Source organism: Pogona vitticeps, chromosome 2 (genome assembly GCF_051106095.1).
Source record: "Pogona vitticeps strain Pit_001003342236 chromosome 2, PviZW2.1, whole genome shotgun sequence".
Classification (NCBI taxonomy): Eukaryota; Metazoa; Chordata; class Lepidosauria; order Squamata; family Agamidae; genus Pogona; species Pogona vitticeps.
In genome coordinates, this window is record NC_135784.1 from 158,608,953 (window position 1) to 158,681,041 (window position 72,089).

Consider the following 72,089-nt stretch of genomic DNA (forward strand, 5'->3'; position numbering starts at 1 on the left):
TGGCCTTTTTAAAATGACCCAATCCCTCTATTGCTTCAATCTTTACCATTTCAGTGCATGTGAACGTTGCTGTCAATTTACAGTATTTACTTTGTGAATGGATCAGGTTGTTGGGTGCCATGGCCACTGCATGGCCACTGAGCTTGTACCCTTTGAAAAAAAAATTAAAATCATTAGCAATAAATTCTTTACTTCTTTTATATATTTCCTCCAGAACATTCACTGGTCCTCCAAGTCCTCAGCTACTTTCAGTGAGGAGCAGCACCCCACCTAGTGTCCTTCAAAAAATAATGCACCCTCAATCCTAATAACTACAAGGTACCCATAGCTAGTTATGAATCAAATTCCAATACTGTACTGCCTTCTACAGTTTCACATAATTACATGTGAATGTATATGCTGCTTTAGCGATATATCACTTAAGATTTTTTAAAATAAAATTTTAAGGCAGCAGCGACCAAAGTTCCCTCCAATATTTGGCCAGCACTGGCAGGGGCCCCACCTCTGGCTGCAACTAGAACCAAATGGGCGGCAACGCTTGCTGCAGGTGTGCAGCACTAATGCAGCACTGCGCAGCCATGCAGCTTAGAGGGAACACTGGCAGGGACCCGGAAACAGGACGGGAAATGAATCAATTTATATGAGATGACATGTGTATCCTACAGAACTGACACAAATAGCAAGAAATGTCCCAATTGACAATCATGTGAATGGGCCAGCGATATATATGCCACTTGGCTATGCAAACAAATATATTGATATTAAAAAGGAGAAACATAAATTATTCAAATGGTCCATGTGATTAGACCCACAGTCTGCCTAAGTTAAATCTCTGGATCAGAAACCAATTTCGGTTTCTAATGGGAGACTATAACGTTAAATTATCCTCAGTATTTTCTTACAAAAATTTGCTCCTGCATCCAAGCACTCTTTATTTCAGCAGTATAAAAAGGATGTCATTGTATTACTGACATGTTTTTAAAACATTGGGAATCAGGTATCCTTGGCAAACAACCAGAGATCTATCTGTAGTCAAGATCAAGTTCTACAATCTGTTCAGCCTATTTTACACAACTGTAAAAAGAGACCTCTGCCGTGTAAAGCAATTTTTATGGTTGCTGATTTTTCTTCTTCTTTAACATGGACTTCACTGGTTTCCAATAAGCATTTGACTGGTCGACGAGAGAATCCAGATATTGGACTAGATATGCCTTTAGTCTGACCAGGGGCTCATATGTGCTTATCCGTCCTGCATGGCTAAAACCACAAGGGAGACGGAGCGATTTAGTCCCCATCTAAAGGTATTCCCCCATGTAAGTGAATTTTTTACAAAGTAAAATGCTGCCCCAAGGGACACTGTCGAATTGTCTTCTCTTCATACACACTATTCCCTTACTATGACAGCAGGTGTGGCTGATGGTTTGTGTGTATGACAGCAAGTTCTAAACATTTCTGTCCTACTCCAGTGCAAGAACAACAAAATCCAACTGGGGCTGTGCCAACAGAAGCTGGCTGGATTCTCAGTAGCTGAGATCAGCAGCAGGGTTTTAGTGGTCTTAGCCAATGTCTTAACAGAATTCCCCACAGGCGTTCAAAATGCAGGTGGGCTATGTTGTTCTATACCCTCCTGTGTGTATGTAAATGATACGCCTATACTGTACACCCCTCATAACAACATTGTTGGGGAAACCCATTTTCCTCCCACCTACTGTGAGGCTTGTAACTCAGCCCAAGGGGAAGAAGGTGGAAGACAGAAGCTGACCTTACATGTCCGAAATCTGCAAAACCTGATTCCACTACAAGACTGATGCAGCCAAATCTACACTTTATTTTCTCCCTGAATGAATACAGTGCTTTCCTACAGTCCCCTTCAGTTCAGGAGCTGAAAGGAATTAGTTACAACATACTTACTTGTATTCACTTTTAGGGCAATGAGGTTGTACATTAGTTTCAAAAGTACCACAAGGAATATGAACCAAGTTACTTTATTGATTGATGTAAAGAAAATATTTATTGTTACTTTAACAAGCTACTTTTTATTAGGGCATTTCTGAAATTGGAAAAAACACACACACAACAACAACACTGCACTCACAGACGGCAAGTTCTTAAAGAAATGGGATACCTGACCACCTTATCTGTCTCCTGAGAAACCTATATGTGGGACAGGAAGCAACAGTTAGAACTGGTCATGGAACAACTGATTGGTTCAAAATTGGGAAAGGAGAATGACAAGACTGTATATTGTCCCCCTGCTTATTTAACTTATATGCAGAATACATCATGCGGAAGGCTGGACTGGATGAAACCCAAGCCGGAATTAAGACTGCCGGAAGAAATATCAACAACCTCAGATATGCAGATGATACCACTCTGATGGCAGAAAGTGAGGAGGAATTAAAGAACCTTGTAATGAGAGTGGAAGAGGAGAGTGCAAAAAACGGTCTGAAACTCAACATCAAAAAAACTAAGATCATGGTCACTGGTCCCATCATCTCCTGGAAAATAGAAGGGGAAGACATGGAGGCAGTGACAGATTTTATTTTCCTGGGCTCCATGATCACTGCAGATGGAGACAGCAGCCACGAAATTAAAAGACGTCTACTTCTTGGGAGGAAAGCGATGACAGCATCTTAAAAAGCAGAGACATCACATTGCCAACAAAAGTCCGAATAGTCAAAGTTATGGTTTTTCCTGTTGTGATGTATGGAACTGAGAGCTGGACCATAAAGAAAGCAGACCACTGAAGAACTGATGCCTTTGAATTGTGGTGCTGGAGGAGGCTCTTGAGAATTACCTGGACTGCAAGGAGAACAAACCTATCAGTTCTAAAGGAAATCAACCCTGAGTGCTCACTGGAAAGACAGATCCTGAAGCTGAGGCTCCAGTACTTTGGCCATCTCATGAGAAGAAAAGAGTCCTTGGAAAAAACCTTGATGTTAGGAAGGTGTGATGGCAAGAGGAGAAGGGGATGACCGAGGATGAGATGGCTGGACAGTGCCTGCAAAGCAACCAACATGAATTTGACACAACTCCGGGAGGCAGTGGAAGATAAGAGGGCCTGGCGTGCTCTGGTCCATGGGGTCACGAAGAGTCGGACACGACTAAACGACTAAACACACACACATCTTCTTGCTCCACTCAGGAGTCTGGCCGCTGCATTCTGCACCACTTGGAGTTTCCGCATCAGCCTCAAAGGTAGCCCCACGTAGAGCGCATTACAGTGGTCTAATCTTGAGATTACGAGCGCATGGACCAAGGTGGTGAGCGCCCCCACATCAAGATAGGGTCGCAGCCAGGCTATCCGCCAGAGATGAAAAAAGGCGGTGCAGACCACCGATGCCACCTGGGTCTCCATGGAGAGTGCAGGGTCCAGATGGATCCCCAGACTGTGGACACCACTCTTTGTGGCAAGGGTCACCCCCGCCATATGAGAGGGAGTCACCCAAGCCGCCAACTGTGGGAGCACCCACCCTCAGAACTTCCGTCTTGTCCGGATTCAGCCTCAGCCCATTCTCCTGCATCCATTCCAGTACAGTCCCCAGGCAGCGCTGAAGGGACAGGACGGCATCACCTGCAGTTGGTGAAAAGGAGATGTAGAGCTGGGTGTCATACGCATACTGATGACACGATGCCCCACATCCCCTGATGACCCCACCCAGCGGCCTCATGAAGATATTAAACAGCATTGGGGAGATAATCGACCCCTGTGGAACCCCACAATTGAGACTTCATGGGGCTGAGACACTCTCCCCAAGCTGTACTCTCTGGGGACGGTCCTCCAAGAAGGAACGGAGCCAGGCAAGCGGCAGGCCACCAATTCGAAGCTCAGAGAGCCTCCCCAGGAGGATACTGTGGTCGACGGTATCAAAGGCCGCTGAGATGTCAAGAAGGACTAACAGAGAAGTTTTTCCCCTGTCAGCCTCCCTCAGTAGGTCATTGCACAGGGCAACCAATACCGTCTCTGTACCATGGCACGACCTGAAGCTCGACTGAAATGGATCCAGGGCGTCCGCTTTCTCCAAGAGAGCCTGAAGCTGATCGGCCACCACCCTCTCCACCACTTTGCGCATGAAAAAAACATTGGCGATGGGCCTATAATTGCCAATTTCGTCCGCCACCAAACTAGGTTTCTTTCTTATGGGCCTAATGAGTGTCTCCTTGAGGGCAGAAGGAAACCTGCCCTCAAGGATAAACCCATTTATTATTGCAGTGGCCCATTCTGTTTTCGGCCTGGCTGCTTTGATTAGCCAGACCGGGCAAGGGTCAAGGGAGGAGGTGGTGGCTCGACAGCGGTCAAGCACCTTGGCCACAGAATCAGATGTGACCGGCTAAAAGGTGTCGAAAGTTACCGGGCAAGACGGAGCGCTGGACATCTCTGCTCGACTCACTGTATTCAAAAAAGGAGAGAGGTCCCGGCGGATGGCCTCCACTTTAGATTTTAAAAAGGCTGCAAACTGGTCAGGTGAGAAACTAGGGGGAGGCCTATCACCACGATGAGTTCCGGATAGGTCACGCACTATACGGAATAACTCCGCCTGCTGGTTGGACACTTCGCTTATCCGGTTAGCAAAGTAAGTTCGACAAGCAGCCTTTACCTTAGACAGGTAAAGGTTAGTTGCGACCCTGACAGCTATCCTATTATAATTTGTCGGGTCCTTCCTCCACCTACTCTCTAGCCTTCTCCTATGTCGCTTCAGAGCTCAGAGCTCCTGGTTAAACCAGGGCACCGGGTGAGTTCTGCAACGGAGAGGGCATTTAGGCGCAATCATGTCTACGGCCCTGGTGGCAGCCGTGGACCAGCTGTCAACCAGAGCGTCGACAGGAGTGCTAGCCAGGTCAGCTGTAACACCTCTCATGGCATCCTGGAATCCGACCAGATCCAGTAGCCTTCGAGGGCAGACCATAGAAATAGGTCCCTGCTCCCTGCGAGGGGGGAGAGCCACGGAGACATTACATTTTACCAGATGGTGATCTGACCATGACAAGGGGAACGACACAAGGTGGGTCACCACCAGACCACACTCGCTCCAATTGGTGGAAAAAACCAGGTCCAACGTATGGCCACCCATGTGGGTGGGGCCGTTGACATGTTGGGACATGTTCAAGGAAGCCATGGTTTCCAGGAACTCAAGAGCTGGCCCAGTAACCTGTGCCCTCGCATGCACGTTGAAATCTCCCAAGACCAAAAGCCTCGGGGACCCCAACAATGCTGCAGAGACAAATTCGGCCAGCTCTGGAAGGGAAGTGGCTGGGTTGCAGGGAGCGCGGTAACCCAGCTAAATCCCAATACCATCCCTGGCCCCAATGGACACGTGGAGTGCCTCTAGACCTGGCTTTACCACAGAGCAGCGCCTCTTCTGGAGGCCCTTGCAATAGACATATTCTCTCTCTTTGAACTTGGCACAATCACTTTTTCTGGACTACAATTCCCAGAATCCCTCAGCTAAGGAAATCTCCAAGCTCCTCTCTCTCTCTCTCTCTCTCTCTTCATACACCAGACCCAGGCAAAGTGCAGCCTGAGGAACACATATAGCACACGAGCCGCTCCTGTCCAGCCCGCAGACAGTTTTGAACATCAAAACCATTTATAGCTTTTTGTCTAAAGTTGATCAGTTGCTTATCTTCAACATACTGCAAAAAAACTCTTTAGTATTTTTGAAGATTAACAAGTTTAAAATAAAAACAATCATAACATCACTGTTTCATTTTATTTTTAAGTAAAGTTGGTTCGGCCCCCGAACACAGTTCAGATTTTTCATGTGCCCCCCCCTAGAAATTAATTGCCCACCCCTGTCATACACACGCAGGCCCATACCCTGCCATCCACCACAATGGATGGGCATTTTTCTACTGACATGATAAAAGGTTAAAGCAGCCCTGGGTTTCTCCTTCTGTAGCAAGAAAGAACATTTTGATCCACATACCAGGGAGACCAACTATCATTATCATGCATAGAGAGGATAATACCAGAGGGAGGAGTGGAGGGATGCTGGAGTGGGAACTATTAAGCACATGAAGCTGGGGTAAAGAGCGAGTCAAATCATTGTTTCTGCAAAGAACATCCAGAAATTCCTGAGCTGGCTAACTGAGAAACCAAAGTATGACACGTGGACTGTTCCTTTTGCATGCAAGGTTTGGGCTCTATCATGGAATTGGGCCAATAGCCCAATACTCCAATCAATTCTTTTGGATTCAATAAGAGGTTTCCTCTTTCCAATAAGCATATGTTTGCTTAGGTAAAGGTAAAGGTTCCCCTTGACATTTAGTCCAGTCGTGCCTGACTCTAGGGCGCGGTCTCATCCCTGTCTCCAAGTTGTAGAGCCAGCGTTTGTCCGCAGACAGTTTCCGCGGTCACGTGGCCAGCGCGACTAGACATGAAATGCTGTTACCTTCCCACCGAGGTGGTACCTATTTATTTACTCGCATTTACATGCTTTCAAACTGCTAGGTTGGCAGGAGCTGGGACAAGCACCGGGAGCTGACTTTGTTGCATGGATTCGATCTTATGACTGCTGGTCTTCTGACTTCGTAATACAGAGGCTTCTGCGGTTTAACCCGCAGCGCCAATACATCCCTGTTTGCTTACTGGTGGTCAAATTCGGGACCAAAAGTCACAGTCAACAAATTTCTAAAGTCCTTCTGTATAGATTTTATTCTATGTGTGGTTTGAGAACAGGATTATGCATCTCTTTTAGCACCCACTTAAAGCTGCAAATATTCAAAGAGAGCCCCCCTTTTTTTAACCAGCCGTACAGTCCTTGGTTTTGTGCACATTAAATAGCAGATGTTCCAGCCACGCTTGCAATTAATTTTGTCTTCCTTGCCAAGTGTCCAGTCAGGGGTATCATACAGCATGCGTGTATGGTGTTAACAATACCCAGATTTGTCCCTTTTAATGTCACTTGCTCCTCCTCTAATCCATTTCTGTGAAGGAAGCATATGTTCATTAGCACCATTTAACAGCCCTCCTTCCCTGCCATGAAAGGGAGCCAGTGTACCGTAGCCTTCTGGCCAGAGCTTGGCCTCATATAAGGGGCAGCTATTAAAAAGCAGTAAGAGGCACATGTTTGAACAATGGAAAAGGTTAGTGCACAGCCTCAGGACAGGAAAGGCAGAGGAATACAAACCAAAATTTTGGAGAGCATTTGAACTGTTCCACTTAGGTAGGGAAGAAACATGCAAGATGAGAGGGTCCTCCCAGCCAGGATGGTGGGCTTCCCACCTCGGCAAGTTGGGCACTGGCCTTCCAGATGTGTAGTTCCCCGATATACTGGGGCAGCAACAACACAGCAGCAAGGCAGCAGGAGACACCCTCGAGGAAACAGGTGCAGCCTTGGCAGGGTGAGTATTTAAGGAGGGGCTGAAGAGGAGGACCTGGGAGTAGATGGAGTGAATTGGGAGGCGTGTGAAGCCGAGGAGGTGAAACCATGCCCAGGAAGGAAGTCTGGGATATTGTCCACTGATGAGAACAGACAACTGGGTGGACTTGGTGGTATCAAAAGATGTGGCTCATGTCAAATGGGAAAGAGGCCCAGCATTGTGAAGCCCACACTCTGGAGAACCAGCGTTATGGCTGAGGGCGTCACCACGACCATCCACCGCAACCCTGTGAAGCACCTGAGAGGAATCTTGGAACTCGTTGAGAAAAAGGGTCTCTGCCCTCACCCCACTCCAGTATGGCTGCTCCTCGAGACCTATGAAGGATGGACTGGGAATGAACGGAACCCGCAGGCACCCAGTTGGCACATGTAGTTATGCCAGGCCAGTGGGCCCCTTCAGTTGGGTTTGCTTGCATAAAACACTTCCATGTGAAGCAGCCTGAAGTGTCATCATGGAGGGGGACCAGGGGGCTGCTCACATTGTGGCATTCAAAAACTCACAATTTTGGTGGTGGTTGGGGAGGCAGCAGCACATGCAGGGTAAAGATCAGGAGCTGACTTTCAAGCAACGGTTGTTAAGCAGTTCAGTGGCTGAAAAGCCATCCAGTTCATGAGACGATGCGATCATTTCCTAGGGTGACATCATCTGGGCAGATAAAAGATGGCTGGGCAGCCTAGCAAGGAAGAAAAAGGCCAGGCCTTGAAGAAAGATCTTCCACTGCTAAGTCAGTGCGTGAAGAAGCAGAGAGGAGAGGTTCTGTGGTGCAAGTTTGCTTGTCCCAAAGACGGGGGGGGGGGGGGTTGGCTGATGAGCACTTCCCTTTGCGTTTGGCTCCTAGGTACCATTGCCGCCACGAAGTAAAGTCACCTGGTTCAACTCTGCACGGAGTGCCTGGTGAAAGACCTATTGGGGGGGGGCTGGCTCTTTCGTTACCTTCCGAAAAAGGCACAGACATTTCCCACACTCTAGTTCATCTCAGAGACTTTATGGGGACCTGCTGTTTCTTTTGTGCCTGTGTTCCAATTTAAGCAACACAACACTGCTGGTGTGTGTACGTGCGCTGTTGTGTTACCAGCTCCGAGCCTTGGACACAGAGGCCGGAGCTGGTAAAGACAACCCATGTTTGTGCTTCTTTCGCCAAACACAAAGACATTATGCAAAAGGTCTGCCCTCATCGCTGCCTCGCTGCTCAAAGGGAAGGACACCTAGAGGGGAGGCTGAGCTGGCTTTGGCCTTTCCTTTGGGGTTTCTGGGTGCCAGCCACGTCCCAACAACCCCCGGGTTCTTCGTACTAATTAACATGAACCCCAGAGGCATTGCTCCCCCTCCTCCTTTCCTTCCCTCTAATTAATTTGCTGTTGCGACTCATTAGGATCAGAGCCCTGTTTGGGATGCAGCTCCTCCAGTGGCCCCTGGGCTAACAAGGCAACAACTCCATTGGCTGGTCAAACAGCCCTCCTCCCTCTTCTTATCAAACACAGCAGACCAGAGGGGAACAGGGGAATAGCGGCCGTCTTTAGCCAAGGTGGAGTTGAAGATCAGAGAATCGATCCTGTGACAATCCCCTAGAATATATTCAGCTCAGTTGTTGTGCAGAGAAAAGGGGGGAGCAAGTGTAATTTGCTACACAAACATTGCTCGCTAGTTTTCCCCCCCTTCTTCTAAGAATTGCATTGATCCTAGTGCATAAAGTGCCCATAAATCCATCTAATATCCTGGCTTGATTGATTATTGCCCTTTGAAAAGACTCTGTCCAGGACTGCAAATTTTAAAATGATACTGGTAAATTACACATACCATTGCAAAGCAGGGAGGAAGAACATTGTGCAGGTGAAGCAACAGCAGGGGAAGAGAACACAAAAGCATGCACACTCCTAGAGGGGACCATCCACGTGCCAGAACTCAGATAAATGAAGATATGTGCCTGGATGCAAGTATAACATATTCAGAAAATGCTATACAAGAAATCTCATACCATTAAAGCACAACAAAATCTCTTGCATGAAGAGAAGGAGACAAATAAGCCAACAAAAGGAGACACATACAGATGAGGCAATATACACATACATACTCCCAGCAGAAAGATTTAATATGGGCATTTATGCATGAACATGCATAGAAAGACCTGCCAGGCAGAAAACTTGTGGGAGAGGGGAAGAAGGAGTAGCTTCCAGGAAGACTCTGGAGCCTACAGAAACACAAAGACAAAATCATCATCATTATCATCATCATCATTGCCGCCATCTCTACACGAAAGTGAATGGTATGCATGTTAACTACACTTGATGAAACATGTATGTTCAGACCAGCACACCCAATTTCTTCTCTCTCCTCTCAGTAGATAACCATGTATGGACTTACTCACACACACACACACACACACACACACACACAGAGAGAGAGAGAGAGAGAGAGAGAGAGAGAGAGAGAGAGAGAGAGAAATATCTGCAAAAGTCGGACTTGGAATATTTACACAGTTGTTTCTATGGCTCTGTGTAAGGGCCTTACAAAGTCCATGTACACGTTTAGGTAACACTCCTTTATGAACACTGGAAAAAAAACCCCTATTTCTCCATGCACCAAAACCAAAACCCAGCCTGCTCATGTTTGAACAACTGTTGTCAGTGAAAGGTTGATGAAGCAGAACACCGCCTTGTATTTTTCAAGCCATCTTCTTCTCTTTCTTGCTTTAATTGCTCAGAAGATGCAGATCTCAATTCCTTGTGAAGAAACTTCAGACTCTTGGGAACACCAAGGGCAAAAGCTGAATTTTGCATAAAGGAGCAATATTTAATAAAAAGATAGTGGAATCCAGTAAAGATTGTAAAAGAGAAGGCATAAATCAGATGGCTTTGCTCTTCTGTTAAGAAGAATGCAGGAGAATAAATGACAGCTGCTTGGGGCAGAGGCATGTTGCTACTGAAATGAATTGGACTCTCTGGGTTGTTGCCTTCTGGGTGAAACTGCAGCAAAGGAAGCTCCTGAGGGGGCTGAGCCTTCCCACTCACATGCGCACACAAGCACATCGATGCTGAAAAGTCGTGCATACATAACTTTTAACTGATTCTCACATAGAGAGGTATTGCATGTATGTACGTGCATTGGGGCAAACATTAGAACATATTTATATACAACCACAGAAGAATAGGAAATATAAACATAAAACACATATTCAAATCCGAAATGCCCATGCTGCACACAAAAATATAGATTCACACATTAGCACACACTGATATCCTGGCAGAAAAGTGAATGAGCAGTACTAATACACTTACACTGATGCTACTGATAAACCTACCCAGTTACTAGCTTAACCTGAATATCTTGTTTGTTTGTTTGCTTGCTTGCTTGCTTCATTTCTAGGCCACTTTTTGCCCAGTATCTTGGCATCTTGGCAATGTTTTGGGGAGTGGCACAGTGATCCCAGACAAATTAAAACAAACAAACCAAAATTCTATAACTGGCAAGACAGAAAACCAGGAAGCAGTTCATGGAAAGGCACTAACACATACCCAATGACACAGGTTTGAGAGACAGAATACACTTGTACCGGGGGGGGGGGGTTGAGATCAAAGCAATGAAGAGTGGTGTGGATTCTCGAAGGCAAACAAAGTAATCGTAATATGACGTTTCATGCCCTATAGGTCACTTCAGCAGATACATGGAGTTTTCTCCAGAATTCCAGGCACAGATACACAGTACCGAGAGTGGGACAGTAAAGAAATTAAATACAACAAGTACTGTGTAGCAAATACTGTATATTACTGATTAGAGTTGGGCACAAACAGCTGGTTTGTTTATTAACCAAATAGGTGTTCAGCACTTGAAAGCCCCGCCTCCTCCAGTGAATACCCAATCGGAGGCAGTGGCCTGGCTTCCTTGCCCTGCCTCTTCTAGTCAGTGCCTCTGAATGGGCATCGGCCAGAGGAGACAGGGGTATGAAGCCCCAAACATCTGTTTGGCTGATAAACGAACTGGCAAAAACTACTGAACTGGCAGTTTCGTGCCCATCTCTGTGATGGATATTTGGTATTCTCAAAGCTCCTGCTAGTAGCACAAACATTCTGCCACCAGCTGAGCAATGTATCTGAAGGCAGAAGGTTCACACACACACACTGCCACATTGCACTGTAAACCAAGTGGCTTCCCACAACACAAACAGTTCTAAGGCTAAAATAAATGATACAGTTAACTTGGTACTAGAAGTAGAGCTACCTCAAGAAGAAAAAAAGACTGTTCATTCTACAAAGAGATTGCCTACAATCACATTTGGCCCATCTGGCAATATAGCCTGCTTTTGTTTTGCAATTGTTTATCAGAAGACAGGCATGGCTTTGTTTGCATGTCTTATGTTAGACACATAACAATGTAAAAGTCCTATTTCCTCTTCTTATCCCTCCAGATATGCAAATCTTTCAGTGCTACATTCCTAACATATCTCGCTTACCTCCTGATGACCCATTACAAAACCAAAAGGAGACTAATATGCAAATGCCAACTGAAGGGAGTTTGTCTCAGAATAAAAATACAAACTGTTCTTCTTAAAGGTGCAGAGTTTCTGGATACAAAACCAGGCAATGAGCATCTTGATTTGTTTCCTGACGTGCCCTTCGTCTGCACTGCTTAAGATATAACATTCCAACAGTGTTATTCCTGCATGCAGCTTACTGCATAGGTATAGATCACTATCACTGCTGAGATATCTCCCTTGAAACTGATTTTATTGCGTTCCAAAATTCCATAAATACATCTAACATGTATCCCAAAACTTTGTTCTTCTTAAGCGACCGGATATTCTTCTTGGTCCAATTTAAGCAAAATCCAAGGGCTTTCTTCACTTCTTCCTCTTTTTTTCTTTTAAGCTGGACAGTGTTTTACAGGATAGAGAAGTAAAATGATCCACACTGTGGAAAAGCATGACACAGACTTCCATTTGAAATATACACTATTGTCCACAGCCTAGAGCCACTATTAAAATGGGAATACAACATGGGACAGGACAGGACAGAACATTTTAAGTTCACTCCCCTGCCCTCCCCACAGCCATTCAGAAACATGTCTAAATATAATGACTACTTCATAGAAGGAAGATGCATATAATATGTTGGCTGTAGATGCCTCTTCAAGAACTGGCACACATGTTTCTCAAACCATTAAAAATACACTATTTGGCATCTTCAAGTTTTAAGAATACATCTTCCACTAAATCCTGTATTTATTGGTGTGTTGAGAGATACATGCAAATAGAATTCTTCCCAAACAGACATACGAAATGCCAGTCAAATGGACTTACAGTTTTTTTGATGACCCATGATTGCACAGATCCAGCACATAAAACAACAAAGAAAAAGCCTACATTTTCTACTAGGATGGTGAAGACCTCCCAGCACAGAAAAAGACCTAACCAAGGTAGAAGAATTTCACTGGAACGTCTCTGCATGCAAATATGGATGGACAGACAGACAAAGTTATACGCATGCCATGGCAAGACTTGCAAAAGGAGAGAAAGGTATCCATAACCTATCCACAGCAGCACATTGATACAGGTGCTCATCACAGCCTCATGTTCATTTCACAATAAATAACTTAATAAAATATTCCTCCACTGTGGTTGGTTGATCCAAAAATCCTTTGTCAATGGAGCCATTCCACTGCTTTCAATAAAAGCTATTTATGTTTTCTACGCACAGGTGTGTATAAAGAGACACTTATAAATCTCCTCCCATTTAAAATGTGTGTTTAATAATTTTATAAACACCTCATCACTCCTGCACATCCCTGCATCATGCAAAAATATACACAGCCCACATAGGTCAAACACATACACCTCTCTCTAGAGATTCATATAGCCAAACGTATTATACGTTCACATATATGAAGACCACGACTTCATCTCCCTTCTGTATATGTACACCTTAGTTGCTCACACATGCTTCTTCCATGTGCATTAATGATAACCACTTAGATGGTAGCAAGAGAGTTACATAGCAAAAGAGATGCGCACACACTTCATCTTCTGCCGATGACTATTAAGTTGTTTCACTCCTCTGATTAGTACAGGTAAGTTTCCAGCGCATTTTCCCATACATCATCACCACCACCACATCCTGCTCTCCTAAATGGTCCTGCTGCTCTCGCAAAACAAACTCATCCCAGTATATACGGCACTGCTTTCTCTCCCTTTCTCTCCCTCTCTGTACAGTATATGCATGTGTGAGTGTGAAGGGTGTTTGGGGAGGGGGGGAATAATTGATTAATTAATGAATGTGATGGCTTGCAGCCCCTCTAGGAGATTCTGGCTGGATCTGTCAGCTGTTAATCAATCTCCTCTCAGAGAGGCAAAGGAGGCACAAAGGTAAAGCACTTAATTGCGTGGGGGAAATGATACAACCCCAGCATATAAAACACATCCTTAAACATGACACAAGATACTAGTGGGCTGCCTGGGATGCTGACGGAAGGAACACGCAAAGTCCAGGGGACAGAATGGGTGTAAAAGGTAGGGAGGGGCACACACACGCACACACAGAAGATAGGATGAGATGGCATTCCTCTACCACAGTGCAAATGCCCACGCCGGGCAAATCATGGTGTGTGGGTGCAGCCCTTCTTGGAGAGACCCCCTCTTCCTTTTTCCCTTGCAGAGAGGTGACAGTGATGTTTGTCCACATGGATCCAGCCGTACCCCCTCCCAGTAGCACCTGAGGATGGGAGGCCTCCAGCCTCTGTCCCACCCACCCCCCACCCTGCAACCTCCACATTGTTTCTGACAATCCGCCCCTGGCTTATCATGCAAATGCAAGCAGAAGCCCAAGCTGAGACTGCTGCTGCTGCCCGTTGTTGCTGCTGCTGCTGCTGCTGCCGCTGCTGCCGCTTCTATGGATGGGATGAGACACTTCTTCCAGGCTCCAGGCAGACAGAGCAGCGCAGTGGCTGAGCTTCGCCTCCTTTGCGAAGCACCAGAGGTCGCTCTGGTTGGCTTAAAGCTACTTTTTGCATCTTGGGCTGCTCAGTCAGATCTTCTCTTCTGGAGTTTGTGGAAAGGATTTTGCATGTGGTAAGGAGGGGTGCTGCGGGATGAACTGGTGGTTGGGAAATCTCTTTTCTCTCTCTTTCTCTCTCTCTCTCCCTCCGGTTTTCTGTTGATGACCATATGATCTGGCACAAGGAGCCTGGAGCTGCGACGCGGTCACCAGCTGAGTTCTCAAGTGGCGGAGAGAAAGGAAGGCAAATAAATATATATATACATACACGCACACACGCGCATATCCGTACATACTCACTTGCACACATGCACACTCTTTCTTTCTAGCCACCTCCACCCTCAAAACATCTCTTGCTGCTGCTGCTGCTGCTGCCCACCGCGAAGTATGAGAGAGCCAAAGTGTCTACAGTGAAAGGAAGCCACTCTCTCCTGAAGGGAAGACAAAGGAAGCAGCAGAGCTGAGCAACTTGGGACTGAGTTCGCCTCACAAGAAGTCAACAGGTGCTTCCTTCCTTCCTTCCTGAGCAGCGGGCACCACAGTGGAGCATCCGGCAAAGGACACGCCAGGTGGAACCTCCCTCCGGGTGGTGGTCGACTCCAGAGAAACATTCACCATTACTTCCAAAAGCGAAGACGATTTCTTAACCCTGGCCGCCTCCAGGCTGAACCGCAAAAAAAGGGTCATCGGGGCTGCCATTGGGGTGGCCATGGTGCTGGTCCTCCTGGTGGCCATCCCTTTGCTGGTGCACAGCTCCAAAACGACCTCCCACTATGAGATGCTGGGCAGCTGCCGAATGGTCTGTGACCCCTATACGCCCCAGACCCATGGAGCAGCTTCTGCAGAAGCAAGTCAGGAGCTGGCTGTCATCTCCCCGCCTCCTTATGTGTCCGGAGGGAAGGGAGACCCTGGGAGGAAAGGGAAGTCTGGAATCCGTGGACCGCCAGGCCCTCCGGGACCCCCAGGCCCAAGAGGGCCAGCTGGAGAGCCAGGAAGGCCGGGACCCCCGGGGCCGCCCGGCCCGGGGCCTGGGGGTTACATCCCGTCCTTCTATAGCCCTAAGATTGCTTTTTACGCAGGGCTGAGGAAACCCCATGAAGGGTATGAGATCCTCCGCTTTGATGATGTGGTGACCAATGTGGGAAACTACTATGAACCATCGAGTGGCAAGTTCACCTGCCCTTTACCTGGCATCTACTTCTTCACTTACCATGTGCTCATGCGCGGGGGTGATGGTACCAGCATGTGGGCTGACCTGATGAAGAACGGGCAGGTAAGGTGATGCACGCTCCTATCCTAGAACTATTCTCTCCAAGGGTCAGCCTTTGCTCTCTCTCTCTGTCTCTCTCTGCAACTCACTCGATCCATTCCTGCACTATATGTAAGCCATGCCCTTTGACTCTTCCCAGTCAGCTTACAAACAAAGCTGACAATAGCTTCACATCTCGGTGGCAAAGCCAACGCCTGTTCCACCCCATTTTTGTCTACATTTCACTCCTATTCCAACTGTATCCCCTCTGTATCCCCTCTTCACCTATCTGCTTCCCACTTTACCTGCTCAAACATTTGACCTCTCCCACTTAAACTAGCCACACCTACCCTTGTTAGCCCCTCCTCTTTAATGCACTGACCCCTCCCAATTTACCATCCTGGCTCCACCCATTCACCTTTAAAATTTTTCATTCTGCACCTCTTATTCCTTGCCCAGGAATACATAACATCAGTTTGCAAAACTTAATATGAGCCTAAATTTGCTGTATGTACAGAAACCTCTCAGTCAGCTACTTGGGATACAGTGCATCTTGGTAGTGTGGTCTGATAGCACAGTTCAATACGTATCTCCTGATTTGTAAGCCCCACTTAAATATCACTGGGACTTACCCTTAGGTAATTATGTGCAGCATGGCAGTCTGAATGTTTAAGTTTCAAAAGGGTCAAAAGGGCACACACACCCCTTGACCCCAAGTTAAGAAGCAGGCAATAATTCCTCAAATTTCAAATTCTTTCTCAGTTCAAAATGATATTCCTGCAAACAATCTACACTCATTTTCTGCGCATGTTTTCTTGCAGTTAATCTAAAATACAAGTAGTATAAGTATTACAAAGCTCTACATGCATTGATCCATCAGACATGCTACAGTGTCTTCATAAACAATGGTTGATTCTAATATTAAAAGTTCTCAGGTGGATGAAAGATAAATCTTAAGAAATGAAAGATGCACATCAGGTATAGTTTTCCACTGAGATTCATTTATATGTCCCTTCTCCCTTTTTAAAAAAAGAAATGCCTTTAGATTTGCAATCCGGTTTTTGAAGGATCTTAAATTGGAAACTGCTCTGGGATACAAGCTGCTTGGGATCCTTTTTCACACTTAGTAGAGATGTTTTTTTTTAATTGAAGCGTTTATATGAACTCACAGATATATGAACAAAAGCCACAGATTATAAGGGATACAAAGCAACATACGATATGAACAGTATTTCATTCATAATTTCAAGATAAGAGGAGGTATTCTGTTTATAAAGGATTGAAGTAAATTTAAATGAGAATAATGATTTGCATGTTTTTTCTATACAAATTATTCTGAGTGGGGAGGGAGAGAGTTCTATTTTTTTAAGGTTGTTTACCTAAACCCACGGTGAAACTTTATTTCAGCATGCTACAACAAGCAAATACTCCTTATGGTGAAACATGAAAGGAAAACTTTACACAGTATCACACCTACCAACTAAAGCAGCCAAAATCACATGCATTCTCCTAAATATATTAAGTCAACTTAATGAAATTTAATAGGGTTTGCATTAATATATAAAAAGATACCAAGAAAATATGTGAATGCATTTTTTTCTGCTAAAATAATTAAAGTAATTTTAAAAAGACTTAGATACACAATAATTTACTTCCAGTTAAGGAACTTTTGCAAACTTGAGTTTATTGTGAATAAATTATTTAGTATATATTATACTGAGCACAGAATGATAGATTTGTTGAAGCTCTGTGTACCTAAATCTATAACCTATATGCTAAATAAAATATACATTTTAGTATATCTACAATAATCATGTGTGTTGAATCACTTAGGCAAATTGCTAATATATTTCTCCTCATTTTCCTATATAAACATATATATATATATATATATATAGAGGACAAATTTGTTAATTCAGAAGCTTATGGCTTATACATACATACATAACAAATGCAATGGCTGCCCAGTATGTATTGCTGAACATAAAATATGATGTTATTACCTGAAATACATCATCAGCATTATAAAAATAGATATGAACATATAAGAGTGTTAAATACTAAATAATTATTATCTTATTTTTTTTTCTTTGCATTATAGCTAGAAGTATTCAATTATGTAGAAATGTGGCAGGGAGAGAACATGTACTGGAAATTTATCTAGTGCACATTGAACTATGTAATTAATTTCATTTCAGTCAGTAAGCACATATATCTTTATATCTATATCTATGTAAAATGTATAGCTGTTATGTACATAATATAATACATGCTTGCTAATTCATCAGGCATATGTATTTACACGTTATTAAAACTTGCTAGTAGTTTATTTTCAGTGACATGTTCACAGGAGCACAGTGATATGCTCATACACCTAAGATAAGTGGACTAAATAAATGTTCAAATAAAAAGATTGGATCCAAATTATTGTTAAACTTCAGGATATGATATTGAAAATGATAAGATGATGCATAATAATGTCTGCAGAATGTCCAATGCACTCCCGTAAGACTTCAGTGTCTTCTTGTATGTTTTATTTTCCTCCATGAAAGCATCTTTCCATCCATCAAGAACTATTCCTTTTTAAAATCTTTCTTCTTCAGCTCGCTTTTAATAAAACTAAATTATATGGTCCCTAACTCATCTTTATACTTTTATTTCTTAACAACTACTCTGAATCTTCAGGTGGGTGGAAAGTTTACAAGCATCTCCCATTAAAAATATTTTTTAAAACATAAAAAATGGTCACTTACCCCTTACTTTATTAAATAAAATCCCATGAGTACCAAATACAGAAACTATAAGCAATTTATCAGGAAACTGTTTTGGAATAGCATCCAAACAAAAACAACCAAAGGCATCAAATTACTAAATGCATGAGAAAAGAATTAGTGACTCTCATTTTCAGCTTGTTCCATTCATTCCAGATAAATAAGCCATTGATCTGAACTTTGAAAATTTATTCTTGTTATCTCTCAACAACCCTCCCAAACTAAAGAAAGTAACATCTCAGGAGAAAGCATCTGTCACCGCCCTTCGCAGAATCAATATACTGTACATATTTACAAGTGCTGGCTAGGAGTTCTAGCCCAACGCTCTGAGAGCAACTACAATTAAAAGTTTAGATTTCACACAAGCGCACACACACAAAGAGTGCTTTTAAATTCTGTGCCAGCCAAATGCAGATAAGTTACAGTTCTGACTGTCCTGTGGCTCATACAGTATTTTTCCAGTGATAAAATCAACACCAATAACGATAAGGAATAATTACAACAACAGGAACAGGAACAAGAGCAGCAGTAGTAACTATTTACAGTATTGCTATTATTATTTACTGAAACATGTCATTAATACCAATGCATGTCTGAGGCTGTTTTAGACACTATGGCATCAGCATATGCCGCGTGTCCATGTGAACCTGCAACATGACCCTCAGGTGATGCATGCAGAGTTTTTCGAACTGGATGTTGTACGCACAGTGCATACAGCCATAATGTATGAAGTAGCCCCAGCGATACATCTCAGAGTCCCTGGCTAAGCTGCTCCAAGTTTCATTTGGACCTGGTTTCCCTGAGAGAGCCAAGTGCTTTCCATTTTATTCTTCACTTTTCTAATTAAAACACACTCCCTAACCAAGACAGATTGTTTGTGTCAGTTTCCTCATGAACGGAGCCAAAATAATCTACATGTGTGGACGTGTGTGGCTCTCTGCAGATAAATTAATCTCACCTCATCTTCTTTGCTACAGAAATAGGTCAGAGAGAGTTCAAAGCCCCAGTTGTGCCTCCCATAATGTTTGTTGATTCCAGTCAGACCAGGTAAATTTCATAAAGGTCTTCAGTCATTCGGGCATTAATATCACAAATCTATCTCCTCTGCAAGAAAGAAAGAAAGAAAGAAAGAAAGAAAAAGAAAGAAAGAAAGAAAGAAAGAAAGAAAGAAAGAAAGAAAGAAAGAAAGAAAGAAAAAGATTGCTAGCAATATCTCAATAGCAAAAGTGCTCCCCAAGATAAGTTCTAAATGTTCTGCTCCTTGGTGTACAAGGGGTCACCTCTATTGTTCAAAACACCAACTTACATACTGCTACTGTAGATCTCTGCCCCACCCCCAGCTCTCTCAAACGGTACAATACAGCATCCGTACACCTTAGCCATCCATGGCTGGTATGATTCATGAGGGCTGCTTTTTTCCCTCCCTCCCATCCTATGATAATAAAGATTGCTCCCCCCTCTTCTTAAATAGCACTATACATTGCAATTGGAAAATGAAAGTTGGAACAGAAGGGTTAAAAAAAATTCCCAGAGAGATTTTAAAATAGATTTCGACACCTTCACAATTTGTGCTTGGCGAACAGGAACAATTGCCTGTTTATTAAATAATAAATAGCAGGAAGGATAGAAACTGACACGGCACCTGGTAATATTGGTTCAGTCAATTCGTCCCTTGAGACCAGTTTGCAGTCAATTTGTCAGCACAGGCCTCTTTTTTTCCTCCAGTTTTAATACCAAAATGCCTCCTGTCAATTGAAATCAGGGCCGAGCTACAGCCATGTCTTCACCTACCATCCCTGCCGAATAAAACAGACCTTTCCCCCCTCTTCTCCCCTTTCTCCCTATCCTTTTCTTATGTTTCTATAGTGCATTTTGGTGAGGAATTAAAACAGAAAAATCATTAAGATGTACATATAATTTGTAAAGTGCTGAGACAAATACAACACTCAATTGAACAATGGAGTGGTCGTTTGGGAAAGGAAGAGTGCTATGTGAAAATAATGCAAGGAGGCTTCAGGCTAACACAGACACACCACGCAAGAACTGATGATCTAAAATGGTCTCAGAGATGTAGCTCCCCGAGTCTAGGTGCAGTCTATCCCATTCTCAGTACAAAATGAACCAAGACATAAACTATTGGTGCATTTGGCACCAAATGTTGTGGAGGTCTATTTTTTAAGGTAGAGTTCTGCACTGTAGTGTGCAACATAAAATGGCGCTATTTGAACTTTGCTACATTGCCTTTGTCTTCCTGCTACTTTCAAGATGTCTCAGCTTAGATTCTTATCCCTGGAATCAAGGAGGCAAAGACCTCAGAGGCCGTAGGGCATGTCTTCTAGGTAGGCAGGAGCCCATGTGTAGTTGCTGGTGAAGGTTAGTGGGAAATGTGGGAGAACATTTACCTTGTATCCAGCAGGTCACAGGGTCAGGCCCATCATGTACAGGCAGGGCTGAAAAAATCCCAGTGTGGTATTGTGCTAGATGGATCAACGGTCCAACTTTGTACACAGCTATTGAAAACCATTTTAATTACAGGAAATTTGTCCCTGCTCCAGAATCCACCATATGCCTCATCCGGTTTACTTCCCTTCTGCACCCCTAGCAACTTTCTCGGCAATAACATCTAACACAGCTCATGGCAAAGCATTTGCCCAGAAAAGCGTCTTTGGAGAGGCTTTTATCTATTTTATTTGTTTGTTTAAACTTGTGCCCCACTCATTTTGTGGACAAGCCACTACTCTGAGTGTCTTCCTGGATATAACAATAATATATTATACATTCTTTTTAAAAAATTAGCATGTAAAAACCAATTGGAAACCAATTCGAAATATTCATCTCTTGGAAATAGTTTTAAAACACACACACACACACTCATACACAAAGCCACTTGGGAAGGATCCAGGCCACTATTCTTGCCTGGCGCTGTTCAAATGGCTGAGAGAAGTATGGCAGCACCTCTCCCGTAGTAAGACCCTGGAGCGTTCCCAAGTAGATCAAACCGGCTGTTGCCTTCCTTGGCCAGTCGCTCTCAATATCCATCACTTTGTCAGTCCCAAATCCCACACCACAGGGACGTATTCTTGGCTTCATTCCCTGGGCTTTTCTTTCTGTTCGGCCTGACTTGCAAATCCTGCAGCCGCTTCTAGAATGGTTCCAATATGTGAGAGTCGTGAGTAGTAAGTCAGTGTTGTGTGTGGTTTATATCCAGATAATTAAGGTGACAGAGCACAGACAGAGTTCTGACTCCAGTCCTCTGAAGATGCCGGACACAGAGACTGGCGAAATGTCAGGAAGAATAACCTTGAGAACATGGCCAAACAGCCTGGAAAACCCACAACAACCATCAGATCTTGGCCATGAAAGCCTTCAAGAATACAATTAAGGTGATGCAAAGGATCAAACCTGCCTAGAAAATGTAATCTCAGCCCTTTAGGTCTTCCCTCTAACTGCAGATGTATTGGATTATGATCAGAGCCTTCTGCACATGGCAAAATGAACTCTTTTCTTTAGTCCACCTCCGAAGGCACGTAGTGTCATCAAGTCTCAGGCTCAAATTAAACCTCTAGGTCTTCTGTCTCTATGCTAGAATCTATGCTGTTCCAAGTCACATTCTGTTAATCCGGTTTAAAGAGGGAATTTATCTTTCCTTTGCAGAACAGCAGCAAGCTTCCGCATGGGTGACAGATCATGAAATGCCCTCCTTGTCTGAATAGTGTTTGCTGCAATCCAGCCCCCTTGTCCTTGGCAGTAGGCCGGGCGGGGTCCATACTGACAGAACTAATTGGCAACATCAGCAGAAGGGAGGTAGGGATTAAGCAGGCCATGGAGAATTAGCCCTCTCCTGGCCTTTCCAAGTAGGCCCCCTATCAAGGGTCATGGGTGAGACTGCCTCGCACAGCTGTGCCAGCACTGTGCATAAACAGCATGGAGTCAGCTGTCACTCAAGCATCCTTGGGCAGCACTTTAAAGAGAAGAAATATAAATTGCACAAGGGCAGCAGAGGACAATGGAAGGGGTCTTTTAAAAATAGTCCTTAAAATAATCCCCCTCCCCATCTGCAAATAAAATTTGTGAGCCTCGAAGGCATTCTGTTTGTTTGTTTTTATGGGAAAAGAAGAATTAAGCAGAGGCTTGCCACCTTTCTTCTTGACGAGTTTCTGTGCCTTTAGGACCTTGCTGACTCTGATATTCAAGAAATGAAACTACTCCACCACTGAGTGTCAGTGCCAGGAAAAGCATCATGTCTTCTGATGTCTGCTTGCTGTACAATAAAGGCACAAAGTGACTAAAAGCACAGATGCCCTGACAGTAAAACATGGAGAGAACAAAGGGACACTGTGTTATGCATTACACAACAATATGGTGCCCTTTCTCTGAAGAGCTGGGGGGAAAAAACATACATGGGGTTCTCCCAGCCTAGCCCATTTCATCCTCACATAACGACTAGATGAGGGCTTGTGGAAGGCTTAAAGTCACACAACAAGCTTCATTGTCTAGCGGGGAACCAAGGTCTTCACTCCAGTTAGCTGCACGCCACACTAAGCCTCATTATTCTATGCCTCATTCTAGCAATAGATCATATCTTGTTAATTACAGCATGGTGCAGTGGGCATAGGCTTGGTTGGATTTGGAGTACAGAGTGGGGAAGTTACTTTTTTGGACTACAACTTCCAGAATCCCCTAGCCAAGACTACTGTATCAAAGTAAGTTTCCGAAGCTCTGCTTTAGGTATGAAAAACTCAAGCTTAATTGAACTCCTCCTTTCATTGGCAAGTTATTATTCTGAAGAGTTATATGATGCTAACCGTGAGAAGAGCATTTGAGCATTTTGGTTGTAGAAAAGTTTTCTTGAAATCATAAATGAGGGACAATTAACATTTCATTAATTAAAACTGCAACAGAAGAGATGGCCAAAGGTATTTACATACTACTAGCAGTAAGGGAAAAACATGCACCTAACCCAACTACTACAAAATTGTAGCTAGTGTCCATGTGTATCAGAGGTAATTTTTGCTGCATGAAATGTACAACCTAAACCCCCAGTATAGTCTTCTAAACTAGAGCATCACTTCTGATCTTCACTGGTGTATGTAAGCTTTAGATCCTCCATGGAGATGACTAGGAAAAGTGCAGATAGCATAAAACCTAAGAGAAGTCAAAGCAGAATGTAGGAAGGAACCCATGCTTAGAGGCAGTTGTTAATAATTACACTTTTCTCAGCAATGGTAAGAGCCTCTTCCCAAGGGACGTGAACTTTGCTTCACAGGCCAAAACATCAGAAACACTGAAACTGAGGTACAGAAGCAGCAGCAGAGAGAGTCACTGGAGCCCGCATAGTTAGTAGTTCTTTGTCAGGAGTGCAAAAATTGCTTTATGGACTCATGATTGCCCACAGATACTTGTTCCAGCCGTGTAACACTGCATTTTAGTAAACTCCTCTCCGAATTTAAGAGGAAAAGAGGTGGGTTTGGGTTGCTTGAAAAAATGTCCTCAGTCTCACTTTATTTATTAGTTACATATATATCTCATCTTCACTCCAGTAAGCTACAAATGATGTTCATGGCTTGCTATCACCCTATATTATCCCCACAACCACCCTATAAGGGAGATTAGGCTGAGGGGCCCAAGGTCTCCAGGGGAATAGCATGACCCTGGAGGGATCTTCCACGTGCTAGCCTCACCCTCCAAATGCTACCTTACACAATCCAATGATAAAAATTCAGAGAGAGGGACCCCTTTCATTCTTGGTTGCACTACACTGCACTGGCTATTTTCCTTTCTAATTTAATCCCATAATGCAAGGCTACCTTTGCAGTAAGTTTTGAATTCAAAATCCTATTCAGAGAGAGAGAGAGAGGGAATATCTTCAAGGCAAACACTGGAAACCAGCCACTAAGCCCCTAATTGCTCAGCAAGAAATACAAAATGCATATTTTCCTATCCAATGTATACTTTCACGTCACCCTCCCACTTTCCAAAATGTCTAATTGTAATCGAAATCTGACCTCAGAAGCACTCCAGCCTTCACCTTTCACTCACTGTGTGTGAAAAAATGCTAGAAGAATTACAGTTGGTTCATCAACAGACAGCAATTCCTGCCGACTTCTCTCCAGAGTCATTTTAAAAACACATACACATTCCCAGGCACTGAGCTGCGCTCAGACACACTGTCATAAACACCCTCATTGCATGCAGCCCTGCCAACTCAGGCTATGATCCTGTCAGCCCATCCAAGCTTAGCTGACTCGCTCATGGGACAGGAGGCCGTGAAGGAGAACACCATCTGGCCAACAGGGGGCACTCTGTATTGTCGGTGGCAACCCGTCAAGCAATAAGTCCAGTCAGACTTAATTCCCTTATGCCGTTGACAAAGGTACAGGCAGCGTCCCCTGTCTGGGTACCTTCTGACTGTCCAGAAGCCGAGTTTGTAAAAGTTACTTTTTTGGAAAGCAATTGTAATTGTAAGAATGTGGTCCAGAAAAAATTATTAAGACTGCAAAACATCAATCAAACAGCAAGCTTTCTGAGGATAAAATCGACTTCTTCAAGCTTAGGTACCAATATATTGCAGACAAACTCTAAGTAAGGCTCCCAAAGCTTTATGGCAGACAGCTGTGCCAGGTCTGCTTGAAGTGAGTTCAAACGATGAACGCAAACTGCCCCTGTGGGGCGGGGGATTTTCCACCTACTTCTTCTATCAAAGGTTTGCCAATTACTCTGTCATCCAGTGGGGCTGGCTTGGGGATTCTGGTAGTCATATACCTAAAAATAATCTTTCCAAGCTCTTTTTGAAAGGGCACTACATTCCCCCTAGCAGGCGCCGGCATATCAGTCACAGCACAGGAGCCACCCCAGTGGCACCCTAACTGAGGAAAAGCTAGTTCAAAGACTGTGGAAGAGGAAATGTCCCCCTTCCTTCCACAAGGGTCTGGCCCCACAAATCACCTCCTTTGCCTGCCTACACACACACATGTAACTTCATTTCACTCCACTCTGATATGTTGGATAAAATGGACTAATCCACAAAAGCTTACACAGAAATATGAACATTCGTCTTACTGTGTTCTTGTATTTTGCTTTTGCTTTTGTCTGTTATGCTTACAGAGTAACATAGCTGTTACTTTGCAAATGGCAACCAGCCTAGGCAGGGATAGAAAACAATCCTGTTTCAAACCCTAGAGCACCCAGCTGGTATGGGTAGTACTGAGGTGGGTGGGTGGGCCAAGAGTATAACCCTCTATAAGGCAGCTCCTTATATTCTAGAAATTCATACGCTATGACCACAATCCTGTTGGTTAGCACAGTAAGTCACAATTAGAGTAAGTCCATTCAAATGAATGGAGTTTATAGAGTTGATTCAATTTACTACAGTAAGCAACACGATTTTGGCCTCTGTAAGTAGGGTAGTAATAGAATATGCTACACTATATAAAATATATTCTCACCTCCTAGTAGGAGAGTGATAGTCATCCCGTGCATTGGACATGCTCCCCTCCAGCAAGCCATTCCATTTATTCACTCTCCCACCCCATTGCTTCTGCACCCGTTTTCTATTATATTCATCTCACCACCACACACACACCTTCAATCAACAGCCAGCTAAAGTGTGTGGTCATTTCTCACTGACCTGGTTTTTCACTCTTTTATTTATCTTGTCTTTCTCCGGTGAATGAGGCTCAAGCAGTTTACAGTTAAACAGGACAAATATAATGAAAACATAGAGGGAATAACAGCTGAAAAAAATGAAAACAAAGTTTTAAAACACACCAGTGGAAGAAAGCGAAGGAGAAGGAGAGTGTGCTGCTTATACCGCCCCATAGCGCTTAAAGCACTCTCGGGGAGGTTAACAAGTTAATTATGCAGGCTACACATTGCCACACGTACACACCCCAGCGAGCTAGGTACTCATTTTACCAACCTTGGAAAGATAGAAGGCTTGAGTCAACTTTGAGCCGGCTACCTGTGATTGAACGCCAGGTTGTGAGCACAGTTTTGGCTGCTGCACAGCAGTTTAACCACTGCGCCACGAGGCTCCCATCCAGTTAAAAGCCCCTTCCACAACCAGTGACTCATCCCAGATTGGTTGGCGAAGAGAAAGAGGAGGAGGAGGTTTGTGGTCTGGTGGATTATGAGATTCCTCCAAGCATGTCCTTGTCTTGGCTCAATTTCTGCTGATATGCACCATGTCAGTAAGTAGAGAGAGCAATGCCCTTTTTCCTTTAGAAATGCTGAACTTTATATCACTTGCATATACCCTTTAATATGTTTCCTCCAATACACACACACACACACAGAGAGAGAGAGAGAGAGAGAGAGAGAGAGAGAGAGAGAGTTCTTACTCTTCTTCAAAGCTGTGGAGGGAGAAGGCTAGCCCTTCATAGTGTTCGCTCTAATAGCAAAGTTCATTAGCGAATGCTGGTGGGAATGGAGCTAAAACCAGGCCACAGAAAAAGAAGGAACACACACAAAAAGGCATTTGCAGAAGGCAGTGTGGTGGGGAGCAGGCAGGCAGGCAGAACTGTCTTCTGGGTTCTAAGTTGACTCAAGAACCCAAAGCATCTTGAGTGCCCGCTAGAAAAAATTAAAGGCAAAGGCAGGCAGGGAAGGATGTTAGCCAGGGCAGACAAACAGAGATGAAGCTAGTGGGGCTTCCTCCAGTTTCTTCCTGCATAGTAAAAATGCTACTAATGATCGGTAGCTTCCAAAGTTACAGTCCTGAGATCAATACCATCCGGTAACACCATGAGATGAGTGACGAAAGATATTCATTCTGTGTGCAGCAGTTGCTCAAGCCTATTACAGTCACCAGCAAAGTTTACAACAATTTCAGATGCCTCCAACCGCTATCATTTTCCTGGAAAAAAAACTACATTAATTTGTGAAACCTGTGATCTCATATCATAATACTCCTATCATAATACTCCATAATACTCATATCATAGTACTCCTATTCCATATAACCTTTTCCATTTAAAAAACAACACCACAGTACTAGTATTAAGTCTTAATAACTGAGTTATAGATGCATGTTCTTCACATCATGGTTGCAAAATCAAATAATTGATTTGTGTATAGGAGTGAGCTGTCGCGGAGAAAGTTTGCATAGCCTCACATCATCCAAAGTAACACTTCTAATCACGGTGTTGACCTCGGTGATAACACTTGTCTGGAATTTGCTGCAAGGCAGCACCGTGATCTGCTTTGCTAGGGAAGGATGGAGGGAAATGTGTAAGACCTGGGGTACAGGATACACTAATGAGAAATGACAGCAGAGTAAAGAGTAAGCGGTATAAGAATAGGGATGGCAGGTGGAAACCTGGCAAGAGAGTAGACCAGAGATGGCAAATGCTGTTTTTTGGCCTTGGTGGTCAATTCTCAGAGCTGTAACCCCACTGCACCCCCAAAAGCAATGTTTCCCATCTCTGGCATAGATTTTGAGGCAGGTTAGCAACCAACATACACTGAGTTTGGGGGCATTATGAGTAATTTTAGCTCCCAACCTATGAACGAAAAAAGCATTATAAGGTCTAGTTCCCACTGAGATGGGAAGCCTGGGTTCAGACTGCATGGGGAGGGGCGTATCAAAAGTTTTCCCACAGGAGGAATACATAATGACTGGAATCTTGTGCCCTCCAAAGACCACCCCCCAGGAAAAAAAGTCCTCAGAGCAACTTTGACCATAGAAAGCTGTCTTCTAAAGCAGAAAATGAAGCCCTCCTCTCTTCCGTCTGTTTATGTGCAGAGGATGGGGTCCTGGTGGGAGGAAGGAGAGGCCCCACTCCCTTCTTGTACCCACAGCTGACTGGGATATGTGTGAACTGACCCTTCAGTCATTTCCCCTCGTCTTGACTGCAGTGGTGAATGCCAAGAGTAACAGGGCAAGAATGGGGCCGCTGAGACATGTGGAGGAGAAAACAGCACCCTCAGAAAATCCCAGGGTTTGCACGAGTACGAATCCTGTCTCCCAAGCAGCCGTCCAAGGAGGAGCTTGCCTGATAGACAGACATGTTGGATGTCAGTGAGAAAAGGCAAACAACAAAGGCAGGAGACGTTCGGTTTCTTAGTTGTTCTTCCTATTTTTGGAGCTCAGAAAATTAATTCACCAGAAGGGACTACAATTCCTGGAACCACCCAGTCAGCATGGGCAACTCTAGCCCCCGAAGGATTTTTTTCCCAGGCTCTCCCCTGAACAAGACCATTCTTGCTTGCACTGTGGCAACACTTTTCTGCAGTTCCCACCTGTGGTACCGATTAACCACCATCCCTCAGTAGAGCTCTCTTCTTTTTCGGAAGTAATGTTCCACAAAGGCATGCAGGTTCTAAGAACAGAAGCAGAGAGGGAAGGGGAGGATCACTGGTGGGCTGGCCTTGCCCTTTTTATCCTGACCTCCCCAGGCTGATGAGGGAGGTTGCAGTGAAATTCTGACTACATTTAGCTGAAAATGATTGCATACATACATTAAGTGTGCTGCGCAGGAAGGACACTACGAGTAAGGTACAAAACACTGCAACTGCATTCAGCCGGATGTAATTCTAGTTCTACCGTAGATCTCCCTTTGGACAAAAGAAGGTTGGGTAGAGGGACACTGGTTGGGGGATTCTGGGAGCTGAAGTCTTAAAAAAATTAATTCCTCCAAGTTCTGGGCTAGACACCACATCCCTGACTCCCCTAAGGGCTCCCAATTTTTTGAGCATCTCCACGGAGCTCGTATAATGTCTGTTCCCCCTTTGCCACATGTTCAGGTTCAGTTTCTTCATTAGTTCAGCAATGCCTATTCATTAATTTATTCAACTTCTTTTAAAAGCTGTCCTTAATAGGAGTTTGAATGGGATTCCACTGTATGAGGAAATACCTCTGTTACAGCATCCTTTGTCCGTCTACATGTTATGGTCAGTATGCACTATATTACTGCAGTTCTTAAGAAAATGTTCAAAGGCTCATAAAACTTCATTACAGCAATATTATGTTATTATCAGAGCTGTGTAGCTCTGCATGCAGATCACACAGATTAGCTACACTGCTTTGAGAATTCTGAAGAGCGTAGTCCAAAAACGAAAACCAGAACAATGCTAATTAGTATTGATTTGCTTATGTAGCATCATCACAGCATAATAGCAGGGCATAACATTCAGCCATTCAAACATTTTACTCTGTAGCTCCAACTAGCCCCATCCAGTATGGGCAATGGTAAGGGATTGTAGGAGATTTAATCTGACACATCTGGAAAGTCAAAGATTCCTCCCAAATGTACATAATGCTACAGAAAATGAGAATGTCAGATCTCTGATCTAAGTGGTTTATGGTCTAAAACAGACAGAAGCAGAACAAAAAAGCAGAAGAAATATGGAAGTAGGGTAATCAAGGGGAAAATATGTTTTTATATCACTAACATGGTATATTTTAGGGCTTTTTGTTTTCCATAACATACCTGATTCACCGAGAACATGCTTATCAATATTTTTCCACCATCCATATTTTGTAAGGTTTGTTTTGGTTCAAATGGTGACAAGATCCAAGCCTTGCTAGGTTTATATTCCTTTTCCTGAGGTGTGGCTTATTTTCTATTTCAATACATTTGGAGGCAGGTTTTAGCTTTATGGTGCGTCCCAAAGGAAGTTCATTTCTGTAATCTGAACCTCTGTCAGAAGCTGTCAATTAGCTTTATACACCAAAAACCCTAGCAAAAATGAGCTCTAGAGGAAAGGCTCCAAGCAGGGAAATTGATTCCTACTTATTTATTAAAGGATTTCCTCGGGTTTCCTGAAGAGAAGCAGTTCAGTGAAATAGCTGTTTACAACAAAGTTGGGACACAGATCCTGCTGCTAACCTCTCCACTCACTCATGATGAAGAAGAGGGAAAAGGCGGGAGAAAGTGGGATGAAGCTTCTCCCCCTGTCTAGAAGAGCCCTTAGTGAATCGTTTTTCTTGCTGCAAGTGTTATGTGGATGCCTCAGGAAGAGAAACACATACTGTGTTGTTAAGAACATCTGTATTAATTTTGTGCCATAGGAATATATGTGTTGCCCACAGACATACTTAAGGAGAAGACACACATATCGGTGCAGTAGATGCACCATGTACTGAGGGAACCGATGTTCAGCATGCAAACGTGCATTTGTGGACTTGGTGTGTGAAGACCATGACTCAGTGTGCCTACCTTTGAAACACTGAAAATAACTTAAATCGCTCAGACACAGATAACCCAGTTTGGTCCTCTCTGCACACAACTATTATCACCTAACGGTGTGTTTTACAAATTCAGCGCACTCACCCCACTCGCCTCTAGAAATCGGCCAATTTTTGTTTGTTTGTTTGTTTACTTACTTACATCCTACCTTTCTTCCAATAAAGGAACACTTCTTTAAATGTAGAGAATTCCAACAGCATCCGTGACAGCTTTGTTCACCCAGTGTGTGGAAGCAAAGTGTCACTGGATGACTTTTTTTTTTAATGTTGTCTTTAACACACTTATTGAGCCAGGAAAAATAACTGAGAGATACCTTGATGTCAGGTGGAAGGGGGAGAAGGGTTGTTGGGGATTTTTAGTCCATTTTATAAAAACTCCCAAACAGACAGCAAATTCCCCAAGCAGGATTTGAGCCAGCAACCGGGGCTGTGGGGAGCAGAGTTTCCATTAAATCCTGCCCTTCACCCAGTGGCACTTGCCATTGTTTATGACCCCCGTATAAGCCTCACATGGCAGCTTTATCCCTCTCTTTGCTGCTGTAGGTACTATTTTATCTCCCCTGGTGACAGCTGGATCCATGTAAGAGCTCACTCCATTGTCGGAGATTTGTTTAGAGAGCCTGATGCTGGCTTCTTTTGATCTGTCTGTCTCAGGAATTTATTACCTGGATACTGTCCCTGTAACATCTGAATACCTCACATCATTGACATTATCTGTGTAAGGAAAACAGGGAGAAGCAAGGAACATCGATACACATCTCTGTTTAGAAATTGTAGCTCTAAGCTGTAGGGTACGATTCAATGACTTGCCTAAGGGGAACCTCCACCTTGGTGGCACAATAGGAAATGTAAGCGTCTTCCTCCGAGCTCAAAAGGTTAAAGAAGCAAATCCTACACAAACTATTTTAAATGGCATCACACTGAGTCAGTTCTAAATAAAATATGCAGAGTCAGGGAATAAACCAGAAATTAGGGGGACACTATTACTATAGTGCACTGGTAGCTGTACCTCTTGTGGTAGCTGGATTTTATTGTGGGAACTGGCTCTTACCAAAATGAGGGCTGGCACTGTGAATATGTGCACAAGTGAAAGATACTGTGAGCCACAGGGCTGTCTACCCACAAAATATTGCCTCCAAAAGCCTTAATAAGCACTCCTATACCTAGGAACAAGAGAAACATAAACGATAGTTTGCCCGGGAAAAAAGGATTTGTCTTCAGCCATATGTGGTTCGGTTCACTTGCCTGAACACCGTGCAACTTCCTACAACACCACAACTTTTCCACACTGTACTTCCTCTAGACTTGTGTGCTCAAAACCATTTCAAACACGATACATTTGCAGCATGTAACTAAAGCGACAACCACACTGTTGTATGGATTGTGTACATTGTCTCATGACAGAGAGATGATCCTGCATCAAGGTGGAGAGTTTGGTCTGTTTGCCTTTTTGGGCTCCCCTCACATTACATCTGATGTCCAGCAAGCCCAGACAAGCTCCTGCCCTCTGGCGAGTTCTAACTGCCCCTTGGGCTGAACTGAAGGCTAGAATACCTGCTTGCTGAGAGCAGAAGCCTCTGCAGCAGAAAAATATCCTTCTTTGTATTCTAAGTGACCAGGACTTCATTTCCAGGGGAGAGGGCTTCAGGGCTTAGGGGCTGTGAGTGGCAGCAAGCAGGTACCACTGGATTTAAAGTGACACTGCCATCCGTCGTATGGAAGGGAACAAAGCCTTAGGATCAACCTGGATGAAAAGAACATGAAGAATTTTTTTAATAATTTAAATCTAAACTTTAAAAATTATACCAAAAATTATACTCTTTTAGGAATACTGTAGTTTGATATGAAACCAGACTTCCCAAACAAACCAGGATGGTTCAGTCTATGCACTACTAAATTAATTGAAGATATGACCCTTTATGTCAGTTTACTTTTATATGTAAAAAAATTAAAACCATTAGTTTACTGATATCAAGCATTGTGAAACAAAAACCTAATTATTCCATACCAAAATTTCCTACAATAATTAATAACTGTGGAGTAAGACATGTTTGACTGCAATGTGAAATAAATTTATTGCAGAGTTAATTCCTGTTTAATTATAACTTATTTCTGAGTAAATCTGTATAGGATTGGCCTGCATGTTAACTAATGTTTTGGAAGAGCAACAAGTAATTATTTTACTTTTGCAGGAAGTGACATTTGCTCAGATTGAGCTGGACTGCGAAGAAACAGTAACTAGCAATTCTTGATTGTGGTAGCAATGGGACATTTAGCCACTGAGTAAGTGTCCTTGAGATTCCCAGTGTGGTACAGTGGATAGAATGATGGACTAAGACTCTGTCAAACAGAGTCCAAATCCCCACTTGGCCATGGAAGCTCACTGGGGGAATGGAACTGGTAAAACCGCTTCTTAAATATCTCGATTACCTTGAAAGCCAGTGCACCAGTGCTAGAAGTCAGTTCCAACATAACAGCACAGAACACACATATGGGCAGTGCCCTTGTAAGGGTACGAAGAAAAACCAAAACAAACCCCACCCCTTTCATACTTGCCTACCTTGTCTTTAAGCAGCTATCTATATTATACAAAAGGTTCTACTGTCCAAAGATTTGGGGTTATGCTCTTCAGTGGAACAAAAGCTCCATTTGGTTAAAGGCCAGTACTGTATGTTTTAACTGTTACATCAACCAATGAATGTGCACCTTTGTTCAAGAGATACACATAAAGGGGAATTTTCATTATTCACACAATACTCCTAAATTCGGATTCCCCAACCTTTTGAGATGTAAATTGGCTTGAATTAAATTAGCCTACCTTGGCCTTGCTCATTGATGCACATGGCTGTCTCTAGTGGGAAATCAACAACATTCCAGCAATGGTTAAGGGAGAGTGGTCCACACATTCTTTTATTTATATGCCAATTCATTTCCCTTCTGGATTTCATTTTCTGCCTTTCACAGGTGACTAGTCAGTTTCAGGATCCTTCTGTCCCATTACATTTTCCAACCAGCTCTCAAGGCTGTCATATTTTTGTATTAGGATAAGCCCAGAGAAACGTTAAAAATGAACAACCACAGCTTCTTCCACCTTGGATTCTGAACATTCTTTCAGGTATACGTTGTGGCCCATTATGAACACTCACAAAGCAATTTTATGTATGATTGCATACTTAAAATAAGCACAAAAAGCTGTTACAGAGAAGACAAGGAGTGGTTTGTCATATTTTTCTGTCAAGCAAAAGCACGTGTCCGACATTGTTTAAATAGGACTGACAAAATTTGTCTCCGAACAGGCCCTGGATAGGAGGCTGACTGGTTAGAAATGGGAGGCCGGTGTCCATGTTAGCACCAAGTCCTCTTGTTGGTGTGAGTGAACATTCTTGTCAAGAGTTAAGAACTGTGCATGTCTACATACATGCTTAAACAGTTGTGCGCTTGTGACTGACTGTATAAAAGATGCATGTGTATTGTCCTGGGCATGCACTTGGAGATGCAGCATATTGGCGAAGTAAAATCAGCTATGTCTGCCTAGTCAGGAATCATTGAGCAGCATAAGCTCTATTATCTATTAGTATAAACTCTCTCTCCAATAGCTATTAAAAGAAATGCAATTAAACAGAATTAACACAACATGTGTTCATTTCATTTCATCTAATGTAATAAAGTTGAACAGGAAGATCAATGGCTTATCCAGACAGCATTTCCTCAGCTACCAAAACCTAGCAGATTTAGACTTTTTTTCATATTTTTCCACACGTTATGGGCAAAACAAGGAAAATATAACTGTACGTAAATCTTGACTATAAATCTATAAATATTCTGCTTAATGTTGTTTTAGATAAACCTAACTTTTAGCTAGTGTCCAAATTATATATATTTTGGGTGTAAAGGGAAGTTCACCAGTATGAAAAGTGACCCTATACCCCTGCAATAATTATACCAACGAATTCTGAGATCTTCTCTTAAACAATTTTTTAAAAACACAGATTTTACTGATTTTGCTTATTTATGACCACCCACCTATCATAATAATTCATTGTCCTGGTTCACACAAATATACTCATCCATCCTGTCCTGGCACAGTAGTCAAGGTGCAGTACTGCATTCAAGCCCCTGTTCACAACCTGAGTTCAAACCCAGTGAGTTTAGGTAGTCACCTCAAGATTGACTCAACTTTCCCTCCTTCTGAGGTTAGTAAAATGTGTACTCAGCTCCCCGTTGCTGTAAACAGCCTAGATAATGCTCCAAGCACTATGGGGCGGTATTTAGATTAGGCATCCTTCAGTCTCGAGTGACTATGGTAACATGCTCTGTATGGAGGACTTGGAACAGCATCTAGAGTGGCTGAGGAGGCTGATTTGAGAGTGACAATCCCTTCCACACTGAAGACAAATACAATCTGTCCCCCTGTCCAGCTCCCTGATTTTGTTGCTTTCGTGACTGCTTCTTTGCCTTGGCCTGCTGGACAAGGGTTTCTTCAAATGGGCAGTATACAACTCTAAATCAATCAATCAATCAATCAATCAATCAATCAATCAATCAATCAATCAATCTCTTTTCTTCCCAGAAACCACACCTTCCTCTGTTTAGCCTCACAGTCCTTATGCTATCATTTTCACTTCCACATCTTGCCTTACCTGGGCTTCCCTCTCTCTCTCTCTCTCTCTCTCTCTCTCTCTCTGTCTGCCTGCCTGCCTGTCTGCCTGTCTGTTCCTTTATTCCTTCCTTCAAAATTTACGCATCTTATGTACAAAAGCATGTGATAAACTATTATTTTACAAATATAGAAATGTACTAATGGGATGTGGTGGCACTGCGGTTTAAACCACAGAAGCCTCTGTGCTGCAAGGTCAGAAGACCAGCAGTCATAAGATCAAATCCATGTGACGGAGTGAGCTCCCATCGCTTGTCCTAGTTCCTGCCAACCTATCAGTTCAAAAGCATGCAAAAATGCAAGTAGACAAATAGGTACCACCTCAGTGGGAAGGTAATGGTGTCCCATGTCTAGTCGCGCTGGCGATGTGACCACGGAAAATATCTACGGAACACGACTGGACTAAATGTCAAGGGGGTCTTTTAATATATTAAAGGGCAGGAGCATAATGGGAAATTAACAGTGTGGATAGACTGAGTTACAGAGTGCTGTTCAGACTGCAGGGATGGGCAGGAACCAAATATATGCATATAACAGGGAGCCTGAACAGTGGGACCTCTCGAGGCACTGAGGCCTTGGCACCTCTGAAATAATGCCAAGAGTTGATGCTAGCCCTGTTTCACTCATGGATAGTGAGTTTCCCATACTATCAAAACCAGAGTAACATTCCATTTGGCTGCAACCATGAAGAGGACAAAATGATAAGAACAACCCCCTTAGAAGGCTGAAAGCAATTAGGGATAGGTCCTTTCTCCCAATAACAAGTGCCCTGATAAAGAATATTCAGCACATGCAGCTTGTTTTGTGCCAGAATGATCAGCAGCCTTGGGTCCTTTTAAGGAGATAGGCAGGATAAAAATATTTTAAATAAACAAATCTGTAGAAGCCGCTAAAGCCCTCTCTTGCACATCAGTCCTTTGTTTTCAGTCACTCTAGAAACAATAACGACAGCAAAGAATTTTGTTTCACCTTTAGCAAATGTACTTATTTTAATTAAGTTGTGTGGGTTCCATGAAAAGCTATGTTAAGCCGACACATGCCTATCTGCATTGGTGTGTGCATGCATGCACATGTATGCTTAAACTGTACATCATATGCAGGTGTTGAAGGAAAATGTAAACAGTGTGCTCAGATGGGAATGAAGTGCAAAAATGCCAACAATGTCAGCTGCATCAAAGTCTAAATGTATATAAAATATATATGGCAGACATTCCTAAAACTGTCCACACAGACCTTCTAAAATTGGTTAGTCAGTTCAGGTCACAACCTTATAGTGTCTTATCGGACAGCAAGCCTCACTAAACAACAAAGAACATTTCCATGTACACGTCCACAGGATTACCACCCGGGGGGGGGGGGCTGAACTGAACTATTTGATATAGATCCATGGTTTCATGCTTGATCCATTGCCTCAAATTCTGTGGTCAAGAATGGCCAGCTTCAGATCAGCAAACAAAATGTCCTGAAAGGCTGAAACAGGCTCCCACTGGTTTCAGAACACTGACCATTCTGATGTAAAATTTGTGCCCATTTATTATTTAGGATAAAGACTGGCCTGTTCATTCTGTGTAGAAAGTAGCACTGCATTGCTGGTGACATTAACAGAAATCTTAAGGAGTAAAAAAGCATGAATTTCTTCATAAACAAAAACTCATGCAGTTCAAATGGCTTTACATCGTCCTAAAGGAAAAGTCTTTAGAATCTTATCGGTGGCCAAGCACTTTCCCTCTGGCTTACTTGCATACCTGCACTCAAGGGTAAATCAAAGGTGGACATCATTCAAGATATATTCCAATGCAGCTTTCCACAAAGAACAGCCAGAGGTGGGTCCTGCTATCAAGTGGTATGATTGCATCCCATTGTTATTCCCCTCCTCACCACACACTATGAACTGCCATGAACTGTAGTTGAAAACTTGTTTGGCTTGGCTGAGTAATAAAAGGTGTGTATGGGGGGGGGGGGTTGATTATGCTAACCAGTTCGTCTGAAAACCTGTTCTCCAAAGAAGAAATCCATATATTCTTCACCCTCTCTAAGATCTGCCAGAAATTTCAAATACAATGTCAGGTCTTTCAGAAGTTGCCAAAGGTGCCAAACTAGTAAGAGTAAGTGACTGTTCAAATCACAGGAGATTTGACTTGGGAGAAAACGCCTTCAACAATTTCAAGCGGCACGGCAAGAGGACTCAGTTGAAACTGACAAGAATGTCAGTAAAAATGAAGAGCACAGAAGAAAACATGCCAGTGAAGTTATGTATATGGATTTAGGCACCACACAAGACCACAGGTTGAGGAAACTATCAGCCATGACACTGGACTGACGAATAAGAAAAGATCAAAGATCTGAAAATTTGAAATCACAGGATGAATATACGCACCTGTAGATGAGCAGGATCTCTGACCATGCCCCAGAGAGAGAAGCATACCATTCTGCATGCCTCCCATTGGGGAAAAATAACTCCTTATTACAGAACTACTTAGCAGGCTAGAAGCAATATTATGTATTATAATTATATATATACACACACAAAGGCACCAATCTTCCAGAATCTATGTGTATACTCTTCAAAGGCAAATTATTCTGCTTTAAAAAAAAAGGTGGAGAATTTTGAATTCCTGGTGCTTTCCTTTAAAACTCCTTGTTTCCACCAAGGGGAAGAGAGCATCTCCCTTCACAAACGCCCAAATGTCACAGCTCTGCAAAGAGCCCCAAATTCAACAACTGGTGACGGAAGCGAGTAAGATTTCCCTGTATCTCCGGAGTCGCAAGTCATACAGCCTCCAGGAGCTGCTGCTAAAAAGGGGACGAATGAGAAGAAGAGTCTCTAGACACAAAGAGATTCTCCTTTTACAAAGAGATTCTGTGAGCACAGCTGTTGTAGGTGCAAGTTCTGGTTCCTCTCATCTTCTCATTCCTTCCCAATGTAGACCTTCTGTTTAGCAGCCAGAAAAGTATAACTAGTAGACAGCTTAGAAAGCCTGTTCCCCAACCCCACCCACCCCACCATGTGAGATGTCTTTTTAGCAAAGGCAGACCAATTACACTGGACTCCTGGAGAAGAGCTTTGCAGAACATTGGTTGTATCAACACATCAGCAAGCACCAGTCTCGTTCATTTATGGTTGGCTGATTGATGCTCTATATGGCTCAGCCTTGGGCCAGAAAACTGTGCAGGTCACAGGCCTTAATACCACCTTCACTGAAGGTCAAGCCAGATAATTAAATTGACTGTATATTCTCGATCATTAGCTGATCCCTCTCACAATGGAATTTCCTCATAAATATGTATGTCACCAGCATAGTTTGCAAATTAAGTCCATGTATACCTTCTCTTAACCAATCAGAAAACAAAGTAGGCTAAATATAAGATACGCCATGAGAAAATCACAAGCTTTGAGAAACAGATGGATGAGTAACATGCAACATCTGTCACCTAGTTTGATCTGTTTTAAAAGTTGGTGGAACCTGACCTGAACATTTCCCGCAATTAAAACATTCTAAGTGAATATAATGAAACCAAACTAAAAGGTACTTCGCTCTATCCAAATTCTAACACTTTTAACCAAACTGTATTACTCTATCAGAGGAGACAGTAGGTCCCCAATGTACATGTGGCTTTCTTGCCCAACAGTCTCTGGCCAAAATCCTGTTAACAAAAGACATACAAGCAAAGGCACATCTTTTGCTCTCTGGCTGGCTGACCAGTGCATAACTGATCCTGCGCCTGATTTTCCAACCACCGCACAATCAGCCGTATGAAAAAGAGCCTGTCAGATGGGCGGGTGGTGGAAAGGATTGGGTGATTGTCCTTCTGTAATTGACAAAGAAGCAGAATTCAGGTTGCTGCATCTTGTGAGCAGGTACTCCGTGTTATAATAAAAAGGCGAGCTGTGTTAAGAGGCTGTTCACACTTGGTAGTTCTGGCTGCCAGCCACAGAAATGTTGGCCTGCTAATCGGATTCCTGGTGAGTGGCAGTGCCTGAATGGTTCCTGTAGCAGAGACTGACCTGAAGTGTCAGTGGAGTAGTGGCGTTGCACGGTGGGATACCCCTGGCACCAAATATGAGAGAGGAAGAGAAAGGAGTAGATCAGGAGCAGGCAGGGAGGGAGGAGCAGAAAGAAAGCAACCCCAAAGGTGGGTACAAGTGAACATCTCCCCCCCTCCAATCAGACTGGGGGTGGGGGGAGGAAGGGGGGATTGCCTGAGCCTTCACCAGATCCTGGCAGCTGACGCCAAGGGCTTTGGGAGGAGACCCACTTAGGGTGATATTCACCCCAACTAGGCCTCAAGCTATACTCATGCTATATTCAGATCTCTCCCCCCCCCCCACTGCTGTGTTTTTTGGAAAGAGGCACATGCAATTGCTAGGATGGCCCTCAGTAAAATCTCAGTAGAATGATAATGTGGACCTAGCATTAACAATATATTTACAGGAAAGAATAGTCTACATCAGGAGAAAACATTTCTTTGAACATAATTCAGTGCTGTTGGTTGGTTGGTTCTTATTTTTCACCTGGATATCAGCCAGAAAATAAGACTGCTGCTTTTTTTACAGGATTGTACAATTGAATGCACTCCCCTCCCCAGCAGTTTATGCCATTCCATCAGCCTCCTATCACCACATTTACCTCTGCTCCTACCACCCATTTTAGCCCCGTAGACTCTTCTATCCTTTCCCCTGTGTGCGTCGGTGTGGATTCATGCTTCAGGAAAATTAAATTCAACCAGTCAGACTGTAATCGCTATAAATAATGTGAATGTAAATGAATTAAATTAAGTTTTAAAAAAACTATGAAAGCTGCAGGGGAAGCAATATAATGAAAAGCATGTATGCATGTTTATATATGCATATATATACACACAACTTCTGAACCACCAGCCCATACCTGGTACAGTCCTGGGAGCCAAACAGATTATGCATCCTTGTTTTACTAGTTTCTGGACACATCTTTTATTGTGCAGTCATAACCCTGCCTCATCCAGGGAATTTTATTAGGCTTTTCCAGGTCTTCCATTTGGAACCATCCCACTGTTTGCTATCATTTCCTCTATCTTTTTTTTACCATCAAAAACCTATCAAACGTGGTAAAGATGGAATACAGTGGTGCCCCGTATAGCGAGGTTAATCCATTCCGGATTAACCCTCGCTATACGGAATCATCGCTAAACGGGTAGGGGAAAGGTATTGGAACGCATTAAACTTCGTTTAATGCGTTCCAATACCTTCGTTACTTACCCGTTCAGCGAGGATTCCAGGTGCTGGCAGCCATTTTCGCGCCTTCGCTAAGCGAGGGCAGGGCGCGAAAACGGCTGCCGGCAGCCATTTCTGGGCTTCCGGCGGCCATTTTGGAACCGCCGATCAGCTGTTCGGCGGCTCCAAAATGGCCGCCGCAATACCCGATCTTCGCAATGCGGGTTTTCCCCATTGCGAAGATTGGGTATGTTTCCGTATAGCGATCCCGAAAAAGGGATCGCTATACGGAAACATCGCTATACGGTGCACTCGTTAAGCGAGGCACCACTGTAGTTACATATTGGCTCAACTCCTGTTGGTTAGCATAGTAAGTTACAGTAGACTCTGTAGGGATCTGGTGAGTAAACTCTTTTATAAATTCCACGGATTCACAGGGTCTACTCTAGTTGTAACTTACTTTAGTATCATAAAGCAAAAAAAGCAAAGTGTGCAGCTTATATACCACCTCATAGTGGTATATAACTAGAGAAGACCTTTTTGAATCAATGGAACTTAAGGACAAGTTGACTCACCAAATCACCCCTACTGAGTCAATGAGCTACTCTAGTGCAACTTGGTATGCTAAATAACAGGATTTCACTCAACATCTCATCAGCCACTGTGATGAGGTTCTTCGGTAATGTCCACAACCTCCCCTGAACCCAGCCCCAAAGACAAGGAGTCTTTGAGTTCACAAGAATGTTGGTTGTTGTGAGTTTTTTTGGGCTCTTTGGCCGTGTTCTGAAGGTTGTTCTTCCTAACATTTCGCCAGTCTCTGTGGCCGACATCTTCAGAGGACAGGAGTCAGAACTCTGTCTGTGCTCTGGTGCAGTTTGTTTGGATAGTTGAGTATTTATAGCTGTGGGATCAGCTTTTGTCCTTTTCAGGAGATTGGGTGATTGTGGTGATCGGCATGTTTTTTGTTGTGGGTGTATTGTTGCGATGAGGGGGAGAGATTATCTGTCACTGTGATTGATGGGTGTCGTTAGCTGGTCTTTTGTGTGCAGTGATCCCCGGTCCTTGTGGCTGGGTAGAGTTCGTTGACCTTTTGCAGGCTGTATTTTTCAGTGCTGGGAGCCAGGTTTTGTTGAGTTTTAAACTTTCTTCTTTTTTGTTGAAGCTCTGCTGGTATTTGTGGGTTTCAATGGCCTCCCTGTGCAGTCTAATGTAATGATTGCTGGTGTTGTCCAGTACTTCAGTATTTTGAAATAGAATTTCATGTCCAGCTTGTTTTAGGGCATGTTCAGTACTGCCGATTTTTCTAGTTGTTTTAGTCTGCAGTGTCTCTCACGTTCTTTGATTCTGGTGTGGATGCTGCATTTTGTGGTTCCAATATAGACCTGGCCACCACTGCAAGGTATCCAATATACTCCTGCAGTGGTGAGGGCTTCCCTTTTGTCCTTTGTTGACTGTAACATTTATTGTATTTTTGTGGTGGGTTTGAATAATGTTTGTAGGTTGTGTTTTTTCAAAAGTTTCCCCATGCGGTCTGTGACCCCTTTGATGTATGGCAGAAACGCTTTATTTACGGGTGGCTGTTTTCCTCTTCAGTTTGGTGTTGTTTTCTTGGTTTGATGGCTCTCGTGATTTCATTTCTGGAGTAGCCATTTGTCTGTAGGGCCCAATTGAGATGGTTGAGTTCGGTCTTAAAGAATGTCTTTATTTAACTGAACAGGTGGCTGCTCCACCACCACTTGAAAAGTTTGTTCTTTGATACCAACAGCTGGGAATTAGACAAACTGTTCTCAATAACATTTAACAAAATATCTTCTAATATCAGCTGGTTCCATGAAGCCTCTGCTTGTCCATAGGGATACATAGGTTGTTGCATAGCTAACTGCAACATGGGTGATGAGCCCAACTGCCATCTATCACCCTCTCCGTCTTGGAGTCCTTCTCTCTTGGTTCCACGTGTGTCCAGGAAGTATCCTTCATCTTTTCCAAAAATGGCTGCCCATCCCCTCTGTATCACCTTTCCTGAGGCTGGAACCCCCATTTCCTCTTCCAACCTCCTTTGCTCTCTCAACTTCCTCTCTTCCCGGTAAGAGGGTTTACAGGGGACCTGCTTTCTCCTTTGTCTTCCCCCCCCCCTTTTTTTGGCAATATCAACTTGACTATCTCTGCTGTCCAAGAACCTTCCTTTTCTATCCACTCCCAACTGTCCATCCAGAACATCTGGCTGAGAGCTAGTCTCTCCCTACTTGAGTTCTACTCTTATTCCTTTTCCTTCTTCTTCCTTTCCCTTTGTCTTTTCTCTGCAGCCTTTTTATACTTTCCTCCTTTCTTGTCTCCCCCCTCTACGCTCTCTGTTCCCTTTCCTGCATTTCCAACCCTCAACTGCTTATGCCCATAAGTGATTCACTGCCAGGTTTTTCTCCTCAGCTCGAGCTGTTTTTCCATCTTGGTGGTTTGTTTCCTGGTCTCTGGGCTATCAGCTCCTCTCTCTCTCTCTCTTTCTTCCAGTGTGTGTGTGTGTGTGTGTGTGTGTGTGTGTGTGTGTGTGTGTGAGAGAGAGAGAGAGAGAGAGAGAGACAGAGACTCTAACCCCATTGCTAGTATGCCAATCTCTGTGGGGGAGTTACATAAACTTGGGGGAAGAGGGGCTAGCATGCCAACAGGGAGGCTAGGCTAGCATGCCTTGTTACCTTCATCTCAGCCACTTATCTGGAAATGTCCCAAGTCAGAAAACAGGATTGTTTGGGGAACAGTGAAAGTGCATGCACTGTACACCAATTCCCTTCTTGTTTTTAAAGTCGGCAGTCGACTTCAGCTTTTCCTGCACAGTCAGCATAAAATGGAAGTTTACACGAATCCAGGTCTGGAAGGAAGGGTCTGGAGATCACCATTCCTATGGCAGGAACTGAACAAACAAACAAACAAACAAACAAACAAACACACACACACACACACACACACACACACACACACACACACACACACACACACACACCACAATGCTCACTTTAACCCTGCTCTGTTCTATGCTAGGGAGCAGTCTTAAAAACCACCGTGTAAAGGGCTTGCTTCCCAGCTGAAGCCTTACTGTGATATTTATTTGCTTGTTGCTCCTTTTCACAGAATAAAAGCATCCCAAGCATCCCACCCCACCCCAATATTCAAAGCAAAGCTTTCTCCTTGGTGCAAATGGTTTGGATTTTGATCAAGTCTCCTCTTAATTGCCTTCTCACTTAGGTAAACAGCCTTGGCCGTTTTAATCTTTCTTCATGCTTTATTTATAAGTCAGAAAAGACTCTCTGAAGCCAGTGGGTTGGCTTGCCCAGGCAAGGGCTGTCTGCTGATCAACGCTATCTGTTGAAAGAAGGCTTTAATCACACCACTGCAGAAAAGAAAGTAGCAAAGCAACAGGCATGGTGATGACTATTAAGGCTGCCAAGAAATCTGGTGGGAAAATGGCTGGGGGGAGAGAATGCTGGCACAGCACAAACTACCCTTAGGCAGTTTGAACTCTTGGGCAAATGTACCCTTATCTGATACATATTCTGATACTCCTGAAAAGGATCCTAAAACGGTGTTCCCAGTTCTTGGCACCAGTTCAAAGTTTGCCTTCTCTCTCCACCCTGAAGGAGATGCCTTAACAGATGTGCCACCTGGTCACTCCTCTGGATGCTCACTCAGAATTAAGTGCATAGAACTGCATAAAACTTGATTCTAGGTGCGGAAGGTTGCAGCCTCAGGCTGTTGAGGCAGGGGACAGCAATTCTGGCTTAGATCTCTTGTCATGCAAACTGGAAAGCCTGTAGAACAGCCAGATTGAATAGTTAATCTTGTCATCTGTCATCATCCTGCACCAATGCGCAGATAAGGAGCCTGGGATTCTCAGGGGGATGTAGCAAAAAGGATCCCAGGAGGAAGCTTCAAGCACCAGTGTTCCTAGAAACCTACTCACAGATCAGGATAGAACGGGGAAATTATGGCTGCTCAGGATATGAAGGCAGGCATCTTGAAGGAGTGGGTCTAGGATCATATTAGTGCCCCAGTCTTGTACCTGGAACAGAACTCAGTGTCTTGATCTTGTGGGTGCTCCTGTTTGTTTTTCAAAAGCAAGGCAGATTAAGGAGAAAGGCATTTTCACTGCCAGATGTGCAAGCAGACATGCAAAGTGTTTTTTTTCCTCCTGGTGACTAATTACAAAACAAAAGGAAGCTAATGGGTGGCTTGAGGCAAGATCCTATTAGAGGCTGACATCAGAGTTCCAGTCTGCTTCTGATGGCCTGTTTACTGTACTGTCTGGTTCAACCAAAGGTCCACAACTGCTGAAAAGATGAACCTCCCAGGTGCTGACAGCTTCCAGGCAGCTGTTCAAGAAGTTGGCCAAAGAAAAGCGGGGGGGGGGGTGAGGAGGTGGCAAAATACTGTAGCCCTTTTGTGTTGCTGTGTCATGCCTCCAATGTATAATGGAGTTTGGTCTCCTGATGGCATCGCTCCCAGCTTCTCTGACACACTCAAACCCCTTTACCACACTAAGGCGTGCATCCAGGAAGGGGTAGCACTTTTAAGACTAACCAATTTATTTCAGTGTGAGCTTTCACACTGAAAGCCACATCTCCGGACACAGGGAGTACAGGTATGTGTCTCCTGTATCTATTCCATGGTGGTGAGAGGTCTGAAGAAGTGGATTTTGATCCATGAAAACTGTCCCTGAAATCAACCTGCTAGTTAAGAGATGGGCACGAATGTCTCTGAGTGGGCACCCGCTGGGGGGAGTGGGACGACAAGCTGCGGATCAGCTGTTCAGCCAGGAAGCAAACCACACTGAACTACCGAACCAGCGGTTTCTGCCCATCTTTGCTGCTAGTCTTAAAAGTGCTAAAATTTTGAGTTTCCTCGTCATTTACTCTCTCTTTCTCTTCTTTTTTTTGCCAACATGCTGACACAGACTAATGGGGACTACTCCTTTGGAAACAGTTTGAGAACAAATCCAAGCACGCAGGGTATCACAGTGCTACTAGCACATCTGTACAGCCAGGAGGGTGGATTCTGAAAAACAGCTCTATTTGATATGTTTTATTTTTAACTTGTGAGAGCCAGTGCAGTGTAGTAGCTAGAGTGTTGGACTAGGATTCAGGAGGCCAGGGTTCAAATCCCAATAAGTCTTGAAAACAGGATGGTGGCAATGGTAAACCACTTTTTAAACATCTCACATACCCTGAAAACCCTGTTACAATCACCATAAATTGGAAACAACTTGACAGCACACAGCAACTACACATTTAGGTTGCAGAATCTAGTTTCTTTAGATGAGAAGATGTCCTAGTTATACAATTGCTGTACACCTTATTGTCAATTTAAATGGAGGTAAGCAGATCTCTGGAATGGTGTTTAGACTACTCAAGATGCACACTGTGACCAAGATCAATGCACCTGACTGGGAACTCCAATGCATTCCTTTGGGAGTCAAGTACCCTCAGCGAGTTCCTGCAAAGGGCTACTAGGAATGACCCGTTTCATAAACTGTTCTTCTGTCCTGACTGATGCAGGGGAAGCCTTGCTGTTTACCTCTGATAACATCAGGGCTTCCTCTCCCGACACTTCCTCATAGCCCACATGGAACAGAGCTTTTGAGATGTGACAACTCCAGCACGACCCCCTTGGGCTCTACATTCGGGACAAACCGAGCAACACTCCTTTAATAAAGCCTCAGACTTTTTTTTTTAATTGAGACAGCTTTCTAAGACCGGATGCTAACAGGATGCGCCAGTTTCTGTTCCTTTTAGGATGAAGCAGGTTTGATTTTAATTGCATTCAACACTACCTTCACTGCCCTCCGTCGGTTCCCCTTGCCTACTGCCTGCTTTTTTTCCTCTCCTCCAGGTCCGGGCCAGTGCTATTGCACAGGATGCTGACCAAAACTACGATTATGCGAGCAACAGTGTGATCCTGCACCTGGACGTGGGAGACGAAGTCTTCATCAAGCTGGATGGAGGGAAGGTGCACGGTGGGAACACCAACAAGTACAGCACCTTCTCTGGGTTCATCATCTATCCGGACTGAGCCCGCTTCCTGGCTTCTGTTTCCCCCCCCCAACCCCCTCTACTTTGCCTACCTACCCGAAACCTTTCCCCCTTTGGGCCAGCTTTTACTCTCCTTGGCTTTACCACCTCCCTGGATCTCTGGCGGGGGAGGGGGGGAAATCTCTCCTGCAAGTTCCGACCCACAAAGGATTGGAACAGAAAAACTCTGGGGAGGTGGCAACAATTCCAAGGCCCCCTGCCCACCCTTGCCTCACTACAATGCTTGGGGGGGGGTAGATGTATGGGTTTATGGTGCATGGGGGAAATCAGGGAGGGGGTGGATACAGGGTAATATAATATCAATCATGGGTGGGGAGCCCTGGTCAGTAAAAGCAGTAACATCAAAATGAGGCAAAATCCAGGTGGCGTGAAGGTTAGGGGGGATATGCTTCCTGTATGACCCCCTCCCCTGGACAATTCTAAGGGGCAAAGACTTGTAGAGAGGCCGTTTCATTAGTACTTCCCTCAACCTCTGAGCAATCAGCAGTCACAAGAATGGCTTTATTTATTATATCTGATAGATCACCTTTCCTCCAGCAAGCTCAAGAGAGGTAAAGGGATGTATCTTGTCTCCATTTGCTCTTCAAAGCAATCTTGCAAGGTAGTTTGAGGTAAAAGGCAAGCCACACAGTGAGCTTCATAACCTAGTGTGGGGCTTTAAATCTGGGTCTCTTGGTCCTAGCTCTGCCCCGTAATTGCACTGTGCTAGCTCCAGGTGCCTCGCACATACAGTACCTTTTCCACAGGCCAGCTGGTGAGCGGTGAGGCCATGTATCTACAGATTACAAACATATGCAGTAGAAAAAGCCCATAGCTTTTTATCCAACGGAAAACAACAACAAGGCTTTCTTAGGGGGAGATAAGAGCTGAGGAGGCACTCCTTGTTAGATCTCCATTCCTACCTTCCACAGGAGTTTTGTGTTTCTGCCGGCAAGATTGTAATGACAGGAAGGGGCAGTTTCCAGACTCGGATGGTGTTCTGTCTCAGCAGCTGGGCAGAATTACATAATAAAAACTCTGTGCATGCTTTGCATGCTTGTGGCAGGAGTTTCCTCAGATTTTGCCTGCACCTTTTAAACAGGGGGAGGAAACTCAATCCGTTCTCTCTGGTTCCTGGGCTCCCTCCATCAAATGGTTGTACAAAAGGCGGATTTCAAACCTGGTTTCCCCCTGCGTTTGCACAGGTGTCCACGGGTTGGCAAGGCAGTTGCCCGCGGGGACTCTACTTAGTTCATCTGCATGAAGATATAGACCGAGCATCTGTATAAACCTTTACCTGAGCTAAATCGGGGATGTAGCACCTTTATGTAAATATCTCATTACAGCCATCCTGTTTGGTGACACTGAAAAAATGGATTGGTCTCTGACATAGACCTTTGTACCATGAGTGGTGAGCGGTGGTGACCCGCCCTGCAACAGAGAAGGTGACTTAATAAACTGCCTGGCAGGGCGCTCCAGAGAGACTTCCTGTGCTGTTACCATTCCTGCTATTAAAATGTTAATAGCTGATGAAACCTGAAAAAGTGCAGAAAACCACCAGAGCCCCCCTAAAAGTTGGGAAAGTTACTTTTTTCAATTATAGTTCTCAGAACACCCAACTGGCCAGGGTGGAAGAGGGATTCTGGGCACTATAGTCCTGAAAAGTAACTTTCCCAAGTTCTGACGCCCTCCAATTTTTCTAAACAGCCACACCATTGCAATATACAACTCCCTGTTCACTCTGACTGTCATAGTATATTCTAGACCATATCAACCATACCTTCCCCAAACCACAAAAACACCGTCATAATCAGATTTTGGGTATGCCCCACTTCCCACGAATGCCCACCAATACATACCACTACCTTAGCATCAACAATCATATTACAATGTCAGAATGGCCACTGCCATTCATCCCCCCCAAACAAATAACACCTCAAGAATGCCACTGCAACACCACAAACTCATTTTGTATACACAATATAATTTCAGATGCCATCTCAAACAGCCATACCATGAGGCAGAATAGAGCAACCTCTAGTTGGGGGGGGCGGGGAGAGACAGATGAAAGCAAACATTGGCATCTGAATTAATTAAGTGCTGGATCTTATTAGCTGGAAGGACATAATTCAGACAGCAAAACATTCTTGGTAGTGATGCAACCCAGGCATTTTTGAAAAGTATTTAAAACTATACTTCTGTCAATGAAAATTAATGCAACCAATTCTCTTTAATGCGTGGCCAAGGCAAGAGGACATGAGGCGCCCCTCACAGCTTACACTCCACTCTCACACATAAAGCTCTGCCTCCCCTTGCATCAGGGTCTAGCACTCAACGTACAGAAGGAAAAGGCGAAAAGGCAACACCATATTCCCAGTGTAGGTCTGCCTAGCTACAGCTTCTGCCGAATGGCAAAAGAAATGAAAAAGCCTGCTTCAGTCCTGCTTCTCTGTACTTCCATAATTCTGCAAATGTCTTTTCCAAAGGTGCAACTGTTCACAGATACCACTATGTTCCTGCATTGAAATATGAACGTGGAATGCCTGCATTTTCATTAGCTATCCATACATACAGTATACTTACAGATGTGTGTGTGTGTGTTACGGTGACGCCGCTACTACTGCTGAGCTGCAATTTATGTGGGGTGAGCTGATACTCTAGAACATGACTACGTATGTGAGTGCCCACAGGGACACGACTATAAACGCAGAGCTAGGAGTACTGAACTTTTGGGCTGCATGTCCTGGAACTCTTCAGACAGCATGGCCAGTCAGGAGATTTTGGGAGATCTGGCATAAAAATGCACCTTATCTAAGTGCAAGCATCCTTCAGTCTCGAGAGACTATGGTAACGTCCTCTGAATAGATGTCTTGGAACAGCGTCTAGTGTGGCTGAGGAGGCCCATTCGAGAGTGACCGTCCCTTCCTCACTGAAGACAAATACAATCTGTCCCCAGATTGTAAGGACAGATTGGCACCTTATCTAAGCTCTGTGTAAATGTACACCTGCAGGTTGTGTATGTGTGTGTGTGGGGGGGGGGAGAGCTCCAGTTGTATAGAGCCAAAACCAGGTCCAAATCTGCCCTGTGGTAGGATGGATTCATGATTCAATTTCACATCCCCAAATGCAAACAAATAAAACAATCCTTTTAAAAATTATTTGTGGTTACTCTGGGATTTTTCCAGCCTAGGACATCCAGACAGGTGTGCCCACCTGGAGTGGAGCTCACAAAGGCATAACATCTCTCTACATAGAGATCCAAGATGGGCACAGGTTGGCACTTCTTACAGGTATGCGTCTGAACTCCGAAACATACATGCCTGGGTTGAAAGTATGGAGTAAAAGAACAGGAAATCATGCATAAGCACACATATAAAATTGTACATTTAAATGTGTATCACATATAACATGCGCACATTTATTTGTGCATGGCTGCACACATAGCTTTGTAGAGCACGCGAATCTATAATTTGCAAATACACATATGTACACAAGCGTGCATGTATTTGAGCACAAGCCTAGTCTGTACTATTCCTTTCCACATTCATGTTACCATGGTATGTATATTCTCCTCCTTATTCCGACCCAGGTTGCTTTCCTCCATCTCTTCCAGTCCTTGCCCTTTTGAAGGGCAGAGAAAGGATCCTACAGTTGCTAATCGCTGCTGCCTGGGCCCCACTGCAGCCTTGCTGTTTCGCACAGCTCCCCCACTCCATGCCTCAACTTGTGTTAGCATTTTTCAAATCCACTGAGGATCTCTGGCCAGTGCCTAGTACATGTTGTAGACAGAGAGCTGCCAGAGAGGCCCCCAGGCATGGCTGTCAACTCAGCACTGGGGTGGCTTTGCAGCCTGGAACGTGAATGCCACCGGGACCACATGGCTCTGTGTCTTTAAATTAAGAGAATCTGTGTTTTATCAGTTAAATAAAAATACTGTGAGTTACTGGTTTGTTTTTTAAAATCACATTCTCTTTTTTGCTGGTATCAGTTCAACTAGCATCACATTTGCTGCTGAATGCAAATACTGGTATTTACCAAGCAGTAAAACATTAATTTGCATGCATATAAAATCCTAGATATACTTGCATGCACATAGGCACCTGGTTCCCAAGAGCAAAGCCTCCCACAGAACCACAGGCCCTTTCTGCATGTGTCTTTACACCTTCATGGTTCCCCATGCTGAAGTGTAATCCTTTATGAGATGCATCCCTGCCCTCCCCCCCCCACCCCCCCGAATACCCCTGAGGTTGCTACTGAACCCTTTTACGACCACAGTCTCAAGCAAGCTCCAAACAAGCACAGGCCTTGACTCAGTTTTTTCACAATCTTTCTTGACCTCTTTCCTTTCTTTCCCCCCTTTTTTCGTTTCATGTTTGTGGCTATGTGCTTTAGCATACAGTGACGGCAACCTAAGAATGGCTTTGGATCTTTCTGAGTTCCTACCACAGGCACAGGTCTTTCTTCTTATTTCCCCACAATACAAAAGAGACCTCTGTCAGTTAAGCTCTGTACCTGCAGTGAAATAAAGAAGGAGGTGGATACACGCTACCTACTTCATTGCCATCAAGGTAGCCCCGTCAGCCATCACTTCAGGGGGTGGAGGGGAGGTAGAGGAGCACTCAAAAGTTCCCACCTCTGTAGTGTGTGTGTGTACACGTACACACACACACACACACACAGACAGAGCTGCAGATCTTGTGTCAAGTATTCAGAGTGGCAAGAAGGAATAAAAAGCACAAGAGGATAAACTCAGTGTTCAGTTCCAGATGGGCAGCCATTTGTCTCTGTAAAAGACTAACACACGCATTGCAGGGTGGGTTTTCATGAGCAGGGCCTCTTTGTCACATATGTGAAGCTGTCCCTACTATGGAGAAACACTCCCAAATTATTATTATTATTATTATTATTATTATTATTATTATTATTATTATTATTATTATTATTATTATTATTATTATTATTATTATTATTATTATTATTATTATTATTATTATACTAAAATACCAGGCACAGTCAATCAACATTATTAAAACATTGACTGGTTTTATATAACCAATACAAGTTTTAGCCAAAAACCATTATTATTGTTGTTCTTGGTATTAATTTGTGACATTTATATTACACCTTTCCTCCGATGAGCTTAAAATGGCTTATATATGGTGTGTTTTTTCCCCCTTCTTCTTATCCTTGCAACAGCTTCGTGAGGTAGGTCAGGCCAAGAGAGCATGACAGGCCTCAAATCGCACATGGCTCATTGGGGTCTAAAAGCCGAAATTCCTGAATCCCAGTTTGGTGCTATAATCATACCACAGTTACTAAGCGAATGGCATGCGCCTACCTGTGGCCTGAGGTGTGGAGACTACAGCCAGCCACAGAAAAGAAATCCACACCACCTCTGCCGGCTCACAACATGAAACACACACACACACACACACACACACACACACACACACACACACACACCACCTCTGCCGGCTCACAACATGAAATACACACACACACACACACACACACACACACACACAATCCACACCACCTCTGCCAGCTCACAACATGAAATACTCTCTCTCTCTCTGTCTGTCTCTGTCTCTGTCTCTCTCTCTCTCTCTCTCCAGTCCTATATTCACAAATACCTGGTACCCTTGAGGGCTCTTAGCAACCTGGGCTGACAACTCCTCTGCAGCAGGGAGGGACTCCCCTGAGCATTTCTCTGCATTTCTTCTGTCATCCATAGTGACACGTTTCTTCTCAGCCCTCCTCTCAGGAGCCATTTAGGAAAGAGGATTAATAAAAAGCAGTTTTGCATGGGTGGCCTGCATGAACCATCTGTGTTTGCATGAAGGGCTGAACACCCTCAACTACAGCATGGTGCAGAAAACCACTACAAATGATTTGCTACCGGGATCAATCAAGAGCGGAACTACATGGTCATATCCCACAAGATCTGAAGTTTTGGGTTGTTGTTTTTTACTGTCCACATGATACAAAGGCTGATTCGATTTGGTCCAGCCCTTTTTGTGCAGAAAAGAACTTTTTCCCCCTCAGCTGCTGGGTGGGGGTGGGGTGGGGCGCTTCCACTTTTCGAAGCCAGAACCATGAGAACAGTGCTTTTCCCATGTGGCAAGTTGTGATACATTCTTGTAAAGACAGGGGTCGTGTCTCTAGTTGGTGTTTCAGTTGCACTTGCAGCTGGGCGGGATGTGCAGGACAAGGGGAACATCCTCCCCTACATTCTTTCCTTTCCTTCGTATTTTTCTTATTTTTTTAAATTTTTTTACATAGATGAGATTGCCACCAGATCACTCTATCACTGCATCATTATTAAATGTTTTCTCTTATTTACACCTCTGTCGGTCCAAATCAAAAACAAGGGTTTTTCTAAGTGCACTAAAATATCAAAACTGGACATGTTTTTGAGTCCTGGAGGTCTCTTGATCAGGTTGGGGTGGGTGCGTGGCAGAGAAACACCCCCCCCCCGAAAACAACGGCCAATATGTTTGTTTTTAACTTCCTGGTGTCTTCCCTGTGTCACAATTAAAGCAGTAGATGGCTTGATAAAGACACCTGAAGGACTCAAAAGCTTGCCAAGGAAAGAACAGGCATCTTTTATGGATGTGAGAGGGCAAAGAAATGCATCTTAAGAAAGAAAAAAAAGAAAAAGGTGATGTTTGTATGTATAAGAGACAAAGCAGTCTCCCTTTCACATCATGCAGGTCTGTCTCTCCATCATATTGCACACTGCAGAGATTGGGGTGGGGCAGGGGAGAGAAGGGTCCAAAACGCACAGCCAAGTTTATTTTTCCTTCTGGATTTCTTAATTCATTCCCTATTCACTGATGACTGAAACCCCTGGCTTGATGCAGAGGCGTGCAGGTACAGAACGGAGACAGGTACTACTGTGGGGCAGTGGAAGGAGGGGGACAGAAACCCAGTGGGGAAGTAAAATAGCATTAGATAATCTGTGTAAATAAAAAGAAAACTAGAAAAGGTTGAAATAAGAAAAAGAAAGATATTTGCACAGAAATCCAAAAAAATAAGGGTGGCAGTACTCTTTTTCAAGAGCACAAAAATATCAAAAACGAGTCCAGGTGATCCCTTTATCAGATAGCAAATGGCAGAGATTAGGGTGGGGTGGCAGAGAAACAGAGAAGTCCAGAAATAATAGCCAAGATGTATTTTTATATAACTTATTTGTTTCTTTTCTGTGCCCCAAAGAGTGCAGCACCCAGCTTGATGAAGAAACTTGTAAGTCTCAAAAGCTTGCCAGGGAAGGAAAACAGCTATCGTTTTAGGAGCTGAGTTGTACAACTGATCCACGCAGGGTCCTTCCAGGAAACAAACATTTTTAAAATCCTTTTTTCTTCCTTTCTCTACTAAAGCCATTAGAGATTTTTTGCCATACTGTCCAGGATTAGAATAAAATTCCAGAAATAAAATAAAATAAAACATAAATAATCCAATTTGCAGTATCTCTCTCATGAGTAACTTTGAGTCCGGTGAGGCTGATTCCAGAACTGAATTGAGCCCAACAAATTTATTATTGTGGAAAGTTTTGTGGGCAAAATTCAGGTCTCAAGAAAAGTTACTTTTTCGGCCAACTTTGTAGGGCTTTGTTAGTCACTACTTCAAGTAAAAACGGGGGGAGGGGAGAGGCATAATTGGACAATGAGAGGATCAGCAAGTCTCCGTTCATTCATAACATTGCCTTTTGGTCGGGTCTGGTCATGGTTCTGCATCATGTGTGCAGCTTAGGTGGAGGTACATCTCTGGTAGAGAGTAGGATGGCAAAAGAAAGGAATGTGGAACAGGACTCCACCTTGTGCTGTGTGTATGCACTGCAACAAGAGAGTGCCAACGAGCTATGGAACAACTGAAAAGGGGAACAATAGAATACAATTACTGTAAATGGAAGTTGTAACATGCTGATCTCTGCCATTGCACTGATATACTAGTTTAGCACTAGAGCATCTCTGCAGATACAAAAAAAGGGAGGGGGTAATGAGAACAAAGAAGCAACTAACTATGCAAAATTAAATACGTCCCTGCAGCATGTTGGAGGGGTGTGTGTGTGTGTGTGTGTGTGTGTGTGTGTGTGTGTGTGTGTGTGTGTGTGTGTGTGTGTGTGTGTGTGTGTGTGTGTGTGTGTGTGTGCAAGGCCTGTGGCTCTTTGTTTGAAGAACTGGAGTGCGATATCCAATCCACAGCTGCCTGAGCTATAACTTGAAAACAAAAGCCCTAATGCAGCCTGCATCTCTCCTGACTTACATCTAAGAGAGATGTACCTGGCGAACTCCATTTTGCCAAGACCTTTTGGACTTGACATCTAAGAGTAACTTTCCCAGCAAAACCCCCCCTTGCCATGAAATTTTGGACTTTAAGTTCTTCACACTGGTACAGACCTGACAAAGTGGATAGTCCTGAGCCACGAAAGCTCACAGATTGTATGGTGATTGTTTTAGTGGTCTATAAAGATATTGCCTACTCTTGTATTTTGAATGCTGTGGTATCTTTGTATTTCTTTACCTGTTCAGGAGAACTTTGGAGTGCTGCCACCTTTTCCAAAACACTCTCTAACCCTTTCCAAACTAAGCCGCTTCACAGCGAACCATAAAATGATCAGCAGAGGTAGGACCAGAGGAAGGAAGGAAAGAAGAGGAGGCTATGGGCTGGAATGCAACTCGCATCATATTCGGTATGAACAGTGAATTTCTGAATGAATCCACAGCCCCTGTGTGGGCTCTGATGGCCATTTCAAACATAATACTGTACTGGCTGCAAACTCCCCTATCTTGAGAGTGATGTATCTGTGCACTATGCTATTGTTCTCACGCTAGGAAGGATCTATAACAATGCTCATCTCTGCACAAGGAGACCTGTGCAACACGTCAGCATAGTACACGCACACCCACACCACAGAGAAACATGCTTGCTGAATGTATTACTATGAAACGTGCTACACACAGATAGCCATGAGAAGAAAGGTATATACTTCTGCATGTCCCCGGACCCATCTGTGTGAAGACTCTCCTCCTCCTCCCCCCCCCACACTCCATCTCTGATGCAACCCAAGGGCTCAGTGGAGCAGTGCGCTGGCCCCTGTCACTGCACTGACAGCTGATGAGAGGCGCTTTCGCCGTAATGAGCTCCCTAGCCCAGCTGAGGTGGGAAGCTGGGGATTTAAACGCCCTGACTGATCAGACTGGGGAAGCAGCTAGGAGAAGGAACCAAGGGCCAAGGAATCATATGGGGTGCCCACTGGGATGCATAATTCAACCAAACTCATCAATAAAGGAGGGTGGGGAGAGAAAAAGAGCCTGAACACAGAGCTCCCTGCAGTCCTGACCTTGCCACCTGATTTCCCATCTCCCGGCCCGGAATTTGCATTAAGCAAACCATAGGCTGGAAACGGGGGAGGGGGGAAGAAGGCAAGGACTATGACAGGTTGTAACGAGGGGGTACAGAAGGGAGACACAGACTTTGAAAGGATGTTTGTGCACACTGGAGCTGATCTTAAACGTACAAACAGATCCGGTTACGGAGGACTATAGGAGCACAGGCAGGGTGTGTGTGCGTGCGTGCATCTGAAGAACAGCGCAACAGCCAGGATGGGAGTTCGTTATGTACACAAAAAGAACTTCTTAATACTTGATTGGGGTTGCACACATGCATCTGTGTGTGTGTGTGTGTGTGTGTGTGTGTGTGTGTGTGCGTGCGTGCGTGCGCGTGCGTGCGTGCGTGCATGTACACAAACTTGAGGATATTCAGCTGTTATTAATATTCCCACCACCAAAGGACATTAGGATCCATAGATCTACTTTGCTATTAAAATGAATTGTGTATCTAACAAAAGTTCCAATGGTTAGGTCTGCCAAATTGAGGGAGGGGGCCAAAGAAGCTAAGGGAAGAATGCTCTGTCATTTCCCCCACTCCCAATTTTTGGTTCAATTGCTAAAATGAAAGAGGTCAACATCAATTATTTTTCAAAACTGCACACTTAGATGACTTTGTGCTGGGTTTTCCCCTTGGAATCCGATTTTAAAAAGCACATCATCTCCCACTCCTCAGTCTCCCCCTCTACACCTGCTCTAGATGTAAAGGCTAGTCCCTGTTTTTTTTTAAAAAAAGAAACATTAGGCATTGGCAATGGAGTCAGAAGTGCTGTAGCAGAACTCCAAACTCAGTGATGAAGCTCATCATCAATATTGCTAATGAAACATGTAGGGTGTACCAGTTTGTTCTCTTCCACCATTAGAGATCTCTGTCAGAATAGTCAGGCTTCCTACCGTGCCACGTGGACCCAGTCTACCACAGACCACTAAAGACTGGGAAAACCTTTGGTGCTGCTGCCACGGTGGGGTAAAACGGCAGAGGTGATGTCAAGCATCAGAAGCTCAGGTGACACCACTGACTGACGGTATGCTATGTGTGGCCAAAGCCTGCCATGAACTAAGGGCCTGTCAACAAAACTGCTCTCTTTGGTTGTTGTCCTTGTGGCTAAGGGCTGCTGTTTGCCATTTGCCACAACATGCATCAGCCCATGGGATCTGTGGCACAGGATCTCCAGGAGCTGTGGCCAAGCTTAAGTGCACAGCTGCCTGATTATCACTATGAACAGTTAATCTTTCTAAGATGATCAGCAAGATTTAGACTCCGGAGGAGTCAGTACAAAAGTCTGGCTCTTGGAGGTCACTGGGAAGCCAGATAAAGCTGAAGGCCATCTAGTTCAGGTTTATTTCCTGAACTCCCAAGCAGAACATGTGTGCAATGGACCCCCTTTGCTTCTTGTCCCCAACATATCAGACACTCCAAAGTATACTGCCTCTGCACACTGAGGTTGCACATTCCATACTGAATGACTATACTGCATGAGAAGAGGACATGGCCAGCTCCTGCCTAAAGACTTTAGTTTCTGCATACACCTTAGCATGAGGCTTACAATTTCTCTATTAGCAAAGCAGTTATCCCCTTACCCTTCCGTAGGGGTAATGCCTATTCACATATACATGGGGGGAAGAAGGCCCATTAAATACAAGGACTAGTATCCTACTCAGTATCTGCAAATGGAGAACACCAGTTGGGGAAGGCACCACAGTAATCTATGAGATGCTGGTTGTGTGCAGGATCGTAGAAAACCGGAACCTTATTAAACTGCCATGGCATATTCTATACTCATATGAACATAATACTAGCCCATGAGAGTGAGAAAAGATAGGTGGGATTGCACTGTGAATCTATAAACACTTAGGCAATACAACTCCTCGGGTGACTTTGATGCTCCTGCTCAGAAATGCCATTAAATCATATCCCCAGCTCACACAGGCCATATTTACAAGCAACAACAGAGGAACAATTGTATACATCATAAGCAACAATGCCTGACTCATACCAGCGTTGGCTCTCTTAAAAAGCCATTGATCATACGAAGCTGCCTGATACAATCAGATCACTGTTTTTTGCTCAGCGCAGTACTGTTCACTCTTGCAGCACTGTTCTCAGTTCTGCTATGCAGTATTTGGTTTGTGACTGGAAATTTCCAGGCACTGAACCCAAAGCTTTTTGGATTAGAAAGAGGCATTTTAATTCAATAATCCAGGAATCCTTCTGTGAGACAGAGGGTGAGAGGGGTACCCCACTCGCTGGAGAGCCGTCCCTCCTCAGCAACAGAGCTAAGGAAGCGGGCCCCAGACCCGCACCAGAACCTACAGGGAACCTCCGTGGGAGACAGGTCATAGAGGAGTTGATGGAAGATATGCAGAAAGTGATGATAGGGGAGGTTCAAGGAGAAAAGGCAGGAAGAGAGAGAAAAAGGAGGGTGGAGTTTGAAGCCGGGGCGGGAGAAGTAGAGAGGAGGGAAGAGCAGTTACCGCCCAGTTGGGAATGGGTGTGGATGCAGGATCCTTGGACTGGATTATGGGAGAGATTGAGAGTGTCAAAGGAGGAGGCAGATTACAGAAGAGCAGAGATTCCCCCTAGACCCTCTTACTGGGGGGGGGGGGAACGGAGGCAAGGGAGTGGAGAAGGAGATGGAGAGAGGAAAAGGAATGAGGAAAGGAGAGAAAGATTGGAATGGAGAGTAAGAGAGATGAAGAGGAGGAACTACAGGGAGGACCCTGGGAGAACCGAGACCCAGACGGACGGATCCTGTGGGATGACGATCTGGATGAGGAGACTGTGCCCCTGCTGGAAGGCTCGACGAGGCAGACCGTAAAGGACTGGCTCCCCGTTGATCTCCCTGAACCATGGGACAATAGTTATAAAACCCCATTCCTGTTCGACGAATGGAAGCCCCTTTCAGACCCGTTGGCAGAAGGAGAAAAGACTAGTAATCATGTTTGAGGACACTTGTTTGTTGTTTAATTCCCCAATAAACACCGCACCTCTTTTGAAACTACACAGGTCTACTGATTTCTTTGAATTGAATTTGGAGCCAAAGGTCAAACCCTCACACCTTCCCATTGGTTATTCTCTACCTAATAACCTACAGATAATAGTCCCTAAGATTTTCATGGCACATCACCTTGCTGTACATTGGGCATGCTTACAATGGGCAAACGTTTATACCAATCTCATAAAAACTGCTGCCTTATTCTTTTTAACAGCCATTGTCAAGGTCAAAGAACAAACAAGCTGATCTCTTAAAATGGATAAGGTACGTTAAACTCCAACATGCCTTGTTTGAAGAATGAAATAGTCATAAAAATAGTCACTTCAAAAGTTAAAATTCACCTCTCTTTCTCTCTCAGGTCAATTTTCCTGTGCTAGCAAAAGGGAGACTGTTTAAATGAACATCACAGAGGATAAAAGTGCCACACACTTTAATTTAGCTTTGTACTGAATAAAAAATAGAATAGAGACTGCAAAGTAACTTTATTATATTTTATGGCTGGCATCTCACACATGCACGCACATACATATCTGAGCCTCACTGGGGCTCACCTTTGAGTGGATATGTATAGGATTGCATGGTAGATCAATACAAAAAATGGGATCAAAAATTAAAAATTAGTGTAGCTCAGCCACAGAGCAAGCTGTTTACATGAATAACACAGATACTGCCTTTCTTGCAACATATAAATTAATTGGCCAGAATTCTACTAGGCTTGCTTGGTGTAAACACAAAAATGTGTAACAGGTACAGTATGTACGATCATTTTGACTGTCTCTTATGCACTTAAACATACCTCAGTTGTGCACATGGGTTACACACCCACGTTCCCAACAGATCCCAGAGAAGAGTGAATGCTGCTTGCACAATTTCCCTTAAACGCGTGGTATTTCTCAGTAGGATTATGGTCACTGTATTGCTGACTTCCTCAGCACTTTTACTGTGGTCTTCTCATGTCTCATTCACAAACACTTGAGGGAAATCAAGATGACACCTTCAATTTAAAGTACTGCTATCGTTTTCTCTTTGTTTCTTCCACCTTTTCCAATATCAGAGAAAGCCAGTTAAGTTTTTAAAAAAATCAGAATAGTTGTAGTGACTCTTAACTGTCAGCAGCACAAACCCCCAGTCTAGAGCACCGATGAGGATTCAAATCATGGGACTCGCCGTCAGATCAGACGTCAGTCTCACTGGTGACTCAACTCAGGTTGTTGTGATTCGGACTCGATTTGTGACTTGGACCTCACCTTTTCCCCTCCCTTTTTTTTCTGGGGAAAAGAGCTTGCTTTCAATAGGGGACGTGGGGCTTGGGACTCGCAACTTGATACCAAAGACTGAGCCTTGGGACTCGGCCTCAAAGATTTGCTAGCATCCCTGGCCTAGAGCAGCAGTCCCCAACTGTTTTGGGACCACGGACCAGCTGAGCCTCTGAGGAAGGGGGGCACACACCCCGCGCTCACGCAGGCGCGGGCACGCTCTCGGGCACATGCGTGCACGATCTTGGGTGCATGTGCGAAGTGGGGGGAGCGTGCACACAAATGCACCAGCACCACCGTGAGCACTCCCCCGCCCCTTTGCTCATACGCAGGAGCACCTGGACGCCCGGCCGCCCGCTCACCCACCCACCCCTTCGCGTGGGCACTCCGGCACATGTGTGAAGGGGTGGGGGAGCACAAACGCCAGCAGTGGCATGCATGCGCAAAGAAGCTGTGGGGAGGGGAGTGCGTGCGGGGGGGAGGTCTGTCATCGTGGCCCAGTCTGGCTCAGGCCATGGACCGGACTGGGGGGTTGACGACCTCTGGCCTACAAGAACACTTAGTTTCACCCTACAATCTTAAAAGGAGTTGGAAGGTTATCTTCATTCTCAGTATGAATCACTGACTCATATAAACTCCAGAATTCACCTTTCAGTGTATACCCAAGTCCTGTATTCTTGCCAATATCCCTTTAACAGTTCTTAAAACATAGTTTGAAACACTGAAGTATCTTCAGACCTTACTATTTTCCTATTTACTCAAACCTCAAGCAAGAATAAGGCAGATTGCTGTGGCTTTCATTTTTTTTTCTTTGAAACAAAAAAAAAGTTAAAGCAATTATAAAGAAGAAGAAGAGGAAACACCACTGCAAGGCACGGATACACAGTACTTTTAAATGAAGCATCATTATGGGGGGCATGCAGTAATTCATTATCAGCTCATTAAAATGTGATAACTCTAGCTAAAATGGGAATACTGTATTCATTTCTTGTTAACATATACAATGATGTTAAGATTTCTTGTAAACATATCAGTGGAATTAAATAAAATATCTCTTTAAATTTAAAGTGTCTGAACTAATGCCAACATTCAAGAAGAGAAGCTACTAATCAACTAGGCAAAAAACAAATCAAAGCAAAGTACACCGGAGGGGTGTGGTGTCAGCTATGTTTTACTAATACAGTATTATATCCAAGGTGGACCAGCAATATGAGTAATTTCCTGGTTTGTATTTCCACCAATGTATTTAAATCTGTTAACAGACTCCTATGAACATTTGGAGAAGAGTAGATGTCACTGAAAGAAGAATTCATTACTTCTGAGTAAGCACTTTAGGATTTGTGTTCCCAGTGCCATCCCATTGACGGGACAGGCATACAACCGAGTACATCACCAGCACGCAACCAGCACCTTGTCAATCATCTGCAGCAATTTTAACAATTCCATTTGCACACCTGTATTTACTACCAGGACTCTTGTCGCTTAGATTTTCTACAACAAAGCTGCACTGCTACTTCTCCAAAAGGTGATGTATGGTTTATTTAAAAGATTTCAAGGCCACCTTGCATTAAACGTGACCCGTTTTATGTTACCTTACATCATATAGATATCTAACAATACAAGGTGTAGAATAAAATTAACAAATGTAGAATATTAAATAAAAGAAACCATACTATGATACCAAAAATCAAAGTAGGTCATCAGAAAGGAAAGGACTGCACTGCTTCCAGAAAGCACAAAAGCCAGACACTTCCTATACACAGTGAACATTTCATCTGATTATTTTTCAGGTGAGTGGGATTCCACATACTGTATGTTTATGTGGGCTGCAGCCTATTGGAACCACAAATCCTTATGCTAAATAAAATGTTTTACTCTGCCAGTCTCATTCCAAAATAAATGTATATATTGTATAGGCCTGGAGTTATAAGACTGAGGTGAGACTCTTTTCAAAGGCAAGAGAAACCACTAGACAGGTCATTTTTGGTAACCTTGTGAGGGCAAACAATAAATATTGCAAATATACATATTACCACCAAACAAGGGCCTTATCTTGAACACCTACTGAATCCTGTTATATTTGGTGGGTATTTCAGGATTCCTAAATACCAACAAGATATAACAATATCCAGTGTGTGGTCAAGATAAGGCCCTGCTGGCTGGACAATTCTTGATCACTTTCTGGATCCTGTTATATTTACAGTTAGGTCTTTGACTCTGGAGCTAGGGGTTGGGAGTTCGATTCCCCACTGTGCCTCCTGTGAGTAGAGCCAGCCTGTGTAGCCTTGGGCAAGCTGCACAGTCCCAGGATGTGCCCTCATAAGAAGGGAACAACCACTTCTGAATGTTCTCTACTTGGAAAACCATGAAAAGGGTCACCCTAAGTCAGAATGGACTTGAAGGCATGCTATTGTTGTTGTTGTTAAGCAGAGTTGGCATACAAGTTAAAGCGTGCAACCGTACAATTATTTTGGAACTCCCCATAGCACTGAGGAGTCAGGGTGACTCAGAGCGTTGCGAGAGAAGATTTCCTCCAGTCATCAGCACATTGGCTCCCCTGAGTTTACCCACACTTTTTAAAAAAGCCGAAGTAGTGTGGCTGAGTGGCTTGTAGGGGCCTCTCTGTCCTGGATAATCATGGGGTGATAAGTGAGCATTTCTCCACACCAAAGGCACCCCATAGTTGGTTAGTTAGGCAGGTAGGAGTTGCAATCCAATGTCATCCCAACGGTGACACCTCATCACCCTATTTCACACCAAGGCCTACGATTTCCTCTGTGGTTGCAAACAGGCAACAGTAACAGCCCTAGGGGGAAAAAATTCTTTACCCTGCCCTGCAAAGCTTTTACAGTAGTAATCCTTGTGGCTCTATTACTGATGTTTTCCTGCTTCTCAAAAGGGAAACACATTTCAGAACTGGCAGAGGGAGGCTTCTCACCGAGTATTTCCAGCTTTGCCTGAAGTCAGGTGTTTTGACTGTTGTATTTGCTGATATTGGGTGGGAGGGGAGAATGACCAGCAGTCAAGCTAGCCTGGTTGAGGTCCTCTTCAGCCCTTCTCTTAGGACTGAAGGGGGGGGGAAGCAGGGGGAAATCTAGAAATGCCCAGGTTCCATGACTAAATCCATAGGGCTGCCTGCCCATGGAGCTACTGTAACTGATGCAATTTTTTGCTGGGCTCTCACAGAAAAAGTCCCCCAGTTTCTGTGGGCCCCATGGGCCGCCCCCTAATTTGCTCTTCATAGGTTTGCATGTTAGCTGAATTTTTATGCTGCCTTTCTCCTGTGACAAGGCTGAAGGTACCTCGTGGATCATTAAAAGAGACTGGAATTATTGAACTGCTGGATAGTTCAGTGGTTTGAGTAGAGCCAAAGATTGGGAGTTCAATTCCCCACTTGTGCCTCCTTGGCAGGGGCTAGACTCAATGATCCATAGAGTCCCTTCCAGCTCTCCACTTTTTAAAATAATGATGACAGGAAAGGGGACTCAAGTCATGGGACTTGTCAAGTTGGACTTAAGTCGCACCAGTGACTTGACTTGGATTCAACTCATGTTTTTTTCCCCCCAGTGACTCAACTCATGACTCAGAACCCACCCACCCTTCCCTTTTTTCTGGGGGAAAAAGCTTGTTTTTTTATAGGAACTCAGACTTTGGCCCTGGGACTTGGTACCAAAGGCTTGGACTAAGACTTAGGACTTGGATTCAAAGACTTGCCAATATCCCTGATCAGTGGTTCCCAACCTTGGGCCTCCAGATGTTCTTGGACTTCAACTCCCAGAAATCCTCCCTTAGAGGTGGTGGTGAAGGCTTCTGGGAGTTGCAGTCCAAGAGCATCTGGAGGCCCAAGGTTGGAGACCACTGTCCTTGATGATCTGAATGCTGGTGGGTACGAGCAGAACATCAGACCCCCCACAAAGACTTTGAGAGTTCTGAAAACTGCTACAGTTTTCTATTGGGTGAGCAGGAAGAACTTGGCATTGTATGTCTGAGGCAGAAGTTCCTACACAGCATAGCTGGTGCGATTGGGTACATTCTTTTTGTTGTTATTCTGTGCCCTCAAGTCAGAACAAACTTAGGGCAACCCTGATAGGGCTTTCAAGGCAAGTGGGTTATTTAAGGAGTGATTTTTAGCAGTTCCACCTCCCCAGGGAGTTTCCATGGCTGAGCAGGGACTCAAACACAGCTCTCTTGAGTCCTAGTCCATTACTCTATACACAATGCCACTCTGGGTATCCCATTCTCTTATTTTGTATATATTTTTATTTTTTGAGGGAAAAGATGAATACCAACTACCCAGCCAAACTACTTAATGCACTCAACATTTTCAGCATAGAGTTCTTTCGTAAACAGTCCTAAATGTGCATCAACAGCCCTTTTCCAATTAACTGCATTTACACATCAAAATAACCAAATTATTCTGCTCCTTCATCAATTTAAATATTGTTATGATACCCTTAAAAGGAAAGTCTCCCTGAACTCAGTCACGGAATAAAACCCCAGTCAAAACCATAACATTACAATTAATTAAATCTGATTTGAAAATAACCACAATAGTACAATAATAAATTAGTATGGCAATTAGTTTATTTATTCATGCAAGATCTCTCTCCCATCATTGTATAAATGGGCTCCAGCTGGCCACAGGGTGGAGATTTCTGGAGATGGGATGGGAAGGTACCCCGGGGAGCTGGCTTCCATACCTTCCCTGCCTGCTTGCTTGCTCCCTTCTGTGCTTCATCACTTGGTCGCTCGCTCTGCCTAGTGTGGCAAGTGGTCCTCTCACCCTCCTGAAGGAAAATAGGTGCTGCAGCCAGGGCCCATGAGGCATTCAGTGTGAATAAGGGAAATGAGAGGCCATACCTGAAGGGGGAACTCCTGCTGGGGCTGTTGTGGGAGGAATGTCCTCATGGCTTTTTAGGTAGAAGTGGTCCTAGACCCTCCCCCCCCCCCATCTTCTGGGCCTCTTGTTGGCAGGATGGGTTCTCTGTGCTGGCTGTGTGACTGTGCTACTGGGACAGGATAATCCTGCTGCTTTTTGCAAGTTCTCGTCTTCTGTCCTGGACTTAGGAGGCATGAGATAAATCTCTGGCGTAGCTGCAGTGTTATGTCCAAACCCTCCATAACTTTCATATAGAATTGTTCTGCCTGAAAAGCTGTTTCATTGACTAGAGGCAGAAATAACGGTTTTTTAAGGTGGTATGAAAGAGTCATTGTCATCTGTAGCACATCCACCCACTTGAGTCTCTTACTGTCTGTGGTCAAAGGAAGGCACACTTCCAAAATCAACAGAAGACCCATTTAGCCAGAGAAGACAATGTGGCAAAAAATAAGATGCCATGACCAACAGAGCCTTCTTTCATATTGCTGTCAGTTCTCTTCAGTAGCATTAGCTTTCTTCAGCCATACATGCAAATAGACGGGTTACTTACCTGTAACCATGGTTCTTCAAGTGGTCATTCTGTGAATCCACACAATAAGGGTTAAATCAGCGCCTGCGCTGGTCTCCTTGGAACATTCGAGAGCTCTGTAAAAGAAACATTGTTAGAATGACCTACACTGCGCATGCTCCGCCCACCCAACGCTCAGTTCCATTTATCCGCCCCAGACAACCAGAATGCCGTAGGCATACAGGGACGGATAGTGGGGAGGTTGGGTGGGTTTGTGTGGATTCACAGAATGACCACTTGAAGAACCATGGTTACAGGTAAGTAACCCGTCTTTCTTCTGCGTGGTCTTCTGTGAATGCACACAATAAGGGTGACTAGCAAGCTTGCTTACCGGATGGTGGGCCGTCACTGAAAGATAGAGGTGAGGACTGCTCTTCCAAAAACTGCTTCCTTCTTGGCTCTAACGTCCAACCTATAGTGTGATATGAAGGTGGACGCACGTGACCACGTAGCAGTCCTGCAGATATCCGGTAGGTCAACTCCTCGCAGGAGAGCCATTGAGGATGCCACAGCTCTAGTAGAGTGGGCACGCAATCCCTCTGGAGAAGGGCGATGCTGGACCTCGTAAGCTAAAGAGATTGTAGAGACTATCCATCGCGATATTGAAGACGGAGAGGCTGGTAGGCCTTTCTTCTGCCCAAAGAAGCAGAGGAATAACTTGGGAGACAGTCTGAACTCTTTGGTGCGGGCAACGTAGAAGGACAGCGCTCTCCGAACATCAAGAGTGTGGAGCATGCGCTCCGTGTCACTAGTCGGATTGGGAAAGAGTGTAGGAAGAATCAAAGGTTGACTGAGGTGGAATTCTGAGACGATTTTCGGGAGAAAGGACACATCTGTGTGCAGAACGACCTTGTCCTGGAAAAACTGCAGAAAAGGCTGGTCAGCCCTGAGGGCCGCTAACTCGCTGGCTCTGCGAGCAGACGTGATCGCTACTAGGAAGGATACCTTGAGAGATAGTAGTTTCAAAGAGCACGTGGCAAGAGGCTCAAATGGGGGCCTCATCAAGGCATTCAAAACAAGGTGGAGTGACCATTGAGGTATCAACGGTTTGTTGGGAGGTCTGATGTGTGTAAGACCCTTGAGGAAAGTTCTCACAGTTGGATGAGAGAAAAGCTGGGATGAGGGAGAACCCCTAGGTTGAAAGGCCACGATCGCTGCAAGGTAAACTTTCAAAGTGGATACGGACAATCCGAAATCAAATAGGTGGCGAAGGAACTGCAACACGGTGGAGAGAGACGCCGGGGACGCCTGCCACCCCTTTGACTCAGTGAATTTGAGGAAGCTCTTCCATTTGTAAGAGTACAGCGTAGAAGTTGAAGATTTTCTGGATCTGTCTAGTACCTCCTTGATCTCCGGGATATCCTCCACGCTGTTAGACGTAAGGTATGGAGATCCGGGTGGCAAATCTTGCCGTTGTTCTGAGTGAGGAGGGATGGGAACGTCGGAAGCCTGACCGAATCCACTGCTATGTCCCTCAAGGTTGGGAACCACGGCTGGCGTGGCCAAAATGGTGTGATGAGAATCGCCTCCGCTGCGTAAGTCCGAAGCTGCACTAGCACTCTCTGAATTAGAGGGAATGGAGGGAATAGATAAAGCAGGCCGATGTCCCATGGGATCATAAATGCGTCGCCGAGAGAGTTGTTTCCCATCCCCGCCCTGGACGCATAAACAGGGCACTTGGTATTGTGGTGAGTGGCAAATAGGTCTACCACCGGAGTCTGCCATCGGAGGCAGAGACGATGAAATACTGCCGCATCTAGCTCCCACTCGTGCATCTGGCTTCTGCGACGACTGAGTTCGTCTGCTAGAGTGTTGTCGTCCGTGGCTATGTGGACTGCGACAAGGTATATGTGGTGTCTCATGCACCATTCCCAAAGAGTCACTGTTAGGTAAAGTAATGACTGGGAGTGCGTGCCACCCTGCTTGTTTATGTAATAAAGGGCAGTGGTGTTGTCGGTAACGATTTGCACGCCGCGGCCCTGCACTAAGGGAAGGAAAGCCTTGAGTGCCTTGAACACTGCTAGTATTTCGAGGTGGTTGATATGAAGGTTCCGTTCTTGGAGTGACCAGAGAGCATGGACGCGATGGGATCCGCAGTGAGCCCCCCACCCCGTGGGGCTCGCATCTGTGGTAACCTGAACGGTGAGACGCAAGGGGCGGAACGGCCGTCCAATCCGTAAGTGCGGGGCATAATCCCACCATTGAAGTTGTAGCGCTAATTCTGGGGTTACCAGTAGAGGCTTCCTGGGGTGATCGAGTTGGGGATTGAACAGAGAGAGGAACCAACTCTGTAATGATCTGAGCTTGAGACGAGCGTGGGCTAACGCAGGTGTTGTTGACGACATTAGCCCCAGAAGATGCTGGGCATGCTTGGCCGAAACCGTGTGGCCTGGTCGAAACTTCTTTATTGCCCTGTGGAGCTTGAGTATCCTGTCCGTAGGGAGGAAGATCCTGCCCTTGCGGGCATTCAGAGTGGCGCCAATGTACTGTACCACCTTGGATGGGCGCAGACGAGACTTCCTGAAATTGACCCTGAGTCCCAGATTGTCGAGAAGGTGAAGTATAAATCGCGTGTCCCTGAGTGCTCTGCGTCTGGACCGGGCGACCACTAACCAATCGTCGATATACGGAAATACATGAACCCCATTCAACCTGAGGTAAGCTGCCACGGGCGCCATGCACTTCGTAAACGTGCGAGGCGCCGTCGCTAACCCGAACGGTAGAGCAAGGAACTGATAGACACTGTCCTGGAAGATGAATCTGAGGAATTTGCGATGGTCCTTGTGAATCGTTATATGAAAATAAGCATCCTTTAAATCTATGAGAACAAACCAGTTTTTCTTTTGCAGGAGATGAATGATGGAGTCCAAGGTTATCATCCGAAACCGGCGTGGGCGGAGGTAAGTATTCAGTTCTCTTAGATCTAATATGGGTCTTATGCCGCCTCCTTTTTTGGTGACCGCGAAATATCTTGAGTAAAACCCGTTTGCCAAGTCCCGTATGGGTACCTTTTGAATGGCACCCTTCTGCAAAAGAGTTTGAACTTCCTCTTCTAGGACAGGATCGGATGAGGTAAACCGTGCCTGACCTAAAGGGGGATATTCGATAAACTCTAGACGATAACCTGATGAGACGATGTTGAGAACCCAGGAATCGTTTGTTACAACTGACCAGTTTTGGAAATATGGCTGAAGTCTTGTGTCCGAGTCAAAGATACTGCTTATGTTTCTTAGCGGGGGGTTTATAGGACTGTCGCCTCTGTGACGGCTGCTGCGAACGGTAAGTAGATGCTGCGGGAGGAGGTTGTGACGGTCTTGATTGAGCCGGACCTTTAAAGTGTCGGAACTGCTGTGGGTTTTGGTTGTAACATGGTGGAGACCTTTTCCATTGATACCTGCTAAACTTAGGCTGTGTTTGGATGTAGTAAGATTTAGCTGTTTTCTTAGCTTTATGGAGATCTTCCAGATGACTGTCGGTGTTCTGACTGAAGAGACCAGAGACGTCGAATGGCAAGTCTTCCACCTTGGACTTGACATCATCCAGGATAGTGGCCGCACGCAGCCAAGCGTGCCGGCGCAAGTTAATGGCTGTAACGAGAATTCTAGCGGCTGCTTCAACTGAATGCCTTGTCGCACTCCTCTGGTGTTTGGAAACAGTCTGGGCCTCCTCATAAATGTTGAGAAAGGCCTGGCGATGTTCCTCCGGAATCAACTTTAGACCGGGAAGGATCTTGAGCCACAGTTGTTTATGGTAGGCTCCAAGAGCCGTTTGATAATTGTCCAAACGGAGCATGAATGTTATAAGTGAATAAAGCCTTCTACCAATTATTTCCAGTTTCTTGCCCTCTTTATTGGTTGGAACGACATGGGCTCTGCCGGATGGTCTAGAACAACTGGTTTCCACTATGAGAGAATTGGGGATAGGATGCTTCAATAAAAACTTTGCGTTGTCCCCATAGATCTTGTACATGTTCTCTGTGCGCCTAGGTAAGGGTATAGCGGCCGACGGGCGCTCCCAGTATTCCTGGATGATTTTCAGGAGAGCTGGTAAAAGGGGGAGACTAGGCGGGGGGGATCTCCCTTTGGCAACCTCCCCGAAGAAAAGGTCCTCCTCCGGAGGCGTTGGTTCGTCAACCTGGAGCTTCAAAGACTTGGCGAGCCTAGATAGCATCTGGGCATAAGACGAAAAGTCTTCAGATGGTGACGGTTCATGCGGGTCCCCTGTATCGGACCCCACAGTTTCCCCAACCGGTAAGTCCTGAGGCTGTGGTTGTGTGGGAGGTTCAGAATCAGAGTCAGAAGACTGGGGAAAAAAGGGGTTTTCGTCCTCCGACGATGAATCATGATGTCTCTTCTTGCCCGATGGTTGGGTAGCAACAGGGGGTGTAACCCCTGGATGTGGTATAGGGGGGGGGCAGTGACGCCACGGGGATAGACTGGACGGGTAGAGCAGGTTGAGCTTGCCCTGGCTGTTGAGGATGAGACCCAACCTTCCTATGGCGTCGACGTCGATGTCTCCTCGGCGTCGATGAAGATGACGCTGAGGATAAATAAACATACTTGACTCGACGTCGACGACGATGCCGATCCGACGACGTCGAGGTCGACGACGAGGGGGAACGACGACGACGACGATGTTTTCGACGTCTATGCGTCGACTCGGAAGAGGAAGAATCTCCGGAAGTCGAACTGTATCGACGTCGAGAGCGTCGATGCCGCTCCCTGCTGCCTCTCCGGGGTGAGCGATCTCGATCCCGAGAGCGGTGCTTCTTCTTTCCCAGCCTATTGCTCGGCAAGGAAGGCTGTCGGGAAGGCACCGGAGATGTAGACTGAACCGAAGAAGCCCGCCCGGTGGATACAGGGCTGAGAGGGGCTAAACCCAAGCCTGTGGTAGCTTGCACAAGCTGGCTTGGCGTAGGTGACGCAATGCCAAGGGGTAACAGTGGTTCAGTTTGGCGAGAACGCGGGGGGGAAGGCACCCCTGAGACAGAGTTCTTGTCCCTCGAAGAGTCTTCAATGAGGGGAGAGGGGGCCCTCGTAGCCATAGCAGCGGGCTGCGGGGTTGGATCCTTAGGTTTAGCTGCTGCCTTCCCTTTGTCCTTTTTTCCTGCTTTGGCCGGAGGATCAGCCATTTTAGAAGCGGCTGCTCGTTTTGGCCCAGAGGTCTTCTTAGATGGCTTTGATATGGGCACATCCGCAGAGCCTGAAGCAGGGGGTTGGGATGGAGGGCCTTCGGAGAAGGAGGTAGAGGACGAGGCCGGTAGCTCCATAGCAGCCGGAGTAGAAGCCGACAAAGCAGAGTTCCAGAGATGGAGCTTTAGTCTCTGCTGCCGCACCTTGAGAGCCGCTTTAGTAAATGCCTGACAATGCCTGCAATTTTGGGGAGAATGGGACTCCCCCAAACAGAAAAGGCAAGTGTCGTGGCCGTCCTGGAAGGGGATCTTAGCAGCGCACACGACACAACGACTAAAGGGCCCAGATGGTGGTGGAGGCATAGGCCCCGGGAGGGTAACGGCCAGCAGAGAAAGGGCGGGAACAAGAAAAACTCACTGCGCGAAGCGCGGAGAAGTCCGAAACGACAAAGAACCAAAACGGTAGGCAAAAGAGAAGTCCAAAACAGTCCAAAAGTCGAAGAATCCGTATAAAAAGACCAGTAATCGTAGGAAAAGCAAGAGCTCAGCCGAGAAGAACCACTTCGCACGGCGGAGAAATGGAACTGAGCGTTGGGTGGGCGGAGCATGCGCAGTGTAGGTCATTCTAACAATGTTTCTTTTACAGAGCTCTCGAATGTTCCGAGGAGACCAGCGCAGGCGCTGATTTAACCCTTATTGTGTGCATTCACAGAAGACCACGCAGAAGAACATATAATTACATTAAGAGTCCTGCCTCTTCCCTTCATTCGCCTACTAAAGACACATCAATTCCCCTTTCCCATTGTAGTCCCCCCAGCTTGGTTCCCCCATGGATGTTTTGGACTACAGTTACCATACGTCCTATTCAACATGCCCAGTGTTCAGGCATTATGAGACCTGTAGTACATAACACCTAGAGGGCACCAATTTGGGAAGGTTGGCCCATCTAAGTGTAAAACTCCAACTCAACCCTGCCCACTTATTCCTTTTTAATGCTTTGGGACACCATGTCCTAAAACTACCCCTTTTTGCCTCTGGTAGGATCACATAGATATTAGCTATACGGGAAATTCCTGTCATCTGTTTTTGTGTGGATCTGGTTAAAGAAGCCCCACAGCAACAACAAAAATAGGAATGACACCACGCAGTGATGTTGCTCCTTCTGCTTCATCGCCCACAATAACCCCTTCAGTCACTATTTGAAGTTCAAAGAAGGAAAGGGCTTACAGAGTAGTTTATGAGCCTGTGATCCCCTTCCCTTAAAAAACAAACAACTCCGTCAAAGATACCAGAGAAACGTTTCACTGCTAGCTACAAAAGAATGTGGTTTCTTTAAAAATCTCCATTATTTTACATAAAAACACACAATTGTATCATTCTCCCTCTTGAAAGTAAA

General features: G+C 44.7%; 1 protein-coding gene and 2 long non-coding RNA genes across 3 annotated transcripts; 2 read left to right on the plus strand and 1 right to left on the minus strand.

Annotated features, from left to right (window-relative positions):
- Positions 1–12,583: 12,583 nt before the first annotated feature.
- LOC144586639 (uncharacterized) lies at positions 12,584–15,906 on the minus strand. Its single transcript, XR_013541567.1, has 2 exons — positions 15,577–15,906; positions 12,584–14,586 (listed from the first exon to the last, which is right to left on the minus strand). It is a non-coding gene; the product is annotated as an uncharacterized LOC144586639 (long non-coding RNA).
- Positions 14,577–49,632, plus strand: C1QL4 (complement C1q like 4). The gene is made up of 2 exons (XM_020783165.3): positions 14,577–15,639; positions 46,296–49,632. Exons 1-2 carry the CDS (start codon positions 15,076–15,078, stop codon positions 46,473–46,475), a joined length of 744 nt encoding a protein of 247 aa, XP_020638824.1. The 5' UTR covers positions 14,577–15,075; the 3' UTR covers positions 46,476–49,632.
- An 8,279-nt stretch (positions 49,633–57,911) lies between these two features.
- LOC144586642 (uncharacterized) lies at positions 57,912–59,734 on the plus strand. The gene is made up of 2 exons (XR_013541570.1): positions 57,912–58,796; positions 59,074–59,734. It is a non-coding gene; the product is annotated as an uncharacterized LOC144586642 (long non-coding RNA).
- Positions 59,735–72,089: the final 12,355 nt, after the last annotated feature.

Excerpts from the sequence above, each read along its gene's own strand:
- C1QL4 (XM_020783165.3), top strand. The coding sequence starts at position 15,076 with ATGGTGCTGGTCCTCCTGGTGGCCATCCCTTTGCTGGTGCACAGCTCC. Across the intron at positions 15,640-46,295 it reads ACCTGATGAAGAACGGGCAG|GTCCGGGCCAGTGCTATTGC; the intron begins GTAAGGTGATGC and ends CCTCTCCTCCAG.